The 60000-nt window shown below is 41.9% G+C and overlaps 3 protein-coding genes across 4 annotated transcripts in view; 2 read left to right on the top strand and 1 right to left on the bottom strand.

Annotated features, from left to right (window-relative positions):
• Positions 1 to 3639: 3639 nt before the first annotated feature.
• Positions 3640 to 32534, top strand: trim2a (tripartite motif containing 2a). Of its 2 annotated transcripts, XM_052137293.1 has the most exons (14): positions 3640 to 3832; positions 11059 to 11245; positions 11384 to 11698; positions 12992 to 13170; positions 13988 to 14222; positions 14804 to 14955; positions 17032 to 17212; positions 21181 to 21907; positions 22007 to 22110; positions 22654 to 22821; positions 23736 to 23904; positions 26771 to 26841; positions 28924 to 29064; positions 30847 to 32534. In XM_052137293.1, exons 4-14 carry the CDS (start codon positions 13037 to 13039, stop codon positions 30997 to 30999), a joined length of 2235 nt encoding a protein of 744 aa, XP_051993253.1. In that variant the 5' UTR covers positions 3640 to 3832; positions 11059 to 11245; positions 11384 to 11698; positions 12992 to 13036; the 3' UTR covers positions 31000 to 32534. The 2 variants fall into 2 exon arrangements, with proteins under 2 accessions (XP_051993253.1, XP_051993254.1); XM_052137294.1 differs by lacking the exons at positions 11059 to 11245; positions 11384 to 11698.
• An 8920-nt stretch (positions 32535 to 41454) lies between these two features.
• On the top strand, positions 41455 to 44497 carry LOC127651482 (CD209 antigen-like). The gene is made up of 5 exons (XM_052137328.1): positions 41455 to 41754; positions 42109 to 42609; positions 42942 to 43066; positions 43151 to 43257; positions 43594 to 44497. The coding sequence occupies exons 1-5, from the start codon at positions 41622 to 41624 to the stop codon at positions 43745 to 43747; spliced, it is 1020 nt and encodes a 339-aa protein (XP_051993288.1). The 5' UTR covers positions 41455 to 41621; the 3' UTR covers positions 43748 to 44497.
• A 4866-nt stretch (positions 44498 to 49363) lies between these two features.
• Positions 49364 to 60000, bottom strand: part of tmem131l (transmembrane 131 like) — a 66808-nt gene continuing 56171 nt past the window's right edge. The window contains exons 22-34 of the mRNA XM_052137274.1: positions 59564 to 59750; positions 56846 to 57031; positions 56569 to 56715; positions 55907 to 56441; positions 55667 to 55797; positions 55355 to 55500; positions 53118 to 53300; positions 52873 to 52951; positions 52448 to 52557; positions 52221 to 52350; positions 52027 to 52106; positions 50141 to 50277; positions 49364 to 49949 (exon numbers count right to left, since the gene is read on the bottom strand). Of these exons, the coding sequence (XP_051993234.1) occupies positions 49653 to 49949; positions 50141 to 50277; positions 52027 to 52106; positions 52221 to 52350; positions 52448 to 52557; positions 52873 to 52951; positions 53118 to 53300; positions 55355 to 55500; positions 55667 to 55797; positions 55907 to 56441; positions 56569 to 56715; positions 56846 to 57031; positions 59564 to 59750 (2348 nt within the window). The 3' untranslated portion in view covers positions 49364 to 49652. The remainder of the gene's footprint in view (positions 49950 to 50140; positions 50278 to 52026; positions 52107 to 52220; positions 52351 to 52447; positions 52558 to 52872; positions 52952 to 53117; positions 53301 to 55354; positions 55501 to 55666; positions 55798 to 55906; positions 56442 to 56568; positions 56716 to 56845; positions 57032 to 59563; positions 59751 to 60000) is intronic.

Here is a 60000-nt window from a genome sequence, read left to right as displayed (position 1 = left end):
TTTGAAGGCAAATACTTTTGTACTTTTACTCAAGTGAATGTTTAAAGGCAGCACTTCTACTTTTACTTGAGTAATATTTTACCTTGAGTATCTTTACTTTAACTCAAGTACATGGTATGTGTACTTCGTCCACCACTGATGTAATCACATAAGCAGCATTCTAACTGGTTTCTGAGGAGTGTGTATATCCGTGAACAGACCGGATATCAAATGTCATGATGGATCACAACAACAAGTCAACACAGCAGAAAGAATTCAACATTTCTGGGAGTACAGTTGGAAAATCACATACACTATAAACTATACCCATTCCTACACACCAGTGTAAAATATGAACTCATGTTCGCGTATGCCTAGTACATTGAGGGAATCCCAGAGTTTTACGTAAGAGGGAAGCCCCACTGTTGCAGCGCAATGCCGCTACAGATCTGCATGTTTGTTATTTACACAAGCGTTGCAGGACAATTATGTTGCTGTGGAGAACGCCGCTTAATGATTGAGCCGCATGTAGATGCGAGGATAAAGAGGAAGTCACTAACACAGCTCATGTAAACCCATACACAGATTTAGAGCCTTAAGCAGCTTTCTGGTGTCCATATAAACAGTCATTCTGTGAAGCCGGCCACACATACACTGAAAACGCAGCGTCATTAAAAATTAAACACTTCTCCTGTAACCATCAAACTGTGTCTCTGAAACACAAGCATCAAAAAACAGACATTTTGCTTGTAAATGGTCTGCACTTATATAGCGCTTTACTTTGTGTCCCATTCACCCATTCACACACACATTCATACACCAATGATGGCAGAGCTGCCATGCAAGGGGCTAGCCTGACATTGGGAGCAACTTGGAGTTCAGTGTCTTGCCCAAGGACACTTCGGTATGTGGAGTCATGTGGGCCGGGAATCGCACCACCAACCCTGCGATTGGCAGCCGACCCGCTCAGCCACCTGAGCCACAGCTGGACTGATGTGATCGGAGTCATTGTCATCTCCGTAGTCAGAGGTCAGTAATGTGTGAGGACAATGTGGACTGTTGTCATGGCAGGTCCGGATCAAAACTGCTCAGATCGGTTGTCTGGAAATCCCAGTGGTGGTCTGAGCAAGAACAACATGGCATACAGAAGTGGAACTGGACTGGACGTTTGGCAGTAATGTTTGGCCATCGGCCTTCTGGAGATTTTTCGATGTCACTCTCATGATCAGGGGTGAGTAAACCCAACAGCATTGTATGCCTAAAACCAGGAAATGCTATCCCACTGATTACACAACTATTGATCAAATATGTAAATAGATGTACTTGAAATATTGATTTGAGTTTTATGTGAGAGGAAAGAGAGCACTGAGTGCTCATGAAACTAGCACATATTTGGCCAGTCAGAATCAAGTATTCCAGAAATCCATTCAATAATAATATCTATAATGGAACCCCTTTACACAGGCTTTAAATATGAAAGTTTATGCTTTGTTGATACTTGTAACATTCGCACAAATACATCTCGGTAATCAAAGGGGGTATTTACACGTGGTCACTTCGTGTGCTTTAACTGATCGGATTGCTAACTTATTGATCATTTACACTTGGCCACATTAATGTGTCTCCGCCAAACAGATATGAATCCCAGGGCCCCCCCAAGGAAGTCAAGAGTCCCTGGGCACTGGCCCCACTGGCCCGGTTGGTAATCCATCCCTGGCTGTCTGCCTTCAAGGCTGCTTTTCTGTCTTTGTTTATGTCTGTCTGTCTTTTCTATTTAATTGTCCCTCAGTAATGAATGGTTTGGGATGGGAATCGTAAGGAGTTTATTGATTGTGCTTCTGATTCCGGTTCCATTAATGATTCTTACTTTTAAAGGTGCTTTAAGCTCTTTATTTTTATGGAAAAGTATGCAAAAAAATGTCTTACTCTCTGAAAGATATTAATGAAATAAGTGTTGAGATATCTCAGCGGTCTCTGTGACAGCTGTAGACTTTATAAACAGCAAACAAACATGTTGAGCTTTTCACCTGTCAATCATTTTGCTCGTTCTCATAGTGTTGTATCTGAAGTGGATCATTGAGGCTGTCATTCATAATGTTTGCCAGATGAGGGCGCTATTGTGCAACTGTTGAATTTGATAATAACATTTGCTCAGTTTTGGTCTCAAAATGATCTTTGAGGGCGGGGTTTTGGAATGAGGGGGTGTGGCTAATTCTACAGCTCAGTCACGTGAATGCTTCAAAATGCTAAAATCGCTTACAGCAACTTACGGGAAGAAATATTTGGAAATAAGAAATGCAATTCTTATTGCTTTTACTGCCAAATAATAAGATCGTTTCAGATTTCAATGTAACAAATCAGAGATAAATTTTATACAATTCATGCACAATTGACTTTTAACGGACATTACTTTTATGACTTTTAACATTAATTCGGTCCAATAATTGGTCCTAATTACTGTATATATTAAAAGGAAATTCTAAACCAACCAAAAATGTTACAGTATATGTAATTCATGCATTCATTCATTTATTATAAGCTGATTGCAACAACTTTTAACATGTAGGCCTATCTTCAACTACCTACACCTTGACATATGTGCAACCATTCAGTAACAGCACAGCTCGACTAAATCTCTGGAGCACACTGGTCATGCTATAGATTGAAAAGAACCGGCTCATAAGGGTCATTTGGTCTGGAACTGGACTTCACGGATCACGCTGTGTGTTTCAAGCTGTAGATTCATTAGAGAAGCAGCACTGCCACCGAATAGCACATTTTAGTACAATGCTTCATCTGCATAAGCTGAAAATTGCTCGTTCAGGAACTGCTAACATTAACTTTGTGGAAGGTTGAAGATTTAATCCCAATTCTAGCATCTGGAGAAATGCCGGATGACAGTCTATAAACAATCTATAAACAATGATCTACAGTCAGTCTTGTCTTCTGCAGTGTAGTTGACACCAAACTGGCTGAAGCTTGCTTTCTTAAAGACGGGGATGAATCATCTTGTTTTTGGAGCACTTGTAGAATTTAGGACATCTACTATCAAATATGTACACTTGACACTACTGGAGTATCCATTAAAACCGCACAAGATAAGGTGCCCAACACAACTGTATGCACTTGTACTATAGATGTACCGAAAGTGAACACAGTCCAAGCTTTGGCTCGATTTGATGATTTGACAATTTTCCTATGTTTAAAAAAAGATTGCATATGTGGAATAACTTCCATAAACAATTTAATCTGGTCTTGATTATAGCTTTTGTGCTTTGCTTGTAACTGTGCATGATGCCACGCACACACACACACACACACGTTTGTTGGTTCTAGTTGCTTTGTGTGTGTCTGTCCAGCCCCACAGCATGCCACTCATTTCGGCTGCCTGTGAGTCAGCATTCATGACGTGTGCTGACAAACCCCTCTTTGGCTTCTGTATTACTTCTCCCTCTAATCTCCTAATGTCCTATTGGCTGAGATACTGAGGCAGCCGTAGGCAGCATCTGCACACTCGTATCTACAACACACACTTTGCAGAGGGTACTGCAGTGAGTTAACATTAAGAGGATGCAAGACTGGCAGGGCAACTGAATGTTCACACAGAGAACTGATGAATGACGTAGACAGTGAGCGAAAGAAAGGTGTGGCCTTGTTAAAGAGAGATCGAGAGACCCAGCAGCCCTGTTCCACTCAGTGATCTCTTATTGGTGTGCTAGTTTAAAAGGAGCTGGCATCTTTTTTCTGGCTTATTAGTGCTCAAATATCCTCTCTGCTCAGATGTACATATGTGAAATGCAGCTTTACTGGATATCAGCATGTGGGATGTTACTTTGAGAACAGCTGGTTGATGGTAAGTGGAGCTCATTCTGATATCTAGTGTTGCCGGTAACATTTAGTCACTATTGATTGTAACATTCAATGGCATGATGTTTTCTGCACAGCGCTGTATTATTGATGATCAGACTGGGTTGCACATCTGGATGGATGAAATATTTAAGGCGATCTGTTCTTGATGCATCTTGACAGTTAAACGTGATCTCATGTGTTATTTCGTAAAGTTCGGTTCTAGTAAACATACATTTTCTTACGTTTGCATAGATACCGAAATGTGCATTATTGACGTAATGATAGTGTCTAAAATGTACAAATGTGTACATATACTGATTAAATCAATGAATATTCAATTCATGGAATTAATCTATGAAATGTATTGCATGTATAATCAATGAGATTAGTTCAATGGTAAATGCCATCACTTTATTTTACGCGATGTACGCATTTACCTACTTTGCAATAATATGTTTTAAAGGACTATATCACTTTAACCAAGACTAAACTTTAACATGTTAAAATTAATAAAAATCCTGCAATCATTACATTTTTATTTTGCTTGCCATGGTACACAAAATTAGTTTTCAGAATATGCCAACATTTTTTATAAATAAGCACAAAAGTACCATAAAAAATCCATAAAATAATCTATTTGATTTGTTCGCTGTGAATCAAATATTCAGGTAGCTTATGAGTGAGGAATAAACCCAAATTCAGACTTTTATTCAGCGATCTCCGTGTCCATCCGCTGTAGCGCCCACCTCAAGCTGCGTTCACACTGCCAGCGTCACGCAGCGACACAACGACCTCATCTCATTCATTTCCAATGAGAGCTGGCAACTTCTGGCGACACGAGTGAAGGTGACCGTTGACGAATGGATGTGGGCGTGTCCAGCGACAAAGTTGAGAAATGTTTAACTTTATGCAAATGAAGAGTGAATTTTGGGAGCGACGGCCAATACGAGAGAAGACGTAGAGCTCACATGATCCTACTATTTTAATACTAATATTAACTGTAAAGAAACAGTGCTGTTTCGACTCCCCACACACACCACTAGCGACCTAACCGCCGCCACTGGCGACATGCAGCGACAAAGTAGCCGGCAGTGTGAACGCAGCTTTAACCGTCAATCCGCATTTGTTGCCGCCTCAAGAAGCATTACGACACAGGTTTTACGGCAGCGATTTTGAATGCACATTAGCTGTCACACCTCGTGACTAATTGCAACACGTCTGTGGCAGGGCGGTGGGTGGGGCCGGGGCGTGATCCTACACACCCTGTCCCGTATTAGGCTAATTATGCCTCTGTGAGGTTTAAAGGCTGACTGCAGAGGGCCGTGCGGGAGAGAGAGATCGTTAGTGGACATGTCCGTCATGTGTGTTTTTGTTGTCTTTTAAGTTTACCATTAAACTATGATTTATATCGTCAAGCCGGTTCTCGCCTCCTCCTTGCCCATCCGTTAACTGTGTTACATTGGTGCCGAAAGCCGGGAGGGAGGAGGGATGCCCGTCGCAGAGTCCTCGATACTGCCGTCCACACTGGGGAGCGCCGCTGCCATCTGCCGGGTGACGGAGTGACCCGACCGCCCGGATGCGGGGAACGGCCGTCGTCCGCGGGGCAAGTGGGGACGGGATACCCCGACTGCCTGGAGCGAGGGAGCCGCTGCCGGGGGCGGAGGAGTGCCCTGCCGTCCCCAGAGACGCGGAGGGGTCGAGGGAGACCGCCGTCCGCGAGGGGAGGAGGGAAGAAATTCTCCGACCGCCCGGAGCGGTAGGGCCGCTGCCAGGGGCGGAGGAGTGTCCCCATTTGCTACCAGGAAAGCGGAGGCGCGTTCTGCCCGCTGGGGGTCGAAGGTTTCACTCCGGTTCGCCCTGGGTTGGAGCGGCTGTCGTCCAACTGAGTGTGGAGGAGTGTTCGAGGACCACGCGACGGTACATCAGAGAACCGGTGAGTGAGCTTTTCTCTCTCTTCTCTCTCTCTCCCTTTCGCAGCGTGTTGGCCTTTTCCCTCGCCTATTTTGTTGTTGTTTGTCCCCTTCTGTCTCCTCCCAGGGCGAGGAAGGCGGGGATGACCACGTGAGATACACCCGCCCCAGGGATAGGAGGGGTGTAAGTCATGCCGGTGACACCCCGGCCTGAGATAACGCCGGGAGGAATGTGGAGCGGAGGGGGGCCGGGCCGTGTCGGAATATCGCGCTTCCGGTCCCCAATCGGCCTGATGAGGCGCGCGAGGGATAAAGGCGGCCGGTGACGATTGTTCGAGAGAGAGAGAATTACGGGCATGTCCGTCATGTGTGTTTGTTTATGTGTTTTTGTTTTGAGTTTAATTAAATATGATTTATGTTGACAAGCCGGTTCTCGCCTCCTCCTTGCCCATCCTTTAACTGTGTTACAACGTCGTAACATGTTGCAACAACAACAACAGATTTCCAACGATTAATCACTTCAATTCCACTCTCTAACTCAAACAAAGCAATTGCCGTCATGCCCGCATCGGATGTAGCTGTTCGTGATACATTTTTTTATATGGTTTAGAAATGGTTACGGGTAGGGATTAGCAGCTGTAAAATAAATATAAATTAATATATTGTAACAAATTATTGCCACTGTCCATTAATCCGCATCTCACATCTTTTTATGTTTGAAAAGTGGTTATGTTTTGGGGTTCGGGCCCTAACCCAAGGGATCAAAATGGCCTATTAAACAGTAAAAATGTATAAGAAAATATACATAAATTTTGTTTCACTATTTAATAATGTATTCAAATATATTTATAACGAATTTGCAAATATTTAATGCTATTTTAAGCTGTACATATGTACAAAACGTCCATATTGTATGTTTTAGCATCTATCTAAATGTATACATTTTACAGATATTAATGTACAAATAGCTACTTATAATAATGAGATCAGGCTGGATGGGTGGCTTAAAAACGAAATGCATCTCGGCAAGAATTGTGCTCGCTTTTAGATGTTATATTCCTGAAAACCTGGTTGTTCGTCTTCATCGTGCACTCTTTGATGTTACTGAGATGCGCCAGACTAGCTTATATAAATCTTATGTAACAGACACAAGCAGGGATGGCATGCGGAACATGTCAGGGGGTTGATTGTATTGTTAAGCTGGAATATTGGAATTTGGATTAAATGGATGCTGAAGCAAATCGAATGATTTTCCTCTTGTGTTCTTAATAATATAGTGATTTAGATAATTGCCTGTTTTTGTTTGCTGGTATTATGATGTAATTATTTCAGCTTTTTATGTTTAGCATAGAGAGCATAATGGTCTGGCTTTTTAAATACATTGCCATTATTTTATTTTTCTTAAAGACTTAAAAGGCTTTTATGCTTTTCTATATCCCTGATTCCAAAACGGGGGTAAGCACCCCGGTTACACTTTATTCGAATGTGTCCTTGTTACAGTGTAATTATAAAAGTAATAACTGTTTATTACTAATTAACAACATGCACTTACTATAGGTTTAGATGCTTGTAATTACGCATAATTGACTGTTATTACTATAATAAATACATGTAATATGTGTAACAAGGACACATTAAAATAAAGTGTTACCAGCATACCCCAGGGGGTACATAAGCAGGTGTCAGGGAATATGCGAAAATAATTAGAAGATTTAGCTATGTTGAACTTATAAAACAAAATGCATGACTTAAAAATAACAGGGATGGATAAAAATATAGATTTTTCTAATAAATCGCTATAGATCATCTGTTGATTTGGACTAATTCGGTGTCCAAAGACAAGATCCACGCAATCCATTTGTCATTGAATAATGTCTCTTTTAATATCCTTTCTGGGGTTTTTTAACAGTCAGTTGTTGATCAAAAACAACAACAAAAAAAGAAACATTAAAATAGAGAACCTGTGCCTCTCCTCTCTCGTTAATGTTCACTCAAACAAAACAAAACACGAAACTGACATAGTAATGTTTTAGCATTTGTTCTACATATCAGTGTAAATGTAAACAGTACAAATTGTGCATGTAAACAGCAAACATGCAATATATATATATATATATATATATATACACAGGGCTGGACTGGCAATCTGACATACAGGGCATTTTCCCGGTGGGCCGATGCACTTTGGGGCTGATCAGGGGTGGACTTGCCAGCGGGATAACCGAGCGGGTCGGTGGGTTAGCCGCAAAACGTGCCAAATGGGCCACGATAAGCAAAAATGGACCACAAAATGCTGCTGTGATACGCAAAAATGGACAGCGACCCACCCAGTTTTGGCCCAGTTGCCATGTAAAATCCCGGGCCGATTTCTCTTCCCAGTCCAGCCCTGTATGTATATATTAGTGCTGTCAGTAGTCTTATATTTTTTGTGGTTAATCGCGACTAATCCCAGATTTCGAGAATACTGAAATTTGACACTATATACAGTATAATTATTTTCCTCTCAAAATCCATTTATTTCCATTTTAGGAAAGAGAGCAAAACAATATGTAACAATACGATGATTTATTAACATATTCCAAAGAAAGCCTTCAACGGTATAAAGATAGAAATGCTGTAAAATGGCACCAATTCAAGAAACATAAAACGTTTTCCAAAGTCTAAGTGGGGGTTTGACTTATTGAAAGAACTAGTGCCCACATAGGTTGCATATTCATTGCATTGCAAGGAGCATTAAATCTCTTAAACTCTCATCCTCATTAATATTAATCTGCTTTCCTACAGCACCCGTAAAGCTACATTCATGATTCGCTTTAGAGCATCAACGCCATCATTAAACACCGCTTTGTACTCCACATTTGCAGATAAAACGTCTCATTCAGTGTTTTGGTGATAGCTCAGACTTGATGTGCTTCTGTGGAAATTAAAACGCACCTTGCATTTTTTTACATCACATAGCATTAGGAGTTCCTTTCTCCATCTGCACCATTTCCAGGAAGTGCTGTTGTGTGTGTCTGTGGTGCGTCCGTCAGTGTAATGCCTCCAGACAGACACATTACAAAGGTTCCGCCCTCCCAAGAAGTGTTTATTTTTTAAACATGCTAATATACTGTCTGCCAAAATTATAAAAAATTATGAAAATAAAATTAATATAATGTATGTTTCCTAATATTTTGTCAGAAGATCCCCTGCACCTGATAATTAGTGTTAGTCTGTTATAATCGCACAGTTCACGGCTCATTCGGCCTGGTTTTGTTTTTGTTGTTAATAAATAAACGTAAATAAATAAAATAAAAAATTATATACAAATTATATATATTGACATTTCTCAGCATTCAGTTGATATTTGCATTTCAAATTTGCAGTCTAAAAGTGCTAAAAAGTACAAGGAAACTTAATGACGTCACAACATTGCCGAGTAATTGTGTGTGTGTGTGTGTGTGTGTGTGTGTGTGTGAGCGTGTATTTATCACTTTGTGGGGACCAAATGTCCCCATAAGGATAGTAAAACCCGAAATTTTTGACCTTGTGGGGACATTTTGTTGGTCCCCATGAGGAAAACAGCTTATAAATCATACTAAATGATGTTTTTTGAAAATGTAAAAATGCAGAAAGTTTTCTGTGAGGGTTAGGTTTAGGGGTAGGGTTAGGTTTAGGGGATAAAATATAAAGTTTGTACAGTATAAAAACCATTATGTCTATGGAAAGTCCCCATAAAACATGGAAACACAACGTGTGTGTGTGTGTGTGTGTGTGTGTGTGTGTGTGTGTGTGTGTGTGTGTGTGTGTGTGTGTGTGGTGTGCTGCGATTTAAACTAAAGCCTATTTGCTGTTTTTAAAAAGGGACAAGCCGTTTGACATTTTGTGCCCAACTTTATGTTTCAGTAGGAAATTCATCAACACACCAAAGAAAACTGTGCTGAAGCTGGTTCAAGGGGACTTTAAAAATAACTCTTTCAAAGAAATGATTTATTCATAAATGGGTCACTATTAATAACTCCCATTTCTTCTGCATTGACATCTGCATAAGCAGCCCTATCACCCTGTACCTCAAGACCATTTGCCTACTGAAGCTAAGCAAGGTTGAGCCTGGTCAGAACTTAGATGGGATCCCTCATGGGAAACCTAAGGGTTCTGCTGGAAATGATATTAGGGAGGCCAGCAGGGGGTGCTCACCTTACACTCTGTGTAGGTCCTAATGCCCCAGTGTAGTGACGGGGACCCTCTAATGTAAAAAGGAAACTGCAGGAATACTGTGTCCAAATTACAGCAATTCCACTGTTTTTCTCTAGAACTGCATTCTGCAATCCTACATTTAACACGTTTGCTGTACTTCCCTAAATTCTTCAAAACTTGACCAATGACTGCAAACACAACGCAGGTTATTAGGTTTCCAGTACTCAAGTCAAGTGTTTTTTATTGCCATTCAACCATATACGGTTAGTATAGTGAACAGCGAGACAACGTTCCTCCAGGACCATGTGCTACATAAACAACAGAAGACAAACACAGAACCACATGAGACTACACCGACTAAATAAGACCTACACATTCCTACATAAAGTGCATGTGCAAACGTGTGCAAAAAGTACAGGACAGTACAATAATTACTAAAAGGAACAGGACAATAGATAGTGATAGACAGTGAGAGACAGCGCAGTGCTGACCAGTGCACATTTCTAATCTGGAGTGGTGGTGGCGTATTGGGCTAAAGCACATAACTGGTAATCAGAAGGTTGATGGTTCGATCCCCACAGCCACCACCATTGTGTCCTTGAGTAAGACACTTAACTCCAGGTTGCTCCGGGGGGATTGTCCCTGTAATAAGTGCACTGTAAGTCGCTTTGGATAAAAGCGTCTGCCAAATGCATAAATGTAAATGTGCCTGAGTGGTGCAAAAAGATGACACTTTCTAAAAATGCCAAATGTAAACATAACACACTATGAAATAGTGTTCTATGGACAGCAGTTATTGAGGTAGCAGATAGGTATAAAGTGACAAAGTTGGATTGTGTGTGTGTGTGTGTGTGTGTGTGTGTGTGTGTGTGTGTGTGTGTGTGTGTGTGTGTTTGTGTGTGTCTCTGAGTATTGAGAAGTCTGATGGCTTGGGGGAAGAAGCTGTTACACAGTCTGGCCGTGAGGGCCCGAATGCTTCGGTACCTCTTGCCAGATGGGAGGAGGGTAAAGAGTTTGTGTGAGGGGTGTGTGGGGTCACCACAATGCTGGTTGCTTTGCGGATGCAGCGTTTTGTGTAAATGTCTTTGATGGAGGGAAGAGAGACCCCAATGATCTTCTCAGCTGTCCTCACTATCCTCTGCAGGGCTTTGCGGTCCGAAACGGTGGAAGTCCCAAACCAGGCAGTGATGCAGCTGCTCAGGATGCTCTCAATAGTCCCTCTATAGAATGTAGTGAGGATGGGGGTTGGGAGATGTGCTTTCCTCAGCCTTCGAAGAAAGTAGAGACGCTGCTGGGCTTTCTTGGTGATAGAGCTGGTGTTGAGGGACCAGGTGAGGTTCTCCGCCAGGTGAACAAGGAATTTGGTGCTCTTGACGATCTCCACAGAGGAGCCGTCGATGTTCAGCGGAGTGTTCACTCTGTGCTCTCCTAAAGTCAACAACCATCTCTTTTGTTTTGTCCACATTCAGGGACAGGTTGTTGGCTCTACACCAGTCCGTTAGCCGCTGCACCTCCTCTCTGTATGCTGACTCGTCGTTCTTGCTGACGAGACCCACCACGGTCGTGTCATCGGCGAACTTGATGATGTGGTTAGAGCTGTGCATTGCTGCACAGTCGTGAGTCAGCAGAGTGAACAGCAGTGGACTGAGCACACACCCCTGGGGGGCCCCAGTGCTCAGTGTGGTGGTGGTGGTGGAGATGCTGTTTCTGATCCGGACTGACTGAGGTCTCCCAGTCAGGAAGTCCAGGATCCAGTTGCAGAGGGAGGTGTCCAGGCCCAGCAGGTTCAGCTTTCTTCACTGTATTACTGCAGTTGTAACGTGTCTAGTCATGCTTTTCTATGTTCCTTATAGCACTATGTCAGTTCATGTTATTCTGGATTCATGTGTTATTGGTCTTGTCCTTTATTTAGAATGTTGTCTTATCTTCCTGTTTCCTGTCTTTGTCATGTGATCATCCTGTTGCGTCATGTGTCCTGTTATGATTTGTCTTTATCTCTTGTTTTATTGTAGTTTTTGTCATTGGTTGTATTATCTGGTTTGTGTATTTAATGCATTCTGTTTGATTCAGTCCTTGGTCATATGTTAACTATATCAATTCTGCAGTAAAAAGGCTTTTTGTGCTGTACAGTTTGTCATTGTGCAGTACAACATCATTGTACTACACAAAGCTGCACTTTTTATGACATAGATTGCAGTAATATTGCATTTTTGTAAGGCGGATGCCCTTGGGGACTCCTCTCCAGCAATGTGGTGGTGTCCTGCTTCTTTGTATCTCACTGATATACAGTTTTGTAATAACCTACATTGCAACATATCTGCACGCCGAATAAAAGCCCTGTGAGACACACTAAGGCTGTGTCCCACTAGTCATTTTTAGCCGATTTTCAGTAGTAAGAGTTCCAGAATCTGAGGGAGTCGGTAAGGGCGGGTGGGTGTTAACCAAAGTCCTTTTCAAGACACGTCAGTCCACTCGGTGGCCATCTTGAGAACACTGTCGCGTAGCTACTTTCTATGGATACAAGTGGCATAGGTCCTACTGTGACCACGTTTACATGCACTTAAGTAAACAGTTTATTCCAGGGTTTTTGCAGAAATGCAGTGTTCTCAAACGTCATGTAAATGAGAATGCCGTGTTTTAGAGAAAGCTGTTAAACACACCCAATTTACTCCAGGAGAACGCAACATATGTGGCCATGTTAACACAATACGGCATTAACAGAGTTCTTACAGGTTATTGAAGAGTGCGATTGCGTGTGGAACAGACCGAATTAATAACGTCATAGGATGGTCATAGGATACTTTCTCTCACATCGTCATATATGGGGTATACAAGTAGGGCTAGGTGATATGGCCAAAAAATATTATCAAAATGTTTTATTTGGGAGGTGTCCAGGCCCAGCAGGTTCAGCTTTCTTCACAGTATTACTGCAGTTGTAACGTGTTAAAATAGGAGTCCCCGGGTATTTCTGGCATGTTTATGTACGTTCAAAGGAAAGAAACAGCTACTTCTCGTGGGTCTTCTCAAGATAAACCTCTTCCCTGAGTTTATATCTGAAATTTCACCCCTCTTGACAGGTTCCTGGCTGAAAGTGTGTGGGAGGTCTTTGATAGAGTGTTAGGATGGCCGCTGAAGCTTCTACCCTTCCCAGTCCCGTGGTGCGTCAAATCGACAAACAGTTCCTGATTTGCAGCATCTGTCTGGATCGCTACAACAATCCCAAGGTTCTCCCTTGCCTCCACACCTTTTGTGAAAGGTACTCCTTTTCTTATATTCCCTTTATATATTATATTATAATTATTAATGGTATAGCTATTAAATGGGTAAATGATCTGCACTTATATAGGGCCTTTTTAACCTTAGCAGTATTCAAAGTGCTTTACACTGTGTCCCATTCACACATTCAAACACCAATGATGGCAGAGCTGCCATGCAAGGTGCTAACCAGCCATTGGGAGCAACTTGGGGTTCAGTGTCTTGCCCAACGACACTTCAGCATGTGGAGTCATGTAGGCCGGGAATCAAACCACCAACCCTAAGATTAGTGGCCGACCTGCTCTACCACCTGAGCCACAGCCGCCTATTAATTGGTTTTGTCTACAAAGCGTAGCCTTTATGACATACTTTATACTTGGCATTTTATCCTATTCTGTAAAGAAAGGTAATAGTAGTCACTCCTACTATGAATTAAAATCCTTGCAATACCCAAAGTAAAAGTCAACAAGATAACTGTATACAACACAGCAAAACTAGATCACTCCCATTAACCTTCTAATCTTTGTACAGTACACAGAGTTGTGTCAATGCTAACATTATGTGTAAAATAGCCCATGCAAAGTCCCTTTCTAGTCCAATGGATTTTATTGTCCTTTTACTGTTCCTGAAGTCTGGCCTCAAACTTGCATAAGTAACTGACATCATACATGCATGCAAATATTGGATCCAGGTGGTTTAAAAGTAGTATCAAAAAGTGAAGTTAGTTCTAAGTAAAGGTCTACTTGGTTTGATAGCTCTCTAATGCAATGAACTGCCAAAGAGGTCATAATTATTTAACACTTTTCTCCCTGCTGCAGGTGTCTGCAGAACTACATCCCCGCCCACAGTCTGACGCTATCTTGCCCCGTGTGCCGTCGGACCTCCATTCTGCCAGAGAAGGGTGTGGCGGCACTTCAGAGCAACTTCTTCATCACCAACCTGATGGAGGTGCTAAAGAAAAGCCCAGACACTAATCTCGGTGAGGACTGCACAGATACTATCAACAGAGTGGCCACTGGACAACCACTGTCCTGTCCCAATCACGGAGGCAACGTAAGTCTCACACAGCGGCACAACATAACAAACAACTGGGTTCATTACACATATGAATACAAACTCGCAAACCTCAAGTGGATGAAAGACTCACTTTGTGGTATTAAGTTAAAACTCTCAAAAACAATAACAAACTTCTCTTCCATCTTTTGTTTTTGTATGTAGGATTCTTTCTATGGGAATATATGTAACTGTAATCTGAAATGTTAGCCATTTCCCTCCACCTGGCCAGTGATTATGTTAATGAAGTGCACACCTAAAAGTCACTGGACAAATCGGGTAGTGTGGCGCCGGCTCTCAAGTCTTTCATTCGGGAATCGGGCACTGTATGCTGTGTTTTGTGGTGTAGATTCACAAGAACAGGCTCATAAGAGTCTTTCATTTGGCAATTAGACTACACAAGCTGCTCTGAAAGTTTCGTACTGCTGATTCAGTAGTTGTGCCACTAAATGGTGTTTTAAGCACCTTGTTGCATCTGCATCCGTGGAAGAATACATGTTCAAGAACCATTTATGGAAATTAAAATCATGAACATCAAACTCAGATACCAAAACCCCATCTGCCTTTTGTCTTGTCCTCAGGTCATGGAGTTCTACTGTCCGCCGTGTGAGACAGCCATGTGTGAGGAGTGCACCTGCGGCGAACACGCAGAGCATGCCACTGTCCCGCTCAAGGATGTTCTAGAACAACACAAAGCCTCGCTGCGGGAACAGATTGATGCCGTCAAAAATAGGTGTGTGACATGTGCTCACATACTTTACACATCAAAACAGGATTTCAGGTTGTCTGGTTAAACTATAGTCTTCAAATGTAACTAACCATGACGAGGTTGGGCTGATTATGCAGTATCAAGACAAGTGATTAAACAGATAATTCCTGAAATTGCTGAAGTGTTCCCACCTCTGAACACCTGGGGCCATATGTATAAAGCCACTTAGAGTAAAATTTGAGTCTTAAGTGTGTCAAATTTCTAAGAAGGATGTCATTCCTAGGCTTAATAAATGTGATTTAATAAGGTTCATAAGTGTTAAGATTTGGTCTCAGCTCCTAAACTCTTTAAGAGGGCTATAGAGGTATACTAACCTAGTTAGGATTAGCATGGTGACTGTCTTACGTTGAAACCACATACTCTCCAACAAAGAAATTAAATTTGGCTTTCTCAGTTGTTAATCAAAGAATTCCTCATTAGAAAATAAACCATTAAATCATGAATGAATGAATGGTGTCATACCAGCTGGGACAAATTACCTCTGCAGGCTCACTATTGGCTGATTCAGTGTTTGAGGGTGGCCATTTTGGGTCGGCATCACTGTAGTCCTTATTTCACAACTGTGATGAACAATCGGACCAGATGACATTCCATGAGCCAGTTAGTGGCAAGGTAAAGGTAAAGGTAAAGAAGAGTGGCTCCATTTTTATTGGATCATAAGCCATCAGATTAGCTGCTTGGACAACTGTCAGACACCCCTCACAAGGCAGGAAAGACCTTCTAACACGTTGGAAAAGACTTCTTATTGGTCCATCAGTGGTTTATTAGCAACCTCTCAAACCCCCCCCATCCTAAGGTTTTCCCCAATCCAGAGTTGAGATAAAGACCATACATATTCTAAGACCTCTTGAAGCAGCGTTAACTTACCATGTGGCAAAAGTTGAAAAAGACAAATCTATACACACAAAATTTTATTATGGGGTGGGGTGGGGGGTTAGAACCCCTTGAGCCCCCTCCGATCTCAGATGCCAATCGTGACGCCAAAGGAAAGCACCAAACTTAAATCTCCTCCTCATCAGGAAGATATAAAACTATCCTCCGGATGACCACACCTTTGTCCTGAGTCTCGGAAGAAGTCATTAACAGGATACACTTCTAAAACACCTTTGTTCTGATCTCACTCTACGAGAGAACCAATAACAGAATAATGAACAATATGAATCTCTGGCCTGAGTGGTAAGAGATGTAGCAGAATACAAACCATCCAACGTGCTAAGTCTCCGCTTCACAGAGAGAGAGGATCACTGATCATCCAACGTTCCTAGTCTCCATCCTAGAGACAGAAGAAGATCGATCAAGTACCAAGTCTCACTAAAAGAGACTAGGCCAAGTTTGGAATCCCAATATCAGGAAGATAACTAGAGTGACAAGGCTTAGCTCTGACGAGCAAACGCTCTCTTCAAGGTTAATGCATCTGCATGTTCCAGATGATGAATCTTGCACCGACCTAAGAGCTGTATATCTGCATGTTCCAGATTGCAAGAACCCTCTAGGTGCTTCCAGGATATCAGCATTCCTCAGCTCCTTCGTGTCCAAGGCTGTTGAAACATAATCCAGCTCCTTCCCCTCTGTAACGTGGCCCTGAGCCCCAGTGGAAGACGTCGCCATCACCGAACTCATCGATCGATTAAGAAGAACGTAATTATCACTACTAGACCTCTTTCCAGAGACCTTGGCATCAGTATATACCATCAGTTTATGACTGAAAAATCAGTCTTAGACTTTGCTAAAAGTTGCTTTTAGCTTCTTTATAAACAGCTCCTACTTTTACGCAAGTCAAAATGTTTTGAGACTTAAGTCAAAGCAAAACACCATTCTTAAGAGCATTTCTGAGACATTTATGCATACGGCCCCAGATCTGTCATGCAGTGAGACCTGTTTGTTTGGTTGAGGCCTAATCTGTGACCAAAAGAACATCCTTTATAGTCAGATCACTATTTCTTGTTGATCTGGGCATTCCCACAACCCAGACGGCTTAACAATAACATAAAAGAGATAAAAAGTCGATTTGTAACTTTAATATATGTATTTCTTTTTTAGATTGCCAGAAATTGATTCAGCACTGCAGGTTCTGTCTGGGATTCTGCAGCAGCTGACCAATCAGAAGAGTTCGATTGAAAAAGCCATTCATGATACTTTTGAGGAACTTCAGAAGACCCTCAATGTACGCAAGAGTGTTCTGCTGATGGAGCTGGAAGTCAACTATGGACTCAAACAGAAGGCTAGTACACTATAACTTTTGAAATGTTTACTAGTGCAGCTGCCATTAACACATAGAAAGATTACACAGCCAGGAAACAAATTCATGTTTATAAGGTACCAGGCTGCTACACTGAGAAGTTTGCAGGTTCTCGGCATTGACTCTTAGATATTCCGAATTTTAATTGGACACTTACTGTATTGTGGAACTGTATATTCTGCTTTTGTTAGGTCTGTGAAACAATTTATACCTTTGAATGGATCAAAATTATACACATTGTCACAGTAATTCACCATATTGTTCTATGGACTCATAATTCACTGCCCTCATCATTACCATCTGTTCCTTATCTTCCTCACCTGTCCTCCATTTCCTCATTAGCAGCTTTTGTATAAATACCCTCTAGGTTTGTCCATTCCTATGTCAGTTCTTGTTTTGCAATACAGTTACTCCTGTGCTGTCCTCGCTTCCACTACAAGAACCAACGTTACAGAAGAACTGACCAAATAAATGGACATAAGAATCCTCCTCCTTAAACAAGGAGACCATCCTGACACTGTCCCTGTCCTGTGGCTGCCTCCCCAGGCCTCCTGCCCCTGTCCTGTGGCTGCCTCCCCAGGCCTCCTGCCCCTGTCCTGTGGCTGCCTCCCCAGGCCTCCTGCCCCTGTCCTGTGGCTGCCTCCCCAGGCCTCCTGCCCCTGTCCTATGGCCGCCTCCCCAGGCCTCCTGTCCTGTGGCCGCCTCCCCAGGCCTCCTGACCCTGTCCTATGGCCGCCTCCCCAGACCTCCTGACCCTGTCCTGTGGCCACCTCCCCAGGCCTCCTGTCCTGTGGCCGCCTCCCCAGGCCTCCTGACCCTGTCCCTGTCCTGTGGCCGCCTCCCCAGGCCTCCTGACCCAGTCCCTGTTCTGTGGCCGCCTCCCCAGGCCTCCTGCCCCTGTCCTATGGCGCCTCCCCAGGCCTCCTGACCCTGTCCTGTGGCCACCACCCCAGGCCTCCTGTCCTGTGGCTACCTCCCCAGGCCTCCTGACCCAGACCCTGTCCTGTGGCCGCCTCCCCAGGCCTCCTGCCCCTGTCCTATGGCCACCTCCCCAGGCCTCCTGACCCTGTCCTATGGCCACCTCCCCAGTCCTCCTGACCCAGTCCCTGTTCTGTGGTGCCTCCCCAGGCCTCCTTCCCCTGTCCTGTGGCCGTCTCCCCAGGCCTCCTGACCCAGTCCCTGTCCTGCGGCTGCCTCCCAGGCCTCTTGATCCATTCCCAGTCTTGAAGCTGCCCCCCAGGCCGCCGGACCCATTTCCAGCCCTGAAGCCGCCACCAGCCCTCCGATCAGAAAGCTCTGTTGGTCCATACAATGCAAGTGAATGGGTGCCAACATTTTGAAGCTCAGCAAGTCAGCATGAAAATAATCCATAAGACTCCAGTGGTTTAATCCATGTCTCCAGAAGTGATTTAATAGGTGTCGGTGAGAAACAGATCAATATTTAAGTCAATATTTGGATCCTTCCTCGCCGTCTGCATCACCCCACCCTCCTCATCCATCTTTGGGGTGCCAGGAGTTGCCCTTTGGGGGGGGTCACAGTTATACACCATTTTGTTCTATGGACTCTTGTTTTGAATTGGTTTTGTGTCCTTCCTTAGTTTCCCCCGGACTACACTTCCCATAATTCACTGCCCTCATCATTACCATCAGTTCTTGTATTGCAATGTTGTGTTGTTTCTTTATGGTTTTCCTAGCGGTGTTTCCTAGATTGATCCCTTGAATGACATTTGTTTCCACTCCAGCATCTCCAATTAAAAGTCTAAAGTTATTCCTGTGCTATCATCGCTTCCACTCCAAGAACCAATGTTACACATATGCTGTTGGCAGAATTTTTCAGTTGCGGTCGTAGATTTCCATAAAAGCTAAGTGAACTTATTGGATGTTTTTCATCTCTGTCAGACAGCTTTTATCCATCTAAGTGTCAGCTCTTGGCCAGAATTAGCTGGTTATTCCCTGTTATTATGTGCACTGTTATATTGCACTCATCCATTTTGGCTCCTCCTGTATCCGCTGCATTCTCTTGTGAATAATTCAATAAATTATTGAACTGTTGCACCTATGAGTGCTAGCTGTATGGGTCTGACGGTATTCCTGGCAGCTGGAGATGTGTCACATGGGAATGACTCATCTGGGAGAACAAGTAAAACTACAGTCACGTGAGCCTTTGAATACAAAGTAAACAAAGACAGCACTGAAGGAAACTAGCCAGCACTTGACTAGATCTCACAGTTGGGTAGTTTAGGGGATTGTAATGGAAGAGGAGTTTGATAAACAAGTTAAGGTGAGTTAGGTTTTTCAATTCTATAGATATGTTTTGTTTATGGAATCTCTTCTATCAGACTGTTTGTGATATTTTATCACAGTTTTTTATGACCAGTGATAAAGGCAAACCAATCAAAGAAATCAGTAGAAGTGCCAGTAGTCTCTTAAAAGACGAATCTTATGTGGATTGTTGCTTTATCAAGATAGTTCAAAGTTTGTTGTATATTTTGCATGTACAATGTCACCACCATGCCATTCTTCTGATAAAGAGGTTATTGAGGTACTCTTAAGACCTTTTAATAATTTCATACAACGGCTTTATAAATACTAGACTTGGTAAATGGAAGATTTTAGAGGGTTTGTTTTGCATTCACAAGGTGTAATGACTTCTCTGAATAACTGATAACATTAGTTTGTTTACACCTTTGTGTAATCTCTGTGTATCATTATGTATGCGTGCTTAATGGAATTGTTAACCCCCCCCCCAATTTACTCACCCTCGTGCCATCCCAGATGTGTTTGACTTTCTTTCTTCTGCAGAACACAAATGAAGATTTTTAGCAGAATATCTCAATGTCCATATAATGCAAGTGAATGGGTGCCAACATTTTGAAGCTCCAAAAATAACATGTTATTAAAGTAAAAGTATTAAAGCATAAAAGTAATACATACGACTCCAGTGGTTTATTCCATATCTTCAGAAGTGATTTGATAGGTGTGGGTGAAAAAAAGATCAATGTTTATTTAATCTTTTGTTAGAAATTCTCCTCCCTGTCCAGTAGGGGGTGATATACATGAAGATTGTGAATCACCAAAAGCACAAGAAGAAAAATATTGACTTAAATATTGATCTGTTTCTCACCGACACCTATTAAATCACTTCTGGAGACATGGATTAAACCACTGGAGTCGTATGGATTATTTTCATGCTGACTTGCTGAGCTTCAAAATGTTGGCACCCATTCACTTGCATTGTATGGACCAACAGAGCTGAAATATTCTTCTAAAAATATTGAGTTCAGCAGATGACAAAGTCACACACATCTGGTATGGCAAATGAACAATTCCTTTAAGGATCCAAACATATTGGAAAAGTTGAACTCATGTGGCATATTCCATGTCTTCTAAAGACATCCGATGAAAATGTGAAAATCTTGCTATCGGTTGCTTTTTCATAAGTGCATGAGAGAAGCTCATTCACAGTGGCACGCCTGTTCATGCAAGAACTTGCATTCCTTTTAGGGTTAAACAACCCAAGTTCTCGTGATTTTTTGGGGGGAATTCTCTTGCAACCATCCACAGCAAGTTCTAGTGTATTGAAAAGACGGACTGAGATATTCATTAAAATATCCCCTTTTGTGGTCCACATAAGAAAGAAAGTCTCAGATTTGGAACAACATGAGCATGAGTAAATTATGACTGATTTATTGGTGTACTATTCCTTTAGGCTTATTAAGCATAACAATGTAAAAACGTGCATTTAAATGCGCTCATTGTCTGCTGTTGTGACAGTTGGACTGCAGGTTTGTGTGCAAGTCTAAATACTGTACTTGTGCATGTGGGATTATGTATGAACCAATATTTTAGGCTGAGCTTTAGTCATGATGGATATTTTGTGCATGTATTGTCCAGCTGAATGTGTGTTTAGCTTTATGAGCAGCATGAATGTCACTTGTGTGTCATTGCAGGTGTTGCAGGTACAGTTGGATTCGTTGCTTCAGGGACAGGAGGGCATTCGCAACAGCTGCAGTTTTACTGACCAGGCTCTTAGTCATGGCTCTGAAGCTGAGGTCCTTTTGGTCAAGAAGCAGATGAGCGAGCGTCTTGATGAGCTGGCCAATCAGGAGCTCCCACTGCGGCCAGAGGAGAACAACCAGCTGGACTTCTTGGTGGAGACTGAGGGTCTTCGCAAATCCATCCACAATCTAGGTGCTATAATAACCACCAATGCTGTTGCTGCAGAAACGGTTGCCACTGGTGAAGGTCTGAGGCACTGCATCATTGGGCAGCCTACCTCTGTTACCATAACAACAAAAGACAAAAACGGTGGACTGTGTCGGACAGGAAACGCTCTGCTCACATCGGAGCTTTCTGCCACTGATGGCACCACAGTAGGGAATGGTGAAGTCACTGATCATAAAAACGGCACTTATGAGTTTGTGTACACAGTACCGTGTGAGGGCCGCTTCACGCTCTCACTGAAGCTCTACGATCAGCACATTAGAGGCAGTCCATTCAGCATACGTGCCAACAAACCAACAGACATCTCTCTGACCACAGATGGAAGCAAGAAATGTCTAAAGTCTCCAGGAAGCAGCCTTGTGAAACAGCGTGCCATCAAGCGGCCTGCCAGCATGTACAGCACGGGCAAACGGAAAGAAAACCCAATTGAAGATGACCTCATGTTTCGAATCGGTATGATGGATGAGTGTCTTCAGCGAGACAAATTGTGATAATGTATTTAATACATTTGATAATGTTTTTTATGGTTTGTGTTTTTTGTCTGTCCCAAAGGAACAAAAGGTCGAAATAAGGGTGAGTTCACCAATCTGCAGGGAGTGGCTGCTTCACCTGTTGGCAAAGTCCTAATAGCAGATAGTAACAATCAGTGTGTCCAGGTACTGTATTTCATTCTGCACCAGCCTAAACACAATTAAAATCTAATTAATGGGGATCTGGGTAGCTCAGCGAGTATTGACGCTAACTACCACACCTGGAGTCGTGAGTTTGAATCCAGGGCGTGCTGAGTGACCCCAGCCAGGTCTCCTAAGCAACCAAATTGGCCCGGTTGCTAGGGAGGGTAGAGTCACATGGGGTAACCTCCTCATGGTCGCTATAATGTGGTTCTCGCTCTCAGCGGGGCGTGTGGTGAGTTGTGCGTGGATGCCGCGGAGAATAGCGTGAAGCCTCCACACACGCTACGTCTCTGCGGTAACGCTCTCAACAAGCCACGTGACAAGATGCGCGGATTGACAGTCTCAGACGTGGAGGCAACTGAGATTCGTCCTCCGCCACCCGGATTGAGGCGAGTCACTACGCCACCACGAGGACTTGGAGCGCATTGGGAATTGGGCGTTCCGAATTGGGAACATTTGAAATAATTTTCAGGGAAGAAATGCTACATTTTATGTCTTGTTTCTTAAGATGTGAATTGTTTGTAGATATTTTCAAATGATGGACAATTTAAGAGTCGCTTTGGAATGAGAGGCAGATCACCAGGGCAACTTCAACGGCCAACTGGTGTTGCTGTGCACCCCAATGGTGACGTAATCATTGCCGACTATGAAAACAAATGGATCAGCATTTTCTCCAGTGATGGCAAGTTTAAGGTAAATGAGGACTGCATTCAACAGAAGAAGCAACAGTATACTGAATCCTTTGCTAAATAAGGAGTGTGGAAATTAAATGAACTAACATGCAGTGCAGATAAACCTTGTGTAAAACTACAGAAAGTTTTCATGGTCTGCACAATCATAGTGCCTTTTTTTTAACCTTAGCGGTATTCAAAGCACTTTACACTGTGACTCATTCACACATTCATACACCAATGATGGCAGAGCTGCATGCAAGGTGCTAGTCTGCCATTGGGAGCAACTTGGGGTTCAGTGTCTTACCCAAGGACACTTCGGCATGTGGAGTCATGTGGGTCGGGAATCGAACCACCAACCCTGCGATTAGTGGCCGACCCGCTCTACCACCTGAGCCACATCCACCATCATTTTTGGAAAATTACAAAATATTTGATATTTGCAAAAACATTTGCTATTAACATATGTTTTATACATTAACATAAATTAACAAAACTAATTGTCATGATCCCTTGTTGTCTGCCCCGTGTTTCACTAGTCAATTGTCACAAACTACAATTCCCATAATTCCCTGCCCTCATCACTGCCCATGCACTTCATCGTTCTCACCTGCATGTCATTTAGTCATTATTGTGTTTGTGTATTTAAACCCTGTTTGTTCCCCAGTCATGGTCGATCGTTGAATGTGGATGTCTGGATGTAGATGGTTTGCCGTGTTTGCCAATGTTACCTTTGCCCACCGTGGATGTTTCTCCAGCCCGTGTATTCTTGGATGTTTTTGTGTTTTGGTTTTTGTTCTCCCATCGTGGACGTTTCATTTGTTCCAGTCTTGTTTGTTTTCACCATTGTCAATAAAAACCGCACTTAGATCCTCACCCCTCGTCTGCCTCCTCCTGCCTTCATAACACTAATTAATCTTTCTCTTTTTTCCCCAGAGTAAAATTGGATCCGGGAAGATAATGGGTCCTAAAGGTGTATCAGTTGACAGAAACGGACACATCATTGTGGTTGATAATAAAGCTTGCTGCGTCCTCATTTTCCAGCCAAATGGAAAACTTGTCTCCAAATTTGGCAGCCGAGGAAACGGTGACAAGCAATTTGCAGGTAAATACCTTAGTTACATACCAGCCTTTAATCTAACTGGCACATGCATGCTCCGCTTGCTTCAGCACACATCTGAAGCTGCTTTCCCATTTGCCCATTGTTGCCCCTTGTTGCATTTGCAGTGACCAATTGTTTCCATTTCCAGTGATGAACTCACTAGCCATTCTCCTGCTTTTCCCTCTGCAAACGCAGTCGCATATTGCAAAATGGTGATTTGTGTTTTCACTCTAATTGTTCTATACACTCAAAACCATCAAACTCTCGATACCCCTACAATATTTAAGTTTCTGATTATTCATGTCCCTGATTCGGTCCCTTCATGAGCCATATGATATTTCTGTTAAATCTATGGAAGTGTTGTTGACAGCAGGCCACAAGATAAAGTGACTGAACTGAGAAATGCTAGCAAAGAAGTATACAATGTATACAAAAAGTATACAATGGTTCCGTTCCAAAATGTTGTGAACTGCCTCGCTGCCTCCTGCATGCATAGACCGCTGCTTTCTATAGTACAACCTCAACTTACATGGAGCCTCATAAGAGACCGATTTGGAATGCTCTACATTGGAGCTAATTCGGATTCAAAGTAACGTCCAGCATCGTCCAATCACTGCCAACCATGTTAACATGTACTGATGATCATTGTCCCATGTGTGTCAAACATGTTGAGTGATCCAAACATCATCTGCAGCCTGAAACTGAACTTTTGATCAGATTTTAGGAGTGAACACACTTAACTGCATAGAGAGATATAGGATGCTCCCTATTTAGTGAATGACTTAACCTCCAGTGTGCTGTCTGTCTGCACTGGTCTGAGAACAGTTATAGGAGAGCTATAGGATGCTCCCTTGCTCCCTATTTAGTGAATGACTTTACCTCCAGTGTGCTGTCTGTCTGCACTGGTCTCAGAACAGTTATAGAGAGCTATAGGATGCTCTCTTGCTCCCTATTTATTGCATGACTTAACCTCCAGTGTGCTGTCTGCACTGGTCTCAGAACAGTTATAGGAGAGCTATAGGATGCTCCCTTGCTCCCTATTTAGTGAATGACTTTACCTCCAGTGTGCTGTCTGTCTGCACTGGTCTCAGAACAGTTATAGAGAGCTATAGGATGCTCTCTTGCTCCCTATTTATTGCATGACTTAACCTCCAGTGTGCTGTCTGCACTGGTCTCAGAACAGTTATAGGAGAGCTATAGGATGCTCCCTTGCTCCCTATTTAGTGAATGACTTAACCTCCAGTGTGCTGTCTGCACTGGTCTCAGAACAGTTATAGGAGAGCTATAGGATGCTCCCTTGCTCCCTATTTAGTGAATGACTTAACCTCCAGTGTGCTGTCTGTCTGCGCTGGTCTCAGAACAGTTATAGAGAGCTATAGGATGCTCTCTTGCTCCCTATTTAGTGCATGACTTAACCTCCAGTGTGCTGTCTGTCTGCACTGGTCTCAGAACAGTTATAGGAGAGCTATAGGATGCTCCCTTGCTCCCTATTTAGTGCATGACTTAACCTCCAGTGTGCTGTCTGTCTGCACTGGTCTCAGAACAGTTATAGGAGAGCTATAGGATGCTCCCTTGCTCCCTATTTAGTGCATGACTTAACCTCCAGTGTGCTGTCTGTCTGCACTGGTCTCAGAACAGTTATAGGAGAGCTATAGGATGCTCCCTTGCTCCCTATTTAGTGCATGACTTAACCTCCAGTCTGCTGTCTGTCTGCACTGGTCTCAGAACAGTTATAGAGAGTTATAGGATGCTCCCTTGCTCCCTATTTAGTGCATGACTTAACCTGCAGAGTGCTGTCTGTCTGCACTGGTCTCAGAACAGTTATAGGAGAGGTATAGGATGCTCCCTTGCACCCTATTTAGTGCATGACTTAACCTCCAGTCTGCTGTCTGTCTGCACTGGTCTCAGAACAGTTATAGAGAGTTATAGGATGCTCCCTTGCTCCCTATTTAGTGCATGACTTAACCTCCAGTGTGCTGTCTGTCTGCACTACAGACAGTCATTCACTAAATAGGGAGCAAGGGAGCATCCTATAACTCTCCTTTAACTGTTCTGAGACCAGTGCAGACAGACAGCACACTGGAGGTTAAGTCATGCACTAAATAGGGAGCATCCTGTCTGTCTGCACTGGTCTCAGAACAGTTATAGAGAGCTATAGGATGCTCCCTTGCTCCCTATTTAGTGAACGACTTAACCTCCAGTGTGCTGTCTGTCTGCACTGGTCTCAGAACAGCTATAGGAGAGCTATAGGATGCTCCCTTGTGCACCCTATTTAGTGCACGACTTTACCTTAGAACAGTTAGAAATGCACCTTATTTTCATCCTGACTCCATATAAAGCCTCTGAAAGACACATTTATCAGCTTTTGCATGAATACATTAATTCTCCATGTGATAATGACAGTAAATATAGGAATGCATTTACTAATGATAATGAATAGAACCGTATTGTACAGTTATAACAAAATAAAATATAACAATATTGATATTAAAATCAAGTGAAATGTCCCACAGATGTTGAACATTATTCAAAATAACATGTTTTTTTTTTCTCACAAAAACAAGATTTTCACACGAGGTTAAAATCTATTTCCCTCATAATTTCAGCTGTCTTTGGTTTATTTTGCACCAAACAGTATCTTGGGATTGCCTTCTCAGGAAAGCATACATATGATGTTTGACCTTAGACCTCTGCAAGAAATTGTGTTTCTTAGGAGGCAGCATAATTAAGCTACTTATCTTTTGGAACGGCCTTCATGTTAGGGGCACCCCTATAATGCCCTTTAAATGCTGCCTCTGGAGAAAATGTCAATTTTACGCACTTTACTTGTTCTCTTTGTATCACTCTCTTTTTTCTGTCTTTTTCACAGGTCCCCACTTTGCAGCAGTGAATCAAAATAATGAAATCATTGTGACCGATTTCCACAATCATTCTGTGAAGGTAAAACACTTTTTTTATTTTCTGAACATTTTTATTGCATGTTGCATTCCAAAACTGTCTTGACCAGTCATAATTATGTTTATTAGTCATTTGGTTCCTTTTTGAACTACATTTTGGGACTTTATTATATTCGGTGGCCTTAACAACTATGTAATTATTATGTACATACATATTTTTGCATTGTAATTACATTTGTAGTTACACTGTTAACCTTACCCCTAACCCAACACTTACCCCTAATCCTAATCCAACCCTTACCCCTAACCCAACACTTACCCCTAATCCTAATCCAACCCTTACCCCTAACCCAACACTTACCCCTAATCCTAATCCTAACCCAACCCTTACCCCTAACCCAACACTTACCCCTAACCCAACACTTACCCCTAATCCTAATCCAACCCTTACCCCTAACCCAACACTTACCCCTAATCCTAATCCAACCCTTACCCCTAACCCAACACTTACCCCTAATCCTAATCCAACCCTTACCCCTAACCCAACACTTACCCCTAATCCTAATCCAACCCTTACCCCTAACCCAACACTTACCCCTAATCCTAATCCTACCCTTACTCCTAACCCAACCCTTGCCCCTAATCCTAACCCAACCCTTACCCCTAATCCTAACCCAACCCTTACCCCTAACCCAACCCTTACCCCTAATCCTAACCCAACCCTTACCCCTAATCCTAACCCAACCCTTACCCCTAATCCTAACCCAACCCTTACCCCTAATCCTAACCCAACCCTTACCCCTAATCCTAACCCAACCCTTACCCCTAACCCAACCCTTACCCCTAATCCTAACCCAACCCTTACCCCTAATCCTAACCCAACACTTACCCCTAATCCTAATCCTAACCCAACCCTTACCCCTAACCCAACCCTTACCCCTAATCCTAATCCTAACCCAACCCTTACCCCTAACCCACCCCTTACCCCTAATCCTAACCCAGCCCTTGCCCCTAATCCTAACCCAACCCTTACCCCTAATCCTAATCCTAACCCAACCCTTACCCCTAATCCTAACCCAACCCTTACCCCCTAATCCTTACCCAAAACTTACCCATAACCCAACCCTTACCCCTAATCCTAACCCAAACCATACCCCTAATCCTAACCCAACCATTACCCCTAATCCTTACCCAACACTTACCCATAACCCAACCCTTACCCCCTAATCCTAACCCCACCCTTACCCCTAATCCTAACCTAACCCTTACCCCTAATCCTAACCCAACCCTTACCCCTAATCCTAACCTAACCCTTACCCCTAATCCTAACCCCACCCTTACCCCTAATCCTAACCCAACCCTTACCCCTAATCCTAACCCAACCCTTACCCCTAATCCTAACCCAATCCTTACCCCTAATCCTAACCCAACCCTTACCCCTAATCCTAACCCAACCCTTACCCCCTAATCCTAACCCAACCCATACCCCTAATCCTAACCCAACCCTTACCCCTAATCTGAACCTAACCCTTACCCCTAATCCTGACCCCACCCTTACCCCTAATCCTAACCTAACCCTTACCCCTAATCCTAATCCTATCCTAACCCTTACCCCTAATCCTAACCCAACCCTTACCCCTAATCCTAACCCAACCCTTACCCCTAATCCTAACCTAACCCTTACCCCTAATCCTAATCCTATCCTAACCCTTACCCCTAATCCTAACCCAACCCATACCCCTAATCCTAACCCAACCCTTACCCCTAATCCGAACCTAACCCTTACCCCTAATCCTGACCCCACCCTTACCCCTAATCCTAACCTAACCCTTACCCCTAATCCTAATCCTATCCTAACCCTTACCCCTAATCCTAACCCAACCCTTACCCCTAATCCTAACCCAACCCATACCCCTAACCTTACTCCTAAACCTGCCCATACCTCAACCTCAGTAGCAGCAAATGTGGGAATTTTGCATATGTATTTATTGTTAGTACATAGTAATTAAGGCCACCTAATATAAAGTGTGACCACATTTTGTGCCCCGTTGTACTTCAAGTTAAACAAGAGCGTCAGGCAGTCTTTTTTTATACAATGATGAGTTAATGCAGAATCAAATTGTAGGTGTTCAGTCCAGAGGGGGAGTTCATCCTCAAGTTTGGGTCGAACGGTGAAGGAAATGGGCAGTTCAATGCGCCCACAGGTGTGGCAGTGGACGTCAATGGCAATATCATAGTGGCAGACTGGGGCAACAGCCGTATACAGGTATAGGCTTAAACTTTATTTGGGCTGTCAAAGATAACACATAAACCCAGTCAACACATTTAACTAATTTGAGATTAAATCATTGGATATTTAACAAAAGCAAAGTCATTTCCATTTATAAGATTAAGTAAAACATAATTGAATTATGCACTGCATGTAATGGCAGTGTTTACCACACTCGCTAAAAAGCAAATGAACCCCTTATGACCTTGCGGGCTCTGTTTTCGTGACTGTGCCAAGGCCGTGCGCTGAATGTGCTGTCTTTATATTGACGTTGCTTGACAGGGACTGTAATGTATAAAAGGACGCGGGTGGCACAATAACCAGAGAAGAACCTCCGAACTATATTACACTTGACCGTACCATTCATGCTTAAAACATGCTTGGACAAAAATACCAAAACTTTATGGCCATGCCCACTGTCTTTGTGCGTATGACCCACAGCATCGCACTGCGTTTAATATGTGGTCTTAAAATAAGGCCCTGGGTCAAGGACGTGACACTCGTTGTTTTTGTCCCCATCTAATGAATGATTCAAAAAATATTACAAATACTATTCGCACAAAACTATTACTTGAAAACACCTCTTCTATGATGAGCATGAGTTAAAAGTCATTTTTATATTTTTTCTGGGGCTTAAATTGAAAAATGTCATGTGTTGCAACCGTTGCAACCACTGGAGTGGAGTGTAGTTAAATGGAGTGGTGGTGGCGTAGTGGGCTAAAGCACATAACTGGTAATCAGAAGGTTGCTGGTTTGATCCCCACAGCCACCACCATTGTGTCCTTGAGTAATGCACTGAACTCCAGGTTGCTCTGGGGGGATTGTCCCTGTAATAAGTGCTCTGTAAGACACTTTGGATAAAAGCATCTGCCAAATGCAGAAATGTAAATGTCTGAAGACAGGGGAAAAATTCAGTCTCATTAAAATCTGGAATTCTTAAAAAAAAAAAAGAAATTCCATAAATTGTGCTGAATAAACTTTTATTATTATTTACTGAAAGTGAAACATTTAATTTTAAAATATATGTAATATTTGAAAAACTTTTATCCATCAAATCAAAGTCAAGTGGCGCAACCAACATGTAGGTTGAAATTTTGTTGTCATGTGACAAAATGTATAAAACAGAGATCTCGTTAGACCCTTAAGACAGTGTGTGAAGATTTAAAAACAAATGATAATTTTGCAATATCAGTAAATCTCAATATTTTGACCTATTAAAGAAAAGGTCAGGTCATTTGGAGCAACCACGAGAAAACGTATTGATATTCTTGACTTAAAATTAATAATATTGGTGGTCTGGGTATCTCAGCGAGTATTGACGCTGACTAACACCCCTGGAGTCGTGAGTTCGAATCCAGGGCGTGCTGAGTGACTCCAGTCAGGTCTCCTAAGCAACCAAATTGGCCCGGTTGCTAAGGAGGGTGGAGTCACATGGGGTAACCTCCTCGTGGTGGTGATTAGTGGTTCTCTCAATGGGGCGTGTGGTGAGTTGTGTGTGGATCGTGGAGAGTAGCATGAGCCTCCACATGCTGCGAGTCTCTGCGGTGTCATGCACAACGAGTCACGTGATAAGATGCGCGGATTGACGTCTCAGAAGCGTTGTCCTCCGCCACCCGGATTGGGGCGAGTAACCACACCACCATGAGGACCAAGTAATTGAGGACCAAATTGGGAGAAAAGGGGATAAAAAGTTCAATAATTGTATTCATGCCAGGTTTATGAAATGCTTTAAAGACTATACATGTAACGTCTCTGTATCATCCACCTGTGGAATTCCAGGTGTTTGACAGCAGTGGATCCTTCCTGTCCTACATCAACACATCCGCAGACCCTCTGTATGGCCCGCAAGGACTGGCTCTCACCTCTGATGGCCACGTTGTGGTGGCAGACTCCGGGAACCATTGTTTTAAAGTGTACCGTTATTTGCAATAGCACTTTCATCTCTACAATTGTAAAATTGCACTTCTTTCTTAAAGCTGCCACCCTTGTGTCAAATGGGACCCTCACATTGCATTGTAGACATGTTGTGGCCTCATTCACGATACCCTCGCCATGGAGAAAGGAACAGACCGAAGAAAAAGAAAAGAATCGTACGTTTGCAAACCTAGACATTTCAATGCTCATTGGCTTTATGGTGAAAACACTATATGTTATATATTAAGCCATATTAAGTTATAATTTCACCACTCGGCTGATTAAAAAAGGGACTCTTTGGCATGAAGGTGTTGGCATGCACTGTAAATGAATGTAAGTTATGCAACTGCAAATTAATATTGAGTTTTGTTTTGCACAACAGCGCATACTGTACTGACATGTGACTAAACAGACCAAAAACAGGCTGAAAGATTCACAATGTTGGCCAGAGCTATGTTCAAAAGAGATGTCAGGCCTATACACTTTTATTACAAAATAAAAAAGCCACAATAGATGTGCTTCTCCATTCACAGCTGTGGTTGATTTAATGTTACATATCATACATGTATGTGTCTGTAAACACTTTAAAACATATGCAACAAGAAACAAAGCACTTGATGTGTTGTAAGATTTGTGAACGAGAAGACATTTTTGTGACTTGTTGAATAACACTGCACTGTTCTATTGTTTATTTATAGACGAAACAATGTATTTAAAAAGGCTAATTGCTGTACCTATAAAAGTTTGCTTGTATTATTCAAAGAGGTGACGGTCATTAACCAATATAATGTGTCATACTGTTAATAAGTTACATTCACCAGATTATGCAACACACGGGTCTTATGCAACGGGGAACTTTGTGACACACAAGCAAGTGATGAAACTGAATGACCAATGAAGACAAACTTGCCTGATGTATTAAATGGTTCCTGTTTCCATTTGATCAGAACACGTGCATTCATTATTGATCATGTGTTTGAAAATGGTTGTTTTGTGTTGTTGACAAATGATATGATCTTATTATTAAAAAGTAAATGAAAAAAATGGAAAAAAGTGTCTGTAATTAGATAATAACTTTTTCTTTTTTTTTAAGTGTAATTTTTAGTAGGCTAAATCATCCATGTTGTATGTGTCTGTTCTCATGTACAGTCTATAAACGTCTTGGCATGTACGGGGAGTTTCCAGCTAGGACAGCATGTCTGCGCTAAAATACAAAATTGACAATTACATACGTTGTATTCCAACATGTAAGTCTCTCCAGAATACCTACAAAGCTGCTTTTGTAGCAATAAAGCAATAATTTTACTTCTCATTATAACAAATCAATGATGCTTTCACTTGCCCGACACACAACTGTACAAATGAATGCCAAAATGCTAGTGTCACGTGTTTTATTCCATATGGAACATGGATAAGTAATAATATATATATATATATATATATATATATATATAATAGATATTCTGGAAAGTCTTCTATAGTGTAGATAAAAGCTGAACTTGACCTACATATGAAGTTTATGTACATTTATTATTATTAATGCAAATAAAAAAAGGTGATGCCATTTTTTTCCTCTGTTGAAATGTTTCTCATTTCCCAGATTAATGTGCAGATACAGCTACAATTAAACCATTCGCCAACTGATTCCTCCGAAAAGTTTGAAAACCCCCCAAAACAAACTGCTTTTGTTTCAATCGGATTCATTGAGGAAGTTGGGAAAGTGCTTTAATGCTCAGCAAGGATTGAAGCTAGAGATCAGTTTTTTTAGCCCCACCAGATACAGTCAGGACGGGTGTTCACAAGCATATACAGTATAGCAGCTAAAACCTCCTTTTCAGAATGGGTGTAATGTTCCTGTGCTTCAGAACTCAGGAACACAACCGGTTTAAAGGGGTCATGAAATGCTATTTTTTATTATAATTGTATCATCTTCCCTGAGGTTCACTGATAATGTCAGTAAAGTTGTTTGCACCAAAACTGTCATAGTTTAATAATATATGATCATTTTCCACCCTGCAGAAACAGGATGGACTGAAACGCTCGGTTTTGGCCACAGCGTCTCCTTTAAAGTTCAATGTAAACGCCCACTGTTCTGATTGGCTAACATCATGTAGCCCCGCAGATACAGCCATATTTGAAACTCAATGGGAAGAGAATGAACAAGCTCTCCACAACATTATAAAACTAAATTTTAGGGTTTACACATCACGCACATCCAACACATTGCATCAGAATACATTAAACTGTTCACTCAAGCACATCAGCACCATAAACTATCAAACAGTCATGACATTTGATTTATTAATGGTAAATGGTCTGCACTTATATAGTGCTTTATTTAACCTTAGAGGTTACCAAAGCGCTTTACGCTGTGTTCCAATCACCCATTCACACACACATTCATACATGCAAGGTGCTAGCCTGCCATTGGGAACAACTTGGGGTTCAGTGTCTTGCCCAAGGACACTTCGGCATGTGGAGTTGTAATCATGTGGGCCGGGAATCGGTTGGCAGCCAACCTGCTATACCACCTGAGACACAGCCACCTCAGTGAAAATGATTGTAACCATTTATAACAGCCCCATTCTTCGATAAGTTCCTTTGCAAAGCTTGATTCTTATTGATACTGGTTCACAAGCGGTCCACACTGATCAGCAGTTACAGAAACACTCAAACCAGCACGTCTGGCACCAACTATCATGTCACGGTCCAAATCACTTTCTGTAACTGCTGATCTCCTGGGATTTTCATACACAACAGTCTCTATAATTTACTCTGAATGGTGCCAAAAACAAAAAACATCCCGTGAGCGGCAGTTCTTGTTGATGAGAGAGGTGAACAGAGAATGTCAGACTGGTTTGAACTGACAAAGTCTACTGTAACTCAGATAACCACTCTGTATAATTGTGGTGAGAAGAATATCATCTCTGAATGCTGTTCTGTGATGCGAGTTGGCGCTGTTTTGGCAGCACGAGGGGGACCTACACCATATTAGGCAGGTGGTTTTAATGTTGTGGCTGATCGGTGTATAGCACAAGCATGCTTTTTAATCTCATTATTTATTAAACCACACAATGAGGACTTTATTAGCATCATTTTTTGTTACAGCATCATTCTCTGTAAAGCTGCTGTGTTGTGAATAGTGCTATACAAGTAAATATGACTTAACTTGATTCCTTAAAATGACATGTCATAGGAGATTTCCGGGCATTTCTTTTTATCGCACTCATGTTTTCAATCATATGTGTTCTAATCTGTCTATTTTAAATTTTTTGGCCAACATACTGTATGTTGCAAGTATAACCGGTCCTGTTCGACCCGCTCAAAGCGAGATTCGAACCGGGGTCTCCGGTATGGGAGGCGGGCACGCTAACACAGAGGCTAAAGCCCCTAGCGTTAGTCACTAGCACGCTTCTTGAGGCTAGTGGAGTGAGGTTTACACATACCGTTCCTGTTACGCAAGGACACGAGTTCAAATAAACAAAGTTTTCTGAACTAAACTCAGCAAAAATGAAACGTCCCTTTTTCAGGACACGGTATTTTAAAGATAATTTTGTACAAATCCAAATAACTTTACAGATCTTTATTGTAAAGGGTTTAAACAATGTTTTGCATGCTTGTTCAATGAACCATAAACTATTAATGAACATGCACCTGTGGAACGGTCGTTAAGACACTGACAGCTTAAAGACGGTAATTAAGGTCACAGTTATAAACATAGACCGTAAAAAAAGATGGCCGACGCCCCTTCGCTCTTTTCCATTGGTGAGAACTGAAGCCGCCAGTGTCCCGATATGGCGCTGACATCTTGGGACTTGAGTCTGCGCAGTTGCGATTTCGGGACCAGACCTGCGCAGTAGTGAGCAGGAAGTAAAGCCGCGAAATCAAGGCCCTGCCCTCACTCTCGCTGAATCAATCGCAAGCACACGCCCCTGCACTTTTGACTTTTGACTTTTGATGGTGTGAATTAATTAATTATGGAAATTTAGATATTAAATTTAAAGCTCCAATCTCCTCAGTCCTCCGAAGATCCCGAAAAAAAGTCAGCTGGTGCTTCAGTGACTACTTCACTCAGAGAACCTGTCAATCACAGCTGTCAATCATGATGTCACAGCACCGTTTTTATAGCATCAAATAACTAAAAACAAACTTATTTTGAAAACAAACACTTGAAATGACATCAACGTGATAGAAACGACAGTAAATGACAGAAACTATCTTTGGAAAAAAGCTATATGAAGTGTAATTTAATTGTTTAGTTGGTCTCAGGTCCCGTTGAATAACATGGGGAGGCGGGGTTTATGACCTATACTAGGACCAGCCACCGGGGGGCGATTGAGACGTTTTGCCTTCACTTTTGAGGGCTTGTGCGGCACACTTGGTTATAAAAGCTTAGGACACTAAAGAGACCTTTCTCCTGACTCTGAAAAACCCCAAAAGAAAGATGCCCAGGGTCCCTGCTCACCTGTGTGAACGTGTCTTAGGCGCATGCTGCATGGAGGCATGAGGACTGCAGATGTGTCCAGGGCAATAAACGGCAATATCCGAACTGTGAGAGGCCTAAAACAGCTCTACAGGGAGACAGGAAGGACATCTGATCGTCCTCACAGTGGCAGACCACGTGTAACAACACCTGCACAGGATCGGTACAGCCGAATATCACACCTGTGGGACAGGTACAGGATGGCAAGAACAGCTGCCTGAGTTACACCAGGAACGCACAATCCCTCCATCAGTGCTCGGACTGTTTAACGAGCTGTTTGATTTTATATGTTTGACCTATAAACAAACTATTAACAGAGAAAGTTCTCCAACTTGCACTTTTATATGCAGCACAATCCATTGCGTCATGTGCAGTAAAGGAGACAGCTTTAAGCCAAAAGTCCCTTACATTTTTCGCTCAATAATGGGAAAAAAGCTGAAAAAATAGTACATATGTGATTACTCGATAGTACATGCCAACGTTTTATTAATACATTCTTAATTTCCTGACTGTAAGCCGAACACGTGGTGGTGCACACAACAGAAACTTCTTGCACATCTTTTGCTCTGTTGGAGCCTCCGTATAGGTACATTCATGTACGATTTTCTCTATATTTGAGTATTGGAGGAGATCACGTCTCGTCCATAAGCTGTTCAGCCAAAGACTTTTCTCAAGAGACCTACATATTTTTTGACTCCTCTTGACATTTTGCACTCTTTGACCCAAAAAAAGGAAGTGAAATTTAAAAAGAAATTTTTAAACAAAATATGCCTTTTTATTTGAGTACTTTTGTACAAGCAGTTTTAGTATCATAGGGAAGTACTTTAGTGCTTCACAGAAAAGCTAGAAGGCGTGTCGAATTTTCCAGAAAATGAGTCAGTGATTTTTGTTGTTCTGCTAGCTGGCCCCCAACTCAGAACTGGCCCGCAAGATCGGAAATACTCCACGTGAATTGCATTCAGCGTAGATTTTGTGGGTACGTTTGTGCCAAAAATGTATGATTACATTGATATGAAATGATCAAAGTGACTTCTAATGGATAGTGTTCACTCAACACTTTACTGCCTTCTCAATTTACTTAATTGAGTCATTCCACGAAACCGGTACGATTTGGACTTACACATTTTTGGATTTTTTACCAATATATATATATATATATACCAATGACGTTTCTCAGTGCTTCTCTCCTCTCCTTGCTTCTTTTGTAAGCTGCTCTCCACTTTCTACGCTTCAGCCGCTGTTGGCTTTTACTTAACTCATTGATACCTTTCTTTTTTCCTGTCTCTACATTTTTTCTCCATCTCTGGCGTTCATTTTGCAGATATTTCTCCCTTTTTTCAGGATCAGCTTTTAGCCGTGCACGATACTGCCTCTGCCTTTCTGCCGCTGTTGTCGGTGCCATCACAGACTCATAGAGGTCTGTAGATGTTTAATTTGATATTATTAAATCAAACATTCTTTCAGAGCAATTTACTTAAGACTGAGATATGAAAATATAGGCAGTAATATAATAATTCATTTAAATTACTGGATAACTTAAGAACCAACGTGTTAAAAACACAACCCCATCACAATCTCACAACCCCGTTATGATCAAAGAAGTAACGGGGTTGAGTGTGACGGGGTTGTGATTTTTTGCTCAAAATGGCCACTGCTCTACATGTAGTGAATAAAAGGAGAGCACATGGCATGCATGATATTAAGGAATTGTGTATATTGTTGAAAAAACAAAGCTAAGTTTCACAAGTAATAGTTTTCTATCTTTATTTGATGTAACAGGGTTGAGTCGTTGAGCTTGACAACCACAATATCACAATATATAAATAAGTATAAGTATAAAAGAAGGTGGTAACTTGCCTGTGTCTGCATTGAATGTTGTTCAGAAGACTTCTATGATGTCACTTCCTGTTATTGATGCCACATAAGGATCAGTCCATTCTTTTTATGGGAGGAGAATGATGTGCGTAACGGGGTTGAGGGGTTACTGAGGTACGGGACTAAATAATGTGATTTTAATGAAAAATCATGAACTTACTTTAAAAAAAAAAACATTAACAGCAAAAAAGCACAGATAGATATTTATGTCAATGGCAATATGTATGGACTTTTTTCTAATTTTTTTGTTCATATCCCAAGTACACTTTCATAGAAGGCCATGAGGGACATGACAAAATAGGTGGTGTCAACTGAAAAAAAGAAGATAATTTCTAATATAAAGATAAAATGTATGTCATGTTTTCAAACTTTATTAAAGGAGACATTTTAATTGATACAAAAAACTTTTTTAAAATAGATTTTGGTGACCCAATAGATATAATACACTTAAAAAGGTCAGAGGGACTCAAATCATACCGGTTTCGTGGAATGACTCAATTCAGTTAATCCAACACAATCCTTTAGCATTTGTTCTCAACTTAATTTCATTGTGTACAATCCAGTGTTAATTTCGTTAACGAAAACTATGACGAAATATGTTCGTCAACGACCTTTTTTCCATGACTAAGTGTGTTAGTTTCCAAACACTAACTGTGACTATATCAACATTAAATATTACTGACGAAAAAAGACGAGACTAAAATCTCTCTTTATTTCTGTCGGGGGGAAAAAAAGAGGAGACAAAATATTATTCTGTTTCTTTTCTGAATTACTTATATATATATTCGGCACGTTTGCGGCCATCACACCGGCCGGTGTGTTTGCCGCAAACGTGCCGAATGGGCCGCGATAAGCACAAAAGCCGCCGCGTTGTGCAGAACGCGGACCACAAAACGGCGCCGCGATAAAATAATGACAGCAAAAGTTGGACTTGGGAGAAAGAGACGATGGTATGAAGGCTAACCACAAATAAATTGAGGTCGGTTAATGTCTTGGTGGTAATGTTAGGTTGTTGTTTTTTTTTAAAGTTATATTAAGACAACTATATTAGACAACTTAATACGCTATATTAAGACAAGGCGGTGGCGTTACATTATGTAGGCTGTGTTTTATAGCTAAACCGAACTTATGAAGCTAATAGGCTAGCACATTGTTGTGAAGTAGCTGATAATGAGCGGGAAAGGTAACGTAAGATTGAGTATAGACCAATGACTTGTGTATTTGACATGGTGACAATGCTGTGTTTATTTGTCCTTCACATTACCATCAAAATTAAATTAAATTAATTTGATTTGGCATTAAAATGAATTTGAATATGATATAAAAACGAATTGCCTACAAAAACATACCTCAAAAAAGATGTCTGCAGTAATATGCCTGCATAACCTGCATAAAGTACCACCTAGTTTTGAGTGTGTTGAGTTTTCTTTTTCTGGATACTCAGGGTTTGTGTTAAGTTAAAATTGCAATGATTTTCTTATAGTGCAACACTTGGATTTCTTGACGTTTCACCTGTCTAAACGTGACAAAAATATTACTACAATGTCAACAGTTTTCATTGACTAAATCTAGACTAAAATACTGAGGGTTTTCTTTGACTAAGGTAAGACTAAAATGCCCAGACATTTAGTCAACTAAAACTTGACAAAAAAAAAAAAAAAACAGAATAAGCTTGACTAAATATGATAAAAACAGGATTAAGAATAAAACTAAATTAAATTTAAATTGGATTAAGTTTACTGAAAAAAATGTGTTGCATCAAAGTATTTCTGAAACGGGACTTGGGATTTACATTTCCCAGCATGCTTTGCATGAGACTTGATTGGGAGAGTACATTTTGAAATTAAGTGTTATGTTAATGTATTTCTACACAAAATGAAAGTAGTAGGAGACTTGTTAGTGTTTAATGTTCTGTTGTGTTGGAATTTAGAGAAGTTTCTGTCATGGTGGATATTTTTCGGAGGGTACCATTGTGGAGAACACTGTCTGAGGAAGTACTCCCAAAATTACAGTGTGACATTCGCCCATCCAGAGGTACCGCTGACATAATATTCACAGCACACAACTACAGGAAAAATGCAGTGTACATGGCCTTCATAGACCTGACAAAGGCTTTTGACACAGTAGGCCGTTAGGCTCTATCAAGGTATGGCCGCCATGACAAGTGCATCAGAATACTGAGGCTTCTACATGACGGCATATCAGTCACAGTGCTCAGCAACAGCGGCTGTGAGTCCGAACCTTTCACTGTGGAAACGGGGGTCAAACAGGGATGCATCATCGCACCAACCTGGTTTGCCATCTTAATTTATGCATACTAGCCCTTATTGGCAAACCCCTGCCACAGGCAGGATCCTGTACAAAACTGACAGCAGATTCTTCAACCTTAACAGATTCAAGGCCAAGAGCAAAGTCAGCAACACCACCATCATGGAGCTTCAGTACACGGATGACAACTTCGTCACAGCACACTCCAAAGAAGACCTCCAAGGCATCCTGAATGCCTTTGCCAAGGCATACAGAGCCCTAGGCCAAGCCTTAAACATCAAGAAGAACCAGGTCCTACATCAACCTTCACCCAACCAGCCATCTGCCCAGCCCACCATAAAAGTGGACAACACCTCTCTTGAAAACGTGGACCACATCGCCTACCTCGGCAGCCTTCTTTCCTCAAAAGCTGACATGGACTCTGAGGTCAACCATCGCCTGAGTTGTGCCAGTGGAGCCTACACCACACTTAGGAAAATAGTCTTCGAAGACTGAGACCTAAAGGCCCAAACAAAACTCCTGGTCTACAGAGCCATTGTCCTCCCCACCCTGCTGTATGGAGCAGAGTCATGGACCACCTACAGCAGGCACCTGAGAGCCCTGGAACAGCACCATCAAATATTCTTACGAAAGATTCTTAGGATCAGCTGGGAGGACAGATGCACCAACATCAGCATTTAGGAGGAAGCCAACATGACCAGCATCGCCACCACAATAATGCAGTACCAACTCCGATGGACAGGCCATGTCATCCGTATGTCCAACACACGTCTCCCCAAACAGATCCTGTACACTGGCGGGCAAAAGAAACATTACAAGGACAATATCAAGACCATTCTGAAGAAATTCCACCTCACATCAATCGGCCATCTGACGACCCACAAGTAGACGACCCAATGGAAAGGACTGTCATACTCGCCTTGAGTGACCACTGATGATGATGTTGTTTATGATGATTTTTCGGAGGTTACCATTGTGGAGAAGAGTGAAGCTTATGGTTAGGTCGAGGATGGATGATTTTCAACATTGTACTTTACTGAACAATAAGTGATAAAGCAAATACTGAAGGATTATCAGCATACAGACTGATTTAGGATCAGCAGACCCTCGAAAGCACCATCCTTGACATACTGAACAAAAGGTATCTATAATATGCTAATGTATATTATTGCTAGCTAGCAGCATGCAGTTAAAATGAGTAACTTGGACAGATCTAATTTAAGAGAGATTCCTTACTTAATTCCTTTGGGTTTGTGCAACACAAAACATTTAAGTAGAGGCTACATTTTCATTTCATATTAATTCTATCAGGAAGACCCGCAGACTTGAGTGAAATTTAAAATGCCATTTATTCGATGAATATAAAACAGGAATGTAATGTCTCTCTTTGGCGTAAGCCCCATCTGGCGGTCCGAAGAAGTTGTACTCGGAACCGTCATATCCTGCCGGAGATAGGAGGCAGGGGCGAGGAGCCTGCCCCCATGAAGGATGGGGCTCAACTGGTGGTAGTGGGGTGGTGGTGGTTGCCATTTTAGCACACTGAAACAGCAATGTGATAGATTGTGAGCACACTTACAAAGCAACGGCTTACATGTGATTGTCTAGGAATTACCTAGCTAATGGTGCGATGATGTTCAGCTGCTAGTCCCGCTAGAACTACGATGCGCTTGCATGGAAACTCATTTTCATTATGTGGAACTGATGTCCATAATTGAATTATGAAAAACCAACACAAAAAAATGTCAGTGTACTTAATGTTACACAATGCTGTTTATTTAGAATAAGGAACTACCATAACCAGGACAATGAACCCATGGGATCACAACTACAACATTGGGTCATTGTCCTCTTCTCCACCACAAGCTTTATAGAAGGGCTCTTTAGTTGTCTTCAGGATATAGTGCATATATATATATATATATATATATTAGTCATTAAACTGTAGCTGAAGGACACACTGAGTGTACAATTAGAACAAATCCCAAACGCTCAGAGTTTGCAGTGGAGACTGAAGATGTACGACATTACTAAGGAAAAATTTGACATTTGTGAGGATCTCCAATCAAGTGGCATTGATTATGGTACTTCAAGTGAAATCTTTTCAACTGTCAAGACCAACAAGAAAAAAAGCAAACTGTACAATCAAGGTAAAATACTAATTTATTTTGTTACAAATAAATGCAACACATGATTGTCACATCTTAAGAAACTCTTCAATTTCTACATTAGTCACATATTTTATTTTTATTATAAGACTGATTTATAAGTATTTACAAAATGAACCAGATATTTACATTCTTTGAATTATTACTGTATTATACTTATTTCTTATTTATTTTACTAATATCTTTAAAATGGGAAGGGTGAAATAAGGCATTACTATGGGAATCTATCTCATATGTTTGCTGACTGATTCCCTACATGGACCGCTTTAAAGCATCTATGACTATGTGACAATGTGAATCTTAAAGTTTATGTTCCATTTTGATTTTTTTTCTTAGGTTGTAACAAATCTTGGAACAGAAGCTACAGGATTGCTGCCATATTTTTTGGAGTGTTGTGTGCAGTCTTGCTCGTAGCTATCATAGTGCTGTGTGTTGAGAATGATTTTTTTAAAAGTTATGGAACTGATGGCAATCAGCACCAGGTCAGGTTTCACAATCTTAGCCTAGAAAAAGTGCACCTGGAAAATGATTACCATCAGTTTCAGACTAGTTGCAACAGCATTGAGGAGGAGAGAGATCGACTACAGGCCATTACTTCAAACATAACCAAAGAGAAAGACCAGCTCCAAACGGTCAACAGTAATCTAATGGAAGAAAAAAACCAGTTACAGGCCAAAACCGATAGTCTGACCAAAGAGAAAGACCAGCTCCAAACGGTCAACAGTAATCTAATGGAAGAGAAAAACCAGTTGCAGACCCAAAAAAATAACCTGGACAAGGAAAGAGACCAGCTACTGACCGAGAGTGGTGGACTTCAGAAAGCACTCTCTGTTTTAGGTGAGCATTTCTCAGATTTTACCATTTGTGCACTGTCGGGGGGTGTTACTATATCATCTGATTCGGGTGGGGGTGTTGCATGTGGATTCAAAAATGGAGGGGAGTGGATACAGTGACACCCGGGATGAGAGGTGTTGCTGTGAGTGGGGTGGCCAATGGGGGGGTTAGGCTTCTGTCCGGAGGGCCGTGGTCACCCTTGGTACCCCGTCTAGCTCTGCCCCTGTACGGTGCACCCACTTATGTATTTAATTCTACACACAGTCACCTTTAGTACTACTACTTGCCGTATTCCTATGATGGTTTCCTGACATTTTCTGTTCATACACTTGCAGGATGGAAGTACTTTGGGTCCAGTGTGTACTTCATCTCTAATGTGATGATGAATTGGACTAATGGCAGAGAGCACTGCAGAAAGAGAGGAGCGGAACTGGTTGTCATAAACAGCAAAGAAGAAATGGTAAGAGAGAACATAAAAAGCTACAAATAATAGTTCCTGACATGAAGTATTTACATTAGAGGGGAAATATATTTTTTCTGTCAGATTTTCGCTCACAGTTTGCTTAGTAAAGATGCTGCTTGGCTTGGCTTGACTGACAGAGAGAGTGAAGGGGTCTGGAAATGGGTGGACGGCACAAAACTGATAACCAGGTATGAGCACTGATCTATACACATAACTGGATTGCTCATAGAATACTAAACTGCCAGCAGTAGGTGAAGCTACCGGAAGTGCTCTGGCAGCCATCTTACTATTCCCTACAGACAGAGGGCATCGCGGCACGTGCGGGGTTTAACCGCAAAACAACACTCATTAAAGGATGTGGCAAAAGTGCCCACAGGTTGTAATTTATACAGACTGTGTACTTATATATATATATAAGTACACATATACATCAGTGTATATACATCAGTGGGTATGAGCCACATATTGACTGTAATTGATTGATTGATTAAATCATTATTAATTTGGTTTCTGTGTTGTTTCAGTTACTGGGTGAAAGGACAGCCTGATGATGGTGGAAGGCGTACCAATCAAGACTGTGGTGTATTTGCTTACAGATTACCTGCGTTAGAGAGCTGGACTGATGATTATTGCCATTATATTGCTTATGCGATCTGTGAAAAGAGTGTAAAAGAATAGTGACTATAATAACTTTTCTGGCAAATAATTGTATATGGATGCTCAAATGCACATATACAAAAATATCAAACCATGTGGCATCTGAAACAAATGATGCTAGATTTCTGTTCATAGCGAAATTCACTATTCTCAGCCATATTGCGATCACATTTAATCAACCGATTTCTGTTTTTGTACTGGATGCATGAAGTCCGTTATTCTCATGTTCACACAGGTGCTCTTGCAGAGTAACCACTATATGTGAGGTCACTATACTGCAAATGCTACTGAACAATCATGAAGCTTTGCAAATGAGTGTTTTTCTTTCTCTCTGTGGTGTGCTGGAGCAGATCATATTTTTTTCTTATATTTCATAAGATTCTAATAAAAACAACTGTGTATTTTTAGCCAATTTGTTAATACCCAAATTATTTATAAACTCCTGAGACCCCCGCGTGACTGCTGTGTGCATCTTTCATTTCCCTTTTTGATTTGTAACTAGTAGATGCTAATAAACAACCACAAGACCAAAAAAAAGGTTTTCTGAACATGTATGTCCTCATATGTGGACAGCAGGACTAATTGTGAAATGTTAAATAATGCCAAGCTATAGAAAGTCTGATTTGTATTATGTGTCCAGGAGTGTTTATTATTCATGTTTTTGAGACATTACAGCTGATATTCTATTAAGCTGAATAATTAATTCTGATTATAAGTAATGTCCAGCATAATCCAATCACAGCCAACCATATTAAAATAAAATGATGCATTATAAATGGTGAATCTATGTACTGATGATCATCGTCCCATGTGTGTCAAACATTGAGTGATCCAAACATCATCTGCAGTCTGAAACTGAACTTTTGATCAGATTTTAGGAGTGGACACACTTAACTGCATAGAGAGCTATAGGATGCTCCCTTGCTCCCTATTTAGTGCATGATTTAACCTCCAGTGTGCTGTCTGTCTGCATTGATCTCAGAACAGTTATAGAGCGATATAGGATGTTCCCTTGCTCCCTATTTAGTGCATGATTTAACCTCCAGTGTGCTGTCTGTCTGCATTGATCTCAGAACAGTTATAGAGAGATATAGTATGCTCCCTTGCTCCCTATTTAGTGCATGATTTAACCTCCAGTGTGCTGTCTGTCTGCACTGATCTCAGAACAGTTATAGGAGAGCTATAGGATGCTCCCTTGCTCCCTATTTAGTGCATGACTTAACCTCCAGTGTGCTGTCTGTCTGCATTGATCTCAGAACAGTTATAGAGCGATATAGGATGTTCCCTTGCTCCCTATTTAGTGCATGATTTAACCTCCAGTGTGCTGTCTGTCTGCACTGATCTCAGAACAGTTATAGGAGAGCTATAGGATGCTCCCTTGCTCCCTATTTAGTGCATGACTTAACCTCCAGTGTGCTGTCTGTCTGCATTGATCTCAGAACAGTTATAGAGCGATATAGGATGTTCCCTTGCTCCCTATTTAGTGCATGACTTAACCTCCAGTGTGCTGTCTGTCTGCACTGATCTCAGAACAGTTATAGGAGAGCTATAGGATGCTCCCTTGCTCCCTATTTAGTGCATGACTTAACCTCCAGTGTGCTGTCTGTCTGCATTGATCTCAGAACAGTTATAGAGAGATATAGGATGCTCCCTTGCTCCCTATTTAGTGCATGATTTAACCTCCAGTGTGCTGTCTGTCTGCATTGATCTCAGAACAGTTATAGAGAGATATAGGATGCTCCCTTGCTCCCTATTTAGTGCATGATTTAACCTCCAGTGTGCTGTCTGTCTGCATTGATCTCAGAACAGTTATAGAGAGCTATAGGATGTTCCCTTGCTCCCTATTTAATGCATGACTTAACCTCCAGTGTGCTGTCTGTCTGCACTGGTCTCAGAACAGTTATAGGAGAGCTATAGGATGTTCCCTTGCTCCCTATTTAATGCATGACATAACCTCCAGTGTGCTGTCTGTCTGCACTGGTCTCAGAACAGTTATAGGAGAGCTATAGGATGTTCCCTTGCTCCCTATTTAGTGCATGACTTAACCTCCAGTGTGCTGTCTGTCTGCATTGATCTCAGAACAGTTATAGAGAGATATAGGATGTTCCCTTGCTCCCTATTTAGTGCATGATTTAACCTCCAGTGTGCTGTCTGTCTGCACTGGCCTCAGAACAGTAATAGAGAGATATAGGACGCTCCCTTGCTCCCTATTTAGTGCATGACTTAACCTCCAGTGTGCTGTCTGTCTGCACTGATCTCAGAACAGTTATAGGAGAGCTATAGGATGCTCCCTTGCTCCCTATTTAGTGCATTACTTAACCTCCAGTGTGCTGTCTGTCTGCATTGATCTCAGAACAGTTATAGAGAGATATAGGATGCTCCCTTGCTCCCTATTTAGTGCATGACTTAACCTCCAGTGTGCTGTCTGTCTGCACTGATCTCAGAACAGTTATAGGAGAGCTATAGGATGCTCCCTTGCTCCCTATTTAGTGCATTACTTAACCTCCAGTGTGTTGTCTGTCTGCATTGATCTCAGAACAGTTATAGAGAGCTATAGGATGCTCCCTTGCTCCCTATTTAGTGCATGACTTAACCTCCAGTGTGCTGTCTGTCTGCACTGATCTCAGAACAGTTATAGGAGAGCTATAGGATGCTCCCTTGCTCCCTATTTAGTGCATGACTTAACCTCCAGTGTGCTGTCTGTCTGCATTGATCTCAGAACAGTTATAGAGAGATATAGGATGTTCCCTTGCTCCCTATTTAGTGCATGATTTAACCTCCAGTGTGCTGTCTGTGTGCACTGGTCTCAGAACAGTTATAGGAGAGCTATAGGACGCTCCCTTGCTCCCTATTTAGTGCATGACTTAACCTCCAGTGTGCTGTCTGTCTGCACTGATCTCAGAACAGTTATAGGAGAGCTATAGGATGTTCCCTTGCTCCCTATTTAGTGCATGACTTAACCTCCAGTGATGCAAGCAAACGTGCATCAATTGTAAGGACGTGTGAACAGTATATAAGGACTGAATTTCTGGTTTGTTTCTCACCCAAAGTTCTCATGTTGCTTCGTAAGACATTGATTAAACAACTTGAGTCATGAGATTCATTATGCTGCCTTTGACCCCATTTAAACATGGTTTTGAGATGCATTTCAGGTGATCCGATCACACGTGCTCATTATTAAATACAGGTTTAAACGGGTATGGCAAAAACGTTGCTCTCAATTACTGAAATCCTCTGAAGAGTCTACAAAAAGCCTTGAAGGTATGACAACAAGTACCGTACTCCGGTAAGAATATGGTAGGGGATTACTCAAAAGTAAAAGTGTCGAGTCTCCAGTATTGTGCCAACGGCCTTGTCTGTAATGCTGATGTTCCTTAAAAGTATGTTTATCACATTCTTCATCTTGAGTGCGGCACAGAAAATGTCTTCAATGTTAGACCCGTCCAGAGTCATGTCAGGGTTGCTAATGTCTTTCCCATGAAGGAAGAGCATCTTCTAAATGTACCAACAAACCTCAGATTCGTTCCCTTGTAAGCGCTACATTGCCAGTGAAGCACGTCCAAATCGTTTAGTCCAGTGAAGTCATCTTGTGCCAAAAATTCAAGAATCCATTTCCAAATTGGAGAGTCTTCAGTTTTATCAGTGGCTAAGAGAGTAAACGTTGGCTCGGTGGCTGGGAGAAATTTCCAATGAGGTCAAGATACTATAATGAGGTCAAATATTTAATCCATCCATTATTAGACAGTATTAATCCATCCATTATTAGACAGATCCAGAATCACTCATTTTAAAATGGTTGAAAATGCCGGATCATCAGTGTTATATGTGCCATTCAAAAGTAGCTCTTTCAGGCCTGGGGCCGGTTGCATAAACATAGTCATTAACTTAAGACTGCATCTAACAATTAGTTTGACTAGCTAAAGACGCCATAGAAAGCCTGTTGCATAAAACAAGCTCACAGTTGTCTTTAGTAAGACAGTCTAATTTGCATTGCATTGTGGGAAAAATAAGACACTGAACAGCTTAAAAAAAATGGCCGACAGTGGACACTCAATACATTTTTTATTTGCTGAGAATATTTGCTTATTAGAGGAATACAATGCTTCAAAATGTATTTTAATAAACACATTTAGTGATTTAACCCAAATAATTAAAAACACAACATTTTGTTGCCATTTTTGAAGTCAAAGTCTTCAACCAAGTCTCAACTCGCGCCCCTTTCAGCCCCCACTGGCTCAGCTGAATGTAAACAAAGGTTAGCCTGAGGTGTGCTGTCTTACATTTTGGTCTTTAATTAGACTGATCTTAAGTTTTATGTAACTGACTGAAAAAATGAAGACCAACATTTTAGTCGACTAACTAGTAAGACTAGTCTAAAACGGTTTTATGCAACCAGCCCCTGTGTGTTTTTCGAAATCCTGTTATGTACTGTAGTTCTCTCATATGGAGAGAATACTGACTTGAGCACTTACAAATGTATCTTTCCTCACACAAGTCACAGTGTGCTCTTTGAAGTTCATTGCTGCAATGGGGAAAAGGTTTAAGCACTAAAAGAATCGGCACAATAAATGTTAGAGGTACTCGACACCTACAGCTCCTTGTAAAAATGTAACAACTTCAAAACCATTTTTAAAAACAAGCAACAATAATCACAGCAGCACTCTTGACCAGTTCATCAGATGTTCTTCATCGTGGTGGATTCATGAGAAAAATGTAGATCAGATGTGAAGTCCAGAGATGAATTTCAGCCGATACTCGACCACGTATCAGAATGATGTTTTCGGAGGAAATCTAAATTGCTGACTGGCATTTATGGCAGTGTGTACTTAGTTAAAAATAGAAACTTCCTTAAATTTTGATGTTCAGAATTAAACACCCTTCAGTGTAGCGGGGCTGCTGTATTTAAACTACATATACAATCATAAATAAATGGCCACTTTAAGCGGATTTAGTCATTGTGAAAGGTGCGCATAATTGTTTTTATTGAGTTTTAGTCTTAATATTCTCAATCTGAAATAATATATCAGTTTTCATCAGGGTCAGAAATGAACTTCGACCATTATAGGGCACTTTTTGCCCCTGGATCTGATTTTTAGGAGCATTTAGATAAAGTGTCTTTTGTGAAATCAGTGGATTCAATATTGCTAATTAATTCAGTAAGGCCGTTACCTTTATATTTAGATCCGCATCAACACTTGTTTTGTGATGGTATGTATTAGGCTTAAAATCAAATATTACTTAATATTTCAAAATTTGAATACGGTCCCACTTCATATTAGGCGTCTTTAACTACTATGTACGAACATTAAAATGCAATAAATTAATATACAATGTTGTTTTACAAAATTATCAAAAGATTCACATTTGCTGCTACTGGGCTTGAGATATGGGTAGGTTTAGGAGGAGGGTTAGGGGTAGGGGTAAGTGTACATTTTGGGGTAGGGTTGGTTTTAAGGTTATGGGTAAGGTTAACAGTAACTAAATGCAGGTACTTTAAACACAACAGCACATATGAACAATCAGTTGATACTATGTACTTAAGTACAAAGTGGGTCTGAGAATATTCCAAAAAAGAGGGAATTCATAACGGGGGCATTTTTTGACCCCCCATTCTGGAGCATTCTTGTCACATTGTGGTGTTTTTGTCCCAAGTCGCCGTTCGTTTTCGAATATTTAAACCCATTGCAAAGTAATTAAACCTAAAATAATTCACTACAAAAGACAAATCAAGTACAAAACTCTTTTTTTTTTATTCTTATTTTCAATGGTCAAACTTGCAAAACATCTAGAAAAATATACAACATAATGCTGAACCCACAACAACAAACATAAAAGAAAGAAGAATATTCACATTTCCCCCATTAGAGATAAAAGCACATTCTTTTTTCCCCTCATTTTTCAAAAGCACCATTTTTGCTCCGTTCCCTCACACATCCCCGCAGTAGCCTGAATCGTTGGAGAGCTGAGAGTTGGAGCTACGGTTTGAAGAGGAGTTCCAAATGTCCAAATTCATGTGGGGTCCAAAGGGATTGAAGCTGGAGTACGGTTTTCCTGGGCAGGCGCCGCCTGGTTCACGACTGAAAGGTGCAACGGGAGAGACTGGTAAGTGGGGCGAGACAGGTGCTGGGTGGAAATGGCTCTGGCGAGGCTCGCTTTGGGGTGTCCAGATAGAGCCGAATAGACTGGACATGGGCGAGAGACTTCTGGTTCCTGGAAAGTATGGCTGGGAGAGAAAGACAAGGGAAAACCGTCAGTGAACCTTCAACGTTCCTGCACAGAGCATCTTTATCTCAATGAGGACAAACTACAGACACGCAAGTGTATCCTGATGAAGTCACTAGTAGCTTCCGTCATGAACAAACCTCTGCACACACGCACGCAGCCCAAAAACATTTATGCACATTTAAATCTCACCTTGCTGCCCACACAACTGCCCGTGTCCCAAGTGGAGTTCATGTCTTGTGCTCCATTCTCACCCCACACATGTTGATGACTTTGGGTCACGGTTTGGCTTTCATGGTATGAGAATTTATTTTGGTAATTGCCATTTCCTTAATGGACAAACACAAAGAAAGGTCAAACATCGTTCAGTAACTTTGCTTTATAGATATATATATTATACCCTCCTATGGTATGGAAAAGTGGCACCTCCCTTTGGTATTCAGGGATAAATAAGCAAAACAACTAAAACAAGTTGAATCATGAACAACATATTAGAATGTGTCCTAAATTGGAGGCAGATTTCTGCCATCTGGTCAACAGAATATAAATAACATGCAGCTGCCACCTACAGTGTATTCTGACGGCTTGTTGTGACATCATTTTATATTTTTTCACAAAACATTTAGACATTATAAAAAATAAAAACATGTAAAAGCATTTTAAATTTGATTTGAAGTGTCAGTTTTTGCAGTTAATGACAACATGCCGCAATCAAACCTGACCACGGTGTTACAAAGACACAGTAAATGCATTTTTATTGAATTTATTACCAATTAATTCTTAAACATAAAAATGGAAAAACTCAAAATAAATGCATAATAATGTCAAGGAAATGAAATGAACTGCACAATTCTGAAAATTAAATTAGAGAATAAAACAGAAGAATCAGAGTAAACATTTTGCAATTTCAAACTTTTACATATTAAAAACGTGCCGTGTGTGTGTGTGTGTGTGTGTGTGTGTGCGCGTGTGTGTGTGCGTGCGCGCGTCAGGTGATTGTCATCAGCTGGAAAACTACAGATGACTTGCAAAGCCAACAATGACCAAAAGATGGCTGTAGAGCTCCAATTATTGATACTATTCTCTTCCCATCTGTGTTTGTGTAAATGTGTGTGTTATGCACTGAGAGTGTGTGTGTTTTCTGCATTGTGAGTGTGTGTGTGGGGGTGTGTGTGTGTGTTCTGCATTGTGAGTGTGTGTGTGGGGGTGTGTGTGTGTGTTCTGCATTGTGAGTGTGTGTGTGGGGGTGTGTGTGTGTGTTCTGCATTGTGAGTGTGTGTGTGTGTGTGTTCTGCATTGTGAGTGTGTGTGTGGGGGTGTGTGTGTGTGTTCTGCATTGTGAGTGTGTGTGTGTGTGTGTTCTGCATTGTGAGTGTGTGAGTGTGTGTGTTCTGCATTGTGAGTGTGTGTGTGTGTGTGTGTTCTGCATTGTGAGTGTGTGTGTGTGTGTGTTCTGCATTGTGAGTGTGTGTGTGTGTTCCTGCATTGTGAGTGTGTGTGTGTGTTCCTGCATTGTGAGTGTGTGTGTGGGGGGGTGTGTGTGTGTTCTGCATTGTGAGTGTGTGTGTGGGGTGTGTGTGTGTGTTCTGCATTGTGAGTGTGTGTGTGTGTGTGTGTGTGTGTGTTCTGCATTGTGAGTGTTTGTGTGTGTGTGTGTGTTCTGCATTGTGAGTGTGTGTGTGGGGTGTGTGTGTGTGTTCTGCATTGTGAGTGTTTGTGTGTGTGTGTGTTCTGCATTGTGAGTGTTTGTGTGTGTGTGTGTGTGTGTGTGTGTGTGTTCTGCATTGTGAGTGTTTGTGTGTGTGTGTGTGTGTGTGTGTTCTGCATTGTGAGTGTGTGTGTGGGTGTGTGTGTGTGTGTGTGTGTTCTGCATTCTGGGGGTGTGTGTGTGTGTGTGTGTGTGTGGGGTGTGGGGGGCATTCTGCATTTTGTGTGTGTTTTATCGTCTCACCCCTTCGTTTCTGAGTGTATGTAAGTATGTTTGTTGGAAGTCACCAAGTCTTGTACAGCTGAGATAAAGGAACAAGGACAATTTTTATTTCGGACCGAATACTCTAGGAGGATTATAGGGACCTTACCGGGTGGCAAGTAATTTGTCTGAGGACTATACGGATACTGACTCGTGCACTGGCGGTTCATGTTGTTCCAAGGGAAGCTTCTAAATAAAAACACAAGAATGATTTTCATTTCATTTCACAATGGATACATGTTCACAAATGAAGCCTAAAACAAAAGTAGATGTTTGATTATGAAAGCATCTTTGTAAACATACCCATTATAACCGGATGAGGGACTCTGGGGGACGAAAGCGAGGGACTCCGTCATGTTGTACCTGAATTCATTGGTCAGAGGAACTGAGGGGGCCGACCACGTCTCTTCAATCACATTAGAGCCAACCATATCTGAGGACAGCAAAACAGCCAAAACATCAAGAATCGTCCACTTCAATGTTCTTCTCTATTAATGTAAGGCAAGAATAAAAGTGTAAACGTCCCTCACCGATGGTTTTGTCAACCCCTCCAGCTACATCTGCAAAGCTGTGAGGGAGTGTAGGGGCAGGACAGCCCTCTGGGCTTTGGCACGGTTCCCTGACATAAAGATTGTTCATGCTGTTGACAAACGCATGTCATGTTATTGAATCAAAGCTACCATAATGAACATGAACACATTGCAACTAACGGTAGTTACATGTGATTGGGGTGTTCTCTTTTAGTAAAAGTACGGTTCTGCACATGCAATACAATCCAAATTCACAGCAGGACACCTCATATGAACTGGGACCATCATGCACCATGCATGGGACTGCTTATTAATATCACAAAGCATACACTTAAGCTGATTACTTCGCAGAGGGATTGTTAAATGTTTCACCAAATCAGCTTTTAAGACTTCATGAACAATCCTTGATGTGCTTTGACTCTTACCTTTGAGTTTTGCATGTATAGTTCATGTTCAGGTAACATTCACGATCTGTTGGATATGGGTTGTAATGGATGTTGTCTCCTAAAGGAAAGACGCCAAACAACAGTTTCAGCTCAAATGGTTATACATTACATAAATACATTGACAATTCAACTTCTCTTGGCAACTGCTGTGAATAAAGTGACCATGTTCCCATGCGGCTAGTGTTTCGTGACAAGTAACTGAATGCGTGTGTCCGATCTCGTACTTTTCCTGCTGGGATGTTTGCTTGGATCCTTCTCTCCCTCTATGCTGCTAGCGCTGCTCCAGCTGCCCCAGGAGCCTCGGCTGGCTCTGACGCTGCCCGATGAACTGCTTGAATCAGAACCGGACTCCCACTGCAGACGTCGCTCTGGACACTTGCGCCTCGGTCTGACAAAACACGTGGCGGCTGAGTAAAAAAAAAAAAAAAACCTGTTTAACGTATTTAAGGAAAGCTCAGTTTGGTAATTATTTTCTTAATTTAGATTCTTGATGAGGGGAACAAACAAACAAACATGCATGCTCACGCACAGGATTGGAACAATGGACAGATTTTGCTGTTTTGGAAGGAAATTGGTTCTTTAATTCACCAAAGTGGCATTCAACTGATCACAAAGAATAGTCAGGACATTACTGATGTAAACAGCAACCTCACTACAACATCTTATCCTTGAGTAATCATGATAAATTGATCATTTGATACTAGAAAATCACTTGCCATTATATCAAACACAGCTGAAAGATATTTGGTTCATTAAATGAAGCTGAACGTTGTCTTTGTGTTTGTGTTTGAGTTGCACAGTATGTAATAGACTGGCATGTCTTCAGCTCAATATTAGGTCAAAAATGGCAAAAAAGAAACAGATTTATCTAGAAATTCATCAGTCAATCATTGTTTTGAGGAATGAAGGCGATAAAATGCTTGAAATTGCCCAAAAATCTGCAGATTTCATCCAAAGGTGTAACTACAGTCTTCAAAGATAAAGACAACTGTCTCTAACAAGGACAGAAAGAGATGTGGGAGATGTGCAACTAAACAAGAGGATAAGTACATCAGAGTCTCTAGTTTTTACACTTTGATTGGAGTCCACCTTTGGCACACACCTGTCTATATAAGGTCTCACAGCTGCAAATGCATATCAAAGCAAAAACCAACCCATGATGTCAAAGGAACTGCCTGCAGAGATCAGAGACAAATGTGTCGAGGCATCAATCGTTAAGATCTGGGGAATGCTACAAAAACATTTCAGCTGCATTGAAGGATCCCAAGAGCACAGTGACCTCCATAATTCTGAAACGGAAGTTGGAACAACCAGGACTCTTCCTAGAGTGGGCCGCCTGGCCAAACTGAGCAATCGGGGAGAAGGTTCTTGGTAAGAGAGGTGACCAAGAACCCGATGGTCATTCTGGTTGAGCTCCAGAGAACATGTGTGGTGATGGGAGAAATCAATCATCACTGCAACTCTCCACTGATCTGGGCTTTATGGCAGAGTGTTCAGACGGAAGCCTCTCCTCCGTGCAAGACACAAAAAAGCACTTCAAGGACTCTCAGACTGTGAGAAACAAGATTCTCTGGTCTGATGAAACACAGATTGAACTGTTTGGCCACAATTCCAAGCGTCATGTCTGGAGGAAACCAGGCACCACTCATCACCTGCTCAATACCATCCCAACGGTGAAGCACGGTGGTGGCGTTTATCAGCGACAGGGATTGGGGACTGGTCAGGGTAGAAGGAAAGCTGAACGTAGTAAAATACAGAGATATCCTTAATGAAAACCTGCTCCAGAGCACTCAGGAGCTCAGACTGGGCAGTAGGTTCACCTTCCAACAGGACAGTGACTCCAAGCACACAGCCAAGATAACAAAGGAGTGGCTACGGGACAACTCAGTGAATGTTCTTGAGTGGCCCAGCCAGAGACTGAACTTGAACCCAATCGAACATCTCTGGAGAGATCTGAAAACGGCTGTCCGCTGACAGTCCCCATCCAATCTGACAGAGCTGGAGAGGATCTGCAGGGAGGAATAGCAGCCAAATCCAGGTGTGCAAAGCTTGTCGCATCATCCCCAAAAAGACTCGAGGCTGTAATCGCTGCCAACTATGCTTCAACTACGTACTGAGTTAAGGGTCTGAATACTTATGCCAATGTGATATTTCAGTTTTTTCTTTTTTTAATAAATGTGCAAAGTCATAGCAAATCTGGTTTCACTTTGTCATTATGGGGTATGAAGTGTAGATTGATGTGAAAAAAGCTGCAACATAAAATGAGTCTGAATACTTTATGAATATTATCCAATAATATCGTCTCTGCCTACATCATTTCTCACTGAATGTTCCGTTTTTACTAGTTGAATGTGGTGTCGTGTAAAGACTGTAATGACAAAGAGTGGTGATTTCAGGGACACTGATATATTTCATGCAAACACAAAGGTGAGTCAGGAACTGTTTTACATCACTTCCTTACAACTGTGCTTGAGAGGGGTGTCTGGGTTGGGTCTTATTTTGGGTTGCTCAGGTTTCGTGGTGCGGATTCTAGCAGCATTACGAGAGTCTATGCACTCGGGTTCTCTCTCACTCTCCGTCACCATGACAATGCTGTTTTCAGGAGGCCTGTGGGTTCAAGAGACAAAAAATAGCTTTTACAACACGTTGTCACAGAGTTCTTCTTTGGATTGGGTGGTGGCCTGGGTTACTCTCTGTTATTACCACTAGATAATGAACACAAGAAGGTTAATCGGGAAATTCTCCACTAGCTTTTTCATTCCCAGACACTCACCCAGGGATGAGTTCAGCTGCCTTCCTCCGACTCCTGCCTGAGTTTTTCTTTCCTTTGGTGTTGGTGACAGACACTCCAAGTTCAGCATCTTTCTCTGGCCTCTTCTTCTGAGTGCTGCCAATCTCTATATTCTGAGGCACACACAATTCATCTGTCTTAGTTAGGCTACAAAGAAATAACCACAACATAAAGGTTTGAGAACCATTTGTGCATTCAGGTGGGGGGAAGACAGCTCGTTACCTCTTCATTTACGTTATCCCTTTTTTCGGCATTGCCTTTTCTTTTACACTCATCGTTCTCGACCACTTCGTGTGCAGGCTGAGGGATGTTGCATGCGGTGATGTTTTCAGGTAATCCAGAAAGTGTTTCCATGGGAAACATATCAGCAGGCAATGCCTTGTCCTCCTTGGATTCTCTAAAGTGCTCTTTCTTCTCAGAATGAAGTAAGGTTTCATCCAATCCGTCGTTGTTGTTATTGTTGTTATTACAAACCTCTGGATCCAACTCAAAGGTGCGATCTCCCTCTTCGTCGGTGGAAGGGTTGGAAAAGGCGGTGTTAGTGGAAGCACTAGCAGCAGCAGTTGCAGGGCTACTTTTGTATCTACCGTAGAGGAATGACACTTTAGTTTGCTTCTTCGGAGGCAGCGAAGAACCTCCTGAACTCTTCTTGGATGAGGACTGCGACCGAACGGTCCCACTTGTCATGGCTGGAGAGCCCCGCCCCTTTCCTTTGTCAGATGCGTCAGTGAAGTTCTTACAACTAACTTTTCCTCTACTAAATAAACAATAAACAAGTCATTAAAAACATCCATTTTACAAACAGATTGCCTATAAGAAATAGCTCCTTAACATCAAGTAGGTTTAAGTTACATTTCAGGTCCGTTCATAAAGACCGCTCTTACCTGACACCGTTTGAGGAGCTGTGGTTGACACTGCTGTTTTCACGGGGTACAGAGTTGTGATTGGTTCGGGCACTGGGTGTAAAGAACTCGCTTAAAATGTGCTGAGCTTGACTGAAAGCCATCAGACACACGCCAGCAAGAGAGGAACTATAAAGAGAACGGTTTTCATATTAATGCATGAAGTTGCATTTACTCCACTTTTAGGTTTTAAGGACGGCCATGGGCCCTAGGGTAGCACTTTGTGTGGTGTAGGTGTCTATTTTAGAGGGTGGCTAACCAGGTAAAGACCAGTGTGATGACCCAGAAGGACTCCTCCCAGCTGGGGCCTGGCACCACCTGAGCACACAGGGGCAGCATGTGGTGAGGCAGAGTCACATTGAGGGTGAAGTGAAAGGAGGAACCACGCTCCGTTACCAGAGTCAAGTCTCTGATAACCCACGAAGATGTGAAGTCTGGTGTAAATCTAGAGAGAGACAAGAGAGAGCGGTTGAGATGTAGGCATAACAAAAATAGGATAACATAAATGTGGATGAGAATACAGAAAGAATGAACCGATGGAAGAGTGGAAAAGACAAAAAAAAGTATCATTAGATGCCGCTCAAACTCCTTTCTGTAAAGTTATAGATGAAGTTACTGTTTACAAACAAATGCCCGCTCTGGCACTTCTGGGTTCTTTTTGCAGTGGAGCAAATAACGGTTGTCTATGGGCGCGTCTCTCAAACTGAGCTGAAAAATGGCCAAAATGTGTTGTTTGCGGTGTTGAAACAGCGTTTAAGAAAGATCATTGGAGATTTATGCTTCAGGATCAGGATCCATGGATAAGGACAAACTCTTTGGCATATTTATCAACACCGTCATTGCCATCATGTTTGTTCTAATGAGACCCACAGTGACAGGGCGTGGGAGGGGTCGTGATTCCGCACACCCGGCCCCTAATCAGGCTAATCAAGCCTCAGAGAGGGATAAAGGCCGACTGGAAGCTCGAGAGATTTACATACAGCTGTCAGACACCTTTGTGTGTTTGTCTCACCTCCTCCTTTCCATTACCCTTTACACTGGTGCCGAAACCCGGGAAGGAAGAGGGATCCGCCGTAGTGGAGTTCTCGCCGCTACCATCCACCCCAACGGAGCAGCCGTAGCCAAAACGGCGGAGGACGGAGTAGCCCGGCCGTCTGGAAGCTGAGGAACGGCCGTCAACCGCGAGAGATGGGGCTCCCAACCAACCGCCTGGAGCTGTTACCGCTGCCAGGTGCGGGGGAGACTCCTACCTTCCACCAAAAACATGGGGGCCTTTCGTCCTCCAGGGTCCAGAGGTCTGCCTCTGATCTGTCTGAGGAGGCATGGCTGTCGTCCGAGGAGTGGCCGAAGACCAAGCTACGGCGTATCGGAGAACCGGCGAGTAAATAATCCCATTATTTACTCACCCTCAAACCATCTTAGGTGTATATGACTTTCTACTTAAAGCCAAACACAACCGGAGTTATATTAAAAAAATATTCTGGCTCTTCCACACTTTATAATGGGAGTGAATGGTACCTTCGATTTCAAAAACATACGGCTCCAGGGGGTTAATAAAGGCCTTCTGAAGAAAAGCGTTTTTGTAAGAAAAATATCCATATTTATAACTTTATAAACTATAAATCACTTCCGGTAACGGCCGTCCGTGTGACGTAGGCGTAGCGTAAGAAGTGACGAACGCGGAAGCGCAGAGGATAGAGCAAAACAAAACACCAGTCACGAATTAGAAGACAACGAGGATTTTTTAAGAAAAATGACGGAGGATTTGGATATAAGAGAAGAGGAGATTGAGCTCTATTTGTTTGAACCAGAGTACATGACCAGGAGATGGAGGCGGCTGCAGCAGCGGCACAAACAAAAGAAGAGTTCGGGAGACGTGGTGGTGCTCATGCAGGAAATGCCAGTTAATGCCAACAGAGGCTGAGAGTGTTTACTGCCATGAATGGATGATTGGAATGACGATAGATGAACGAACGCACCATTTTAAGACCAATACAAATCTACAGTATAGCTAAAACAACTCAATTCTTTTCGGCGATTTCCTTAGCTGTAAACAACGTGCGCTTCCGCGTTCATCACTTCTCACCAGAGTTTACGCTACGCTTACGTCACACGCCGGGACTCGACTCTCTCGTGAACGGCCGTTACCGGAAGCCAGTGATTATAGTTTATAAAGTTATAAATATGGATATTTGGATTATATATTATATTTGGATATATGGATTACTTCTATGATGGATGGATGGATGCGCTTTTTTGGGCTTCAAAATCTAAGGTACCATTCACTCCCATTATAAAGCTTGGAAGAGCAGGATATTTTTTAATATAACTCTGATTGTGTTTGGCTGAAAGAAGAAAGTCGTTAAACCTAGGACGGCTTGAGGCAGAGTAAATTATGGGATCACTTTCATTTTTGGGTGAACAACCCCTTTAAGACTTCGCTGTGTGTACCTATATGATGTGTTTTAATTTATGTGTCAACACACCTGCTTCTCGGAGCATTGTGCAATCTTTACAAGCTAATAAAATAATGTAAACTCAATGTTTCATATGCATTTATTTATTTGATAAGTAGGCTGAATATTGAGGAGTCAGACGGTCATTTTTACGAAGTAAACACCAACAGAACTCCGATGCAAACTTGAGGTTGATTTCAGCGGTTCAGTGATTACTTCACATAATTACACAATTTCAGTGCAAATCAATATTCTATGTCCATGTATTTATTTATTTGGTTAGTAACCGTGTAACAAGCGGGATAATGCACAGTCAGCCCTTCAGGGTAATCCTTCAAGAGATTATTAGTAAATCTGTTTCCATCATAGTTTATGCACATAGTATCTTTTCAAACAACATGTATCAAGCTCAAGCAAGCATACAAGTTTATGCACATTTTAGAGATTTTTTGCACGGGATAGCTCAAGTCTCAATCTCTGCGTGCATTGTATAGCACAGAAACTGGCCCACCAAGACTTACGCGATTGTGATTTCTGAGGAGGAGTTGTAGTCCACTCTGAATGATCGGCATTGCTGCACCTCAAAGCCGTAACCCTGACATTGATATCCATTAATGTTCATGGATACTATGGTCAGCGGCAACTCGCCTGCATTCTCCACTTTAAAACTCTTTTGGATGGCAAACAAAGGCTTACTTGATCTCAAACCTGAGAAAAAGACAAGGAATAGAATTTATTTGAATTACACCTGCTTTTCACTTTGCATTAGTTTAAACCTGTTGTAAAAATCATAGTGCTTTTTTTTGGGGTCCTTTTTGAAGCCTAAAGGCCCCTGCACACTTAGAGAGAAGTTCTTATTCATTGTTCGTTCAGACACAAAAAGAAGTTTGAAACAGCTTTTTGTAACGACATTCTGTCTGCGGACATTCAGACTCGGGCCACACCGCTGGGGGAGGCG

This window comes from Xyrauchen texanus, chromosome 11 (genome assembly GCF_025860055.1).
Source record: "Xyrauchen texanus isolate HMW12.3.18 chromosome 11, RBS_HiC_50CHRs, whole genome shotgun sequence".
In the NCBI taxonomy this organism is placed as follows: domain Eukaryota; kingdom Metazoa; phylum Chordata; class Actinopteri; order Cypriniformes; family Catostomidae; genus Xyrauchen; species Xyrauchen texanus.
Note: the sequence above shows the minus strand (reverse complement) of the source record. Positions and strands in the feature narration are given on the sequence as shown.

Coding starts and splice junctions, on each gene's coding strand:
- trim2a (XM_052137294.1), top strand. CDS start 13,037: ATGGCCGCTGAAGCTTCTACCCTTCCCAGTCCCGTGGTGCGTCAAATC. Junction 14,223..14,803: donor GTCCCAATCACGGAGGCAAC/GTAAGTCTCACA, acceptor TCTTGTCCTCAG/GTCATGGAGTTCTACTGTCC. Junction 17,213..21,180: donor ACTATGGACTCAAACAGAAG/GCTAGTACACTA, acceptor GTGTCATTGCAG/GTGTTGCAGGTACAGTTGGA.
- LOC127651482 (XM_052137328.1), top strand. CDS start 41,622: ATGTACGACATTACTAAGGAAAAATTTGACATTTGTGAGGATCTCCAA. Junction 41,755..42,108: donor AAGCAAACTGTACAATCAAG/GTAAAATACTAA, acceptor TTTTTTTCTTAG/GTTGTAACAAATCTTGGAAC. Junction 43,258..43,593: donor GGCACAAAACTGATAACCAG/GTATGAGCACTG, acceptor GTGTTGTTTCAG/TTACTGGGTGAAAGGACAGC.